This window comes from Dendropsophus ebraccatus, chromosome 14 (assembly GCF_027789765.1).
Source record: "Dendropsophus ebraccatus isolate aDenEbr1 chromosome 14, aDenEbr1.pat, whole genome shotgun sequence".
NCBI lineage: Eukaryota > Metazoa > Chordata > Amphibia > Anura > Hylidae > Dendropsophus > Dendropsophus ebraccatus.
In genome coordinates, this window is record NC_091467.1 from 64,695,268 (window position 1) to 64,767,356 (window position 72,089).

A 72,089-nucleotide genomic window follows, 5' to 3' on the forward strand; every position below is an offset into this window, starting at 1 on the left:
CTGAAGGGCGGGTCGGTCTGAGAACCTGGATCTACAGTCGGGGCAGCTGTATATTCCTATGCTGTCCTGTGTCTCCAGCACACGAGCAATGCACACCAGGCAGAAGTTGTGGCCACATCTCAGGGTTACAGGATCTGTGAAAATGTTAAGGCAGATGGAGCAGGTCAACTCGTCCCTCAGGTCAGCACAAGCCATGACGGAAAATGAAGTGAAACTGAAAGCTGCTGTGAGGAGATCTTCTCTGATTCTTCATAAGGGAAATATCTCTCCACCATGTAACCATGTCTCCTCCCCTGCCACACAACATGACCCCTCTTCCTCCTCCTCCTCCTTCTCCTCCTCCCCCTCAGCACATCACAAGGGAGGGCGGCACAGCTAGCTGAGGGGGAAGAACCGCCCAGGATAGGAGGGTTACAGTGCCTTGTATGACCCCATATAAGTGTGTGAGGAGGAGCGATGGGACTGAAAGAGTTACCAGGAGGACAGGAAGAGGAAGTAATCCATTCACTGTACTGAATGGAGGAACAATGGCAGCAGAGAAGGGGAGGGAGGACACTGTGCTGTACACTGCCAAGATGTAGGGAAGGGAGACACAGAACACAGGCGTCCTCTCCAGACAGCGACACAGAAATCGTGGATAGGAATATGTATAGTCAGGGATTCTAGCATCGGTAGCTGCAAATGTACAAGATTATTTCTATAAATGATAAGATAATGGATGACCTAAAAATCACAAACAAGCATGGCTTTACTGAGCGCCGGTTATGTCACTTATTGCTAGTGATATAGGAGGTTTGGTAGGTAAGGATAGTGATATAGGAGAAGGTTTGGTAGGTAAGGTTAGTGACATAGGAGAAGGGTTGGTAGGTAAGGATAGTGACATAGGAGAAGGTTTGGTAGGTAAGGATAGTGACATAGGAGAAGGGTTGGTAGGTAAGGATAGTGACATAGGAGAAGGTTTGGTAGGTAAGGATAGTGACATAGGAGAAGGGTTGGTAGGTAAGGATAGTGACATAGGAGAAGGTTTGGTAGGTAAGGATAGTGACATAGGAGAAGGTTTGGTAGGTAAGGATAGTGACATAGGAGAAGGATTGGTAGGTAAGGATAGTGACATAGGAGAAGGATTGGTAGGTAAGGATAGTGACATAGGAGAAGGGTTGGTAGGTAAGGTCAGTGATATAGGAGAAGGTTTGGTAGGTAAGGATAGTGATATAGGAGAAGGTTTGGTAGGTAAGGATAGTGATATAGGAGAAGGTTTGGTAGGTAAGGTCAGTGATATAGGAGAAGGTTTGGTAGGTAAGGTCAGTGATATAGGAGAAGGTTTGGTAGGTAAGGATAGTGATATAGGAGAAGGTTTGGTAGGTAAGGATAGTGACATAGGAGAAGGTTTGGTAGGTATGGATAGTGACATAGGAGAAGGTTTGGTAGATAAGGATAGTGACATAGGAGAAGGTTTGGTAGGTAAGGATAGTGACATAGGAGAAGGTTTGGTAGGTAAGTAGGTAAGGATAGTGACATAGGAGAAGGTTTGGTAGGTAAGGATAGTGATATAGTAGAAAGTTTGGTAGGTAAGGATAGTGACATAGGAGAAGGTTTGGTAGGTAAGGATAGTGATATAGGAGAAGGTTTGGTAGGTAAGTAGGTAAGGATAGTGACATAGGAGAAGGTTTGGTAGGTAGGTAGGTAAGGATATTGGTATAGGAGAAAGATTGGTAGGTAAGGATAGTGACATAGGAGAAGGTTTGGTAGGTAAGGATAGTGATATAGGAGGTTTGGTAGGTGAGGTTATAGACATGGGAGAAGGTTTGGTAAGTAAGGACAGTGACATAGGAGAAGGTTTGGTAGGTAAGTAGGTAAGGATAGTGACATAGGAGAAGGTTTGGTAGGTAAGGATAGTGACATAGGAGAAGGTTTGGTAGGTAAGGATAGTGACAGGAGAAGGTTTTGTAGGTAAGGATATTGATATAGGAGAAAGATTGGTAGGTAAGGATAGTGACATAGCAGAAGGATTGGTAGGTAAGGATAGTGATATAGGAGAAGGATTGATAGGTAAGGATAGTGACATAGGAGAAGGTTTGGTAGGTAAGGATAGTGATATAGGAGAAGGTTTGGTAGGTAAGGATAGTGACATAGGAGAAGGGTTGGTAGGTAAGGTCAGTGATATAGGAGAAGGTTTGGTAGGTAAGGATAGTGACATAGGAGAAGGTTTGGTAGGTAAGGTCAGTGATATAGGAGAAGGGTTGGTAGGTAAGGTCAGTGATATAGGAGAAGGTTTGGTAGGTAAGGATAGTGATATAGGAGAAGGTTTGGTAGGTAAGGTCAGTGATATAGGAGAAGGTTTGGTAGGTAAGGTCAGTGATATAGGAGAAGGTTTGGTAGGTAAGCGTAGTGACACCCTTTGATAAATCTCCCCCTATGTGTTCAAAAGTATGTCCACTAGATGGCGCTGTGTGTGTATATATAAATAAATATATATACAAGTGGTGACTTGGATTATGAGCATAATTCGTTCCGGGGCCATGCTTGTAATCCAAATCCACTCTTAAACCAAAGCAAATTTTCCCATAAGAAATCATAAAAATGCAGACAATTAGTTCCACACCCCCAAAAATAATGATTTATTATTCTGAATAACATGTAAAACAGATGAAACAAACATTCAGAAACAGCAGAATCTGTGATATTATAAGTTACTGTACAGTAATGGAGAAGATGGAAAACACAAGGGCGGACAGAGACTGCAGGGAGTATGGAGGAATGAGCAGGGCAGATGTGGGCACATACACACTCTCTGTCCGGGGAGGGAGGGGTTACAGCTATGGAGAGATTACTCCCACAGTCCTGTCCCCTGATGTAAGCCCCAGCCTGAAGTGGATTTGCTATGATTTGGAAGGTGAGGGAGACTTCCTGGGTCAGAGTACAGTACCACACCCCTCCCCCACTCACCCTCCCACCCAGTACAGGGAGCTCTTACACCAAAGCAATGCTCTTACACCAAGTCACAATTTTGAAAAACTGTGCGCTCTTAAACCAAAACGCTCTTAAACCATGTTACTCTTAAACCAAGGTACCACTGTGATTATATATATATATTGTAGACATGTCACTGGTAAAGTGTGCGAGGGGGTGTACATCTCACCTAGGTTACAGCTTAGTGTGAGATGGTAAATCTGGGAGAGATCGGTTGCTCAGCAGTGATATGCTGCTGAGTCGTTGTTTAAGTTTTCCGGGCCGGATTTACTGGAATGGCGGATAGGTTGGTAGTGGGATCTGCCATTCCCTCCCCCTCGATCCAGTGTGGGTTTTGGGATCAGGTGAGCTCTGATCCCAATCAGCCTGAGAAGGCAAAAAGCTCACACAGTGTACAGGTCCTTGCTCTTAGCCAGGAGGAAACAGTCTGCATGCTGTGTTTGCTGGGAGCAAGGGATACCACTGCTGCTGGGGATTGTCCATACCCTGCGATACTGTTATCGAAGTGCCAGAGAGGTAACCTGTTGTGTTAGTTAGCGCCCAGACGGGCAAGACCTTTTGTTTTGTTTTGGTCTTTAACCACAGTGTTGCTATATTTCTGTTATGGACTGTTTATGCTACAAATAAACACCAAAGCGGTTTTTAAGTCCAAGTTTGCTGCCTGAACTGTGTCCTAACACACCATCCCCCGGGAAGATCCCTACAATTGGTGCTGCGGAGCGGGCAAAACGGTTGCTAGGGGCAACGGTGTGCATCAACTTGGCTACAGCTGCTTATGTCCTGGGTGAAGGCTGCGGCTTCACTCCAAAAACAGACAAGCAACATGGAGGAGATGATGAAGCAGCTAATGCAAGTGAGTCTGCAACAGCAACAACAGGCTCTGACCGACGCTAACCTGCGCCATGAGCAGGCTAATAGGCTGCAACAACAGGCTCTAACAGATGCTAACCTGCGCCATGAACAGACAATGGCTGCACATCAGCAAGCGATGGCTCAACAACAGAGACTTATTGAGCACCTGATAGCAAAGCAAGAGGCGTCTGCAGGTGCTAATCCCCAGCTGGTGGCAGCAGCCGCGCCAGAGACTTTGTCTGTGAGAAGAGCTGTGCAGCGTGCGCTGCAAAAGATGACGGCTGATGACGATGTTGAGGCCTACTTAACTGTCTTTGAGCGTGTGGCTGAGCGAGAAAGGTTGCCATCCACTGAGTGGGCAGAGGTCATTGCTCCCTATTTAACAGGCGAACCTCAAAAAGCCTACTATGACCTCAGTGAGCAAGAGGTCAAGGACTATCCTCGGCTAAGAGCAGAGATACTCGCCCGACTAGGAGTTACTGCTGCTGTCCGTGCCCGGAGGGTCCGCAACTGGAGCTACAGTCTGGGCAAATCAGCGAGGTCCCAGATGTATGACCTGATTCATCTGGCAAGAAAATGGTTGGAGCCAGACACCTCTACTCCTGCCCAGATCCTAGAGAGGGTCGTGATGGATCGCTACCTCCGCGCACTTCCTGCTGATCTGCAACGCTTGGTGGGACAAGGCGACCCTAAGAGTGCCGACGAACTTGTCAACCTTGTGGAGAGGTTCCAGGCGACTGAGGACTACCTCCGTGATGTTCCTGCAGCACCTTCACCTCCCCGGAGTGCCAGACCTGTGCCTTCAGCTGGTAAGAGACTTCCATCTATTGGGGGAGTGTGGAGGGGTGCTGATAGAGGGAAGAGCGCTCAGGAGGCGTCTCAGGGGCAAAAGACTGGTGATGGTCCCCGGTGGCTAAGTGGCCCTAAAAAGGACTCCTTGCCAAGGAGACCAGGCCCTATCCAGTGCTGGAGATGCCATGAGACGGGACATGTGTCTGCCCATTGCCCTCTTACCACTGAGCCCATGGAGTGTGACGCTAGCCGGCGTCAGTCGCTATTTGCGGAACCGTCTTTTGTTACGGTCAATGACTTCCCTGTTAAGGCGTTGCTGGACTCAGGAAGCCTTGTCACCTTGGTGCATGCCAGCCTGGTGACTGGGGACTTTGTGCCAGCAAGACATATGAGTGTGGTATGCATACATGGTGATACAAAGGTTTACCCTATAGTACTGGCTAATGTCGGGACTGAACTAGGCGCTGTACAGTATGAAGTGGGTGTGGTTAAAAACCTTATGCATAATGTGATATTGGGGCGTGATTTTCCATTGTTCTGGGCTCTATGGGGAAAACAACAATCCCCTGAAAGGAGTGAGGAGACCCCTAAGTCTATTGCATTACCCACGGTAAATGATAAAAATGTACAGGATGAAAATGATGCTTTTCCTTTGCAGGTCCTGGCTGGTGAGGAACAGGCTCCTCCCACTGCGCAGAATGTTCCAGACTTAGAGGTGTCTAGGGATAATTTTGGTACTGCACAATTACAGGACCCCACTCTCAAAAATGCTAGAGAGCAGGTCACTGTTATGAATGGAGTACCTCAGGAACCAGAAGCTGAGAAAAAGTTTCCACATTTTTCTATGACTAATGATCTCTTCTATAGAGTCACTAAGATTAATGATGAGGTTGTGGAACAGCTTCTGGTGCCTAAGTCGTACCGGCGTCAGGTACTCGACATGGCCCATAATCATGTCCTTGGGGGCCACTTGGGGACGGATAAAACGCAGGAGAGAGTCCTCCAGAGGTTTTATTGGCCTGCGATTTATGCTGACATAAAAACATACTGTGAGTCGTGCCCCACATGTCAGCTTAGCGCTCCAGTGTCGCATTTTCGCAGTCCTTTGGTCCCACTCCCCATCATAGAGGTACCTTTTGACCGGATCGCAATGGACTTGGTGGGTCCCATTGTAAAGTCGGCTAGGGGTCACCAGTACATTCTAGTTGTGTTAGACTACGCAACCCGCTATCCTGAGGCTGTACCCCTAAGAAACACTGCCTCTAAAACAATTGCACGGGAATTGTTTTATATGTTTTCCAGGGTGGGGATCCCCAAGGAAATCTTGACTGACCAAGGTACCCCATTTGTGTCAAAGGTGATGAAAGAGCTATGCAAACTGTTTAAAATCTCACACCTACGTACCTCTGTATATCACCCACAGACAGACGGGTTAGTGGAGAGGTTTAATAAAACCCTGAAACATATGTTAAAAAAAGTGGTGGAAAAAGATGGTCGGGATTGGGATCACTTACTACCTTACCTAATGTTTGCTATTAGGGAAGTGCCCCAATCATCCACAGGGTTCTCTCCCTTCGAATTAGTCTATGGTCGTCACCCTAGGGGTTTGTTGGATATAGCGAAAGAGACATGGGAAAGTGAGTCCACCCCATACAAGAGTGTTATAGAGCATGTAGCACAAATGCAGGACCGTATAGCCACTGTAATGCCCCTAGTAAGGGAACACCTCCAGAGGGCGCAAGAGGGCCAAAGCAGAATTTACAATCGTTCTGCAAGAATCAGGACATTTAGCCCAGGTGACCGGGTACTCATACTTGTTCCCACGGTAGAAAGCAAATTCCTAGCAAAGTGGCAGGGTCCCTATGAAATTGTAGAGAAGATCAGTGAGATCAACTACAAGGTACACCAACCAGGTAGAAGGAAGCCTTTCCAAGTTTATCACATAAACTTGATCAAGCCCTGGAAAGACAGGGAATCCTTGGTGGCGACAAAGCCTGTTGGTCATCTGTCACCACCAATCCCTCCGGTCAGGATTGGTGACACCCTGTCAGTATCCCAGAAGCAGGAAGCTAAGGAATTCCTGCAGAGAAATAAAGACAAGTTTTCTGACCTACCAGGGCGTACGCATCTCATTAGTCATCATATTGAAACTGAGTCTAGAAGCAGAGTAAACCTGAAGCCCTATAGGATACCAGAAGCACGGAGGGAGGCGGTATCATCCGATGTAAAACGTATGCTTGACCTAGGAGTCATTGAGGTGTCCCAGAGCGAGTGGTCCAGCCCGATTGTGTTAATCCCAAAGCCCAATGGAACTTGGAGGTTCTGTAATGATTTTAGAAAGTTAAATGAGATCTCCAAGTTCGATGCCTACCCCATGCCCAGGGTAGATGAGTTGATAGAAAGGATGGGTAATGCCAGGTACATAACTACCCTGGATCTCACTAAGGGCTACTGGCAGATCCCACTCACTCCTGAGGCTAGAGAGAAGACTGCATTCTCCACCCCTGATGGACTCTTCCAATACGTAGTGATGCCATTCGGGTTACATGGAGCCCCTGCCACTTTTCAGAGGTTGATGGACTTGATCCTGCGACCACATCGGGATTACTCCGCTGCCTACCTCGATGATGTGGTCATTTTTAGCCCTGATTGGGAAAGTCACCTCTGTAAGGTCCAGGCGGTGTTAGATGCCATAAGTGATGCGGGGTTAACCATCAATGCAGAGAAGTGCGCACTAGCCTTAGAGGAGGCCAAATACTTGGGCTACATTATTGGGAGGGGGTTAGTGAAACCACAACTAAATAAAATTGAGGCAATACAGAATTGGCCTCAACCCCTCACAAAGAAACAGGTCAGAGCTTTCCTGGGTATTACGGGCTATTACCGTAGGTTGGTGCCAAACTTTGCCACAGTTGCAGCCCCGCTAACTGACCTGACAAAGGGAGGTAAGTCCGCAATGGTGACATGGACTCCAGAGGCCGAGAAGGCTTTTCAAAGCCTTAAGTCTGCCTTGTGTCAACAACCTGTGCTAGTTACCCCTAACTTTAGGCAAGAATTTCTGGTCCAGACAGATGCCTCCAACACAGGGTTAGGTGCTGTCCTCTCACAGGTTGTGAATGGCGAGGAGCACCCGGTGATGTACTTAAGCAGAAAGCTATCCCCGGCCGAGAAAAACTACGCCATTGTGGAGCGAGAATGTCTGGCAGTGAAGTGGGCCCTAGAGTCCCTGGGGTACTACTTACTAGGCAGGAGATTCAAGTTAGTGACAGACCATGCCCCCCTAACATGGATAAAGCTTAACAAGGAGAAAAACGCGAGGGTGACTAGATGGTTTCTGTCCCTCCAAAACTTTAATTTTACGGTGGAACACAGGCCAGGAAAGTTACAGGCAAATGTTGACGCCCTATCAAGGGTACACTGTCTGTGGGGACAAAGTGCTCAGCCCTCCGGTCTGAAAAAGAGGGGGGGGATATGTAGACATGTCACTGGTAAAGTGTGCGAGGGGGTGTACATCTCACCTAGGTTACAGCTTAGTGTGAGATGGTAAATCTGGGAGAGATCGGTTGCTCAGCAGTGATATGCTGCTGAGTCGTTGTTTAAGTTTTCCGGGCCGGATTTACTGGAATGGCGGATAGGTTGGTAGTGGGATCTGCCATTCCCTCCCCCTCGATCCAGTGTGGGTTTTGGGATCAGGTGAGCTCTGATCCCAATCAGCCTGAGAAGGCAAAAAGCTCTCACAGTGTACAGGTCCTTGCTCTTAGCCAGGAGGAAACAGCCTGCATGCTGTGTTTGCTGGGAGCAAGGGATACCACTGCTGCTGGGGATTGTCCATACCCTGCGATACTGTTATCGAAGTGCCAGAGAGGTAACCTGTTGTGTTAGTTAGCGCCCAGACGGGCAAGACCTTTTGTTTTGTTTTGGTCTTTAAGCACAGTGTTGCTATATTTCTGTTATGGACGGTTTATGCTACAAATAAACTCCAAGCTGTTTTATAAGTCCAAGTGTGCTGCTGAACTGTGTCCAACACACCATCCCCCGGGAAGATCCTTACAATATATATATATATACTAGAAAATGTACCCAGTGCTGCCCGGATATAAAGTGCCAGTGTGTTAATTATATTTGTTCCAAGGGTGCTCAGGAGCCCAATGTATACCCTTGTTTTTTTGGGGGAAATTGACAGCAGCCCTATATACACTATATACCCCGACAGTTCTGCACTGTCTATGTAAATTGTAGCTTATGCACATTAGAAATAAACTAAAAATATTTAACATCCTAAATACCTAATAGCCAAACTGAGATGTCATGAGATCAGACTGTATACAGCCTGGTTATATACAACATTGGCAGTGTTATATACAGCCTGGTTATATACAACATTGGCAGTGTTATATACAGCCTGGTTATATACAACATTGGCAGTGTTATATACAGCCTGGTTATATACAACATTGGCAGTGTTATATACAGCCTGATTATATACAACATTGGCAGTGTTATATACAGCCTGGTTATATACAACATTGGCAGTGTTATATACAGCCTGATTATATACAACATTGGCAGTGTTATATACAGCCTGGTTATATACAACATTGGCAGTGTTATATACAGCCTGGTTATATACAACATTGGCAGTGTTATATACAGCCTGGTTATATACAACATTGGCAGTGTTATATACAGCCTGGTTATATACAACATTGGCAGTGTTATATACAGCCTGATTATATACAACATTGGCAGTGTTATATACAGCCTGGTTATATACAACATTGGCAGTGTTATATACAGCCTGGTTATATACAACATTGGCAGTGTTATATACAGCCTGGTTATATACAACATTGGCAGTGTTATATACAGCCTGGTTATATACAACATTGGCAGTGTTATATACAGCCTGGTTATATACAACATTGGCAGTGTTATATACAGCCTGATTATGTACAACATTGGCAGTTATACAGAAATCCGCTGCAGATCCAGTGTCAGTGCATCCCTATGAGAATACATACTCGCGGCAGGATTGACATTGATTGACAGTATGTAAGTTAACCCCCCCGGCGGCTGGAACATACATCACCTCCTCCCTGCTCCGGTTTGCTTCGGGGGTTCCCTGCGTCTGCTCATCCTGCTCAGCCAATCAGTGCGCTGCCCCGCCGCAGCCACTGATTGGCTGAGCAGGACGTCCTGCTGGGAACCCCTGTACACCCACCACAGTTCTAGAGGAGTCTGCACCATTGGAGCTCTGTCTGCACTACTGGAGCTGAGTAATGGGCTCGGTAAACGGGTGCTGATCTAGGAACAAGTCGGACTGTGGAGACAGGGATGGGGAACCTTCAGCCTTCAAGTTGTTGCACAACTACAACTCCTATAATGCCTGTAGTTTTGTAACAGCTGGAGGGCCGAAGGTTCCCCATCCTTGTTCTAGTACAGGAATGCTTTAGCTTTGGCTGTGCAGGCATGATGGGACTGGAGGGCCTGAGTTTGACACATCTGGTCTAGTAAAACCCTGATCCATCTAACATTGAGCCACATAACCTAACGCAAAGTGGAGTATTTTTAAGGGTAAATTCACACGGATGGATCCGCAGAGGATTTTATGCTGCGAAATCCTGCCGCGGATCCTATGCCGATTACTTCCAATGAGGATACATACTTGCAGCGGGATTTAAAACCCGCTGGGAGTATGTACGTGGAAGCGCCATTAACCCCCCGCCAGTCGGAGCATACTTAACCTCCTCCCCGCTCTGGCTTGCTTCGGGGGTTTTCGGCTTGACATCCCGCTCAGCCAATCAGTGCGCTGCCCCGCCACAGCCACTGATTGGCTGAATGGGACATGAAAACCTAGCGGAGTGGAGGTAAAGTATGCTCCAGCCGGCGGGGGGTTAACTGCGCTTCCACGTACATACTCCCAGCAGGATGTAAATCCCGCTGCAAATATGTAACGGCATTGAAAGTAATCGGCATAGGATCCGCGGCAGGATTTCGCAACATAAAATCCTCTGCGGATCCATCCGTGTGAATTTATCCTAAAAGCAGTCACAACAAGCATTTGTCCCACCAAACACTATCCCACCAGTTCACCATTACATGTGGGTGATAGAGCTATATTGGTGCTATACAGGGATGGCAGCCACCTCTTTCACCTGGTAAAGAATCAGGGGCAGTTCCCAGAATCCATTGGATCTAGGGGATTCAGTCTCTTATGGTGTTACAGGTCTATGTCCATGTCTATGATGGGTTCTACGCAAAGAACAATGGATTATGAGACTCCATGGTGATTTATATTGGAGATTGTTGTGACGTTGTTAGACATTATTTTGGTTGCTTCCTCCTGAATTTAGGGCCATGTCGACAGCTGTCACCTCACTGATGGAGACCAGACCCCTCTTGCATCCATCCTTGCATATGTGCTCCCTATCCTGTGATGGAAGCGTCAGTCATATGTTGAACCACATAGGGTGGCAAAGGATCTGCCATTCTTCAGACAGCACCACCACCTTGGGGAATGTCTTGTATCACTGGTGATGAAGTTCGGCCGGTCCACTGGAGATAAGTCTCAACACCTTTACCTGCAGGATTTCCTGTCGTAAGTTGAACATATGCCACCTTGCCATCTCTATTCCATCGCTGGTTACCACCATAACGCCAAAAGCCTTCATCATGAATCAGACTATCATCCCCCTGGGCTGACTGGGAATGCTGGGAATTATAGCTTTGCAACAGCTTGATGACCACTGCCTTACATCATGGATAGCAAGTCTGGCAGCCAAGCCAATGTGCAGAAGATAAAGTATAAAGGCCGTATTATATGGTCCAACCCTCACTGCAAGCAAGTGCTGATCTGCTAGATGGTCACTCACTGACCGAGCCAATTAAACCGCTTGATAAGTATGTGAGTATGATGTACAGTACTTGTTTTATAGGTGTAAAATAATAAAGATGATTTACTTACCTGTCCAGGCTCCCCCAGTGGGATTCCCCGATCACCGCAGCCGCCTCCTATACCTGTCTCTGCAGGGACGGGCGGCTTAGCCAAACAGTGGCTGAGAAGGGACAGGGCCGTGACCAGTGATTGGCTGAGCAGTCACTGCAGAGATGGGTTCAGAGGAGGCAGTGGTGGCTGCAGTGAGCAGGGAATTACAGAAACAGGCCAGAAGTACACTTGAGGAGCCTGGACAGGTAAGTAAAACATCATTATTATTCTTTATACCCAATCAGCTGCCTGCTGTGCATCACCTATTACACTTAACAAAATGTTGAAAGACAAGGATCAGCCGATGATCAGCTCCTCAGGTGAATGTTGTCTATATTACACAGGATTCTGCCCACTTCATTCGATTTATATGACCGTTCCTAGCGTTAAGACTGTGATCACACATTTCATGTTTTGATTATTGACAGTCATGGTAGTTCAATAAGTTCACCAGTCTAAACAATAGGCACACTGAACACCGTCATATGGACGCCCGATTATTTCATTTGTTTTTTTATACCGTCTATCTTGTTTTCCTGGATGAACAGTGGTGCGGCTGCTATGAACATAACAAGGATCGATAGAGGCAATGGGCAGAACTAGACATAGTGGCTGGTGTAACTCCACAGGGGCATGACTGCCCACCGGAAACTCTGTGCAGGGGCGGATTAACTTTACCATGGGTCCCCACTGAAACTATAGCGCCACTAGCGAGGTGTTCATAGTACAGTATAGACAATGTAATAATACCCTGATTCGTGCAAAGTCAAAGTAAAAAAGCAGCGATTGTTTGCAAATCATAGAAACATAGAAGATTATCGGCAGAAAAAGACCACTGGGTCCATCTAGTCTGCCCTTTTAGTATTTTATGGCAGAACTGCCGCCAGGAGACAATACACCACTGAAAGTACAAGTCTGTTTGGGTGTCCATGGACCCCCGGGAGCTCTGGGCCCTGGGCTACCGCCCGAAACGGACCTTTTATAATCCGCTACTGACTCTGTGCCAGCACTGCCAGGGTAATGTAAAAGAAAAAATGTGATTTCCCTTAAGGGTACAAACCCACACACTGTATACGCAGCAGATCTGCAGCAGATTTGATGGTGCAGATTTGATGCTGTGTTCAGTTATTTAGATCTAATCTGCTGCGTATCGCAGCAGTAAATACGCTGTGTATATGGTGTGTGAGTTTGTACCCTTATGGTACATTCACTTTAAGCATAGCCTGACTTCTTGATAAATCATGAAACACTGTAAAGTCATGAATGCCTGGAAAGAAAGTTCTTAGAAGCTATGTTCTGCAACCATCAAGTATATTATCCTACCAAGTGTTGTAACCATCAAGTTTTTTATGCTCCTTACTGTGAACATTGGTGAGGACCAAAAAGTTCTTTATTAATCCATCAGTAAGGTGAGCTCCCCCCAACATAAAGAATCAACAAAACTCCAACCTTGATTAGTTTTATTCTTACACAAGATCTTGTGAGGATGTCCTATCAAAGGAGAAACATGTCAGATCATAAAACGTCCCTCATCCTGTCCCAATACTGCGTATTAGGTGTCCTAGAGCTGGTAATGTGATTCAGACAGTTTAGATACACAGAACATAATATGAAAGACTATATTAATTTTTCTCTTTATGGGTATCTTCAGCACATACTCTACAGATGTTATGTCTGAGTGTTCATACCCGTACCGTTCGGGAGATAGAGCCGGCAGAAGACACACTAAGCACGCTCCTCTCCTGGCTCTGTGTCACGTGATCAGTCGGAGCTCTATGGAGCCAGTCGGGAGAGGCCCACGCTTAGTGCGGTCTCCTGATCGGTACGGGTCTGAACACTCAGACCTGGACTGATCAAAACTTGCGAAGTGAAAGTGACACTTAATGTGTGATATCCATTAAAAATAATTATTTCAAGCAAGATCCTTAAAACTCCAAACCTACTTGATATCACATTGTCGGCCTACATAAGAGTGATCAAAACAGCAATTCCCATAAATATAAAGACAACAAGAAAACAAAGCCCTAACATGTTTCTCCCTAAAATCTTGAGGATCAAACATCAATATAAACAAAAGCATCACCAGATCCATTAGTATAGTAATAAATCACAAAGCCACATAAAAATGGGGGAATGATACCACCTACTCAAATGACTAAGGGGCCTTTTCTACGGGAGCGATAATCGGCCCAATTTGGCCGATTATCGCTTGGTGGAATAGAGAAAACGATCAGCCGATGATCGTGTCATCGGCTGATCGTTTATTTAGGCCCAGACCTAAAATCATCAGTCCTCCACCGCGCATCGCTACGGTGGAATAGCGGTGCGAGGCGGCGACTGATGATTTGAGAAGCACCATACATGACCTGGCAGGACTTCTCTTCCGCCGCGGCCAGTGATTAGCTGAGCGATCTGACAGTCAGTCAGGCCGCTCCGGAGCCGCTGGTGCTGTGCCGCGGGACCCGGGGAGAAAGACGGAGTGGAGGAGAAGTCCTGCCAGGTAATGTATGCTGTATGATCGCTCAACGATCATCGGACCGTGGAATAGGCCCAGTAAACGAGCGCCGATCTAGCAGATCGGCGCTCGTTTACATTGTTGCTCGGGCCCTAACTTGGAGATTTAATCCTGATTCACATGAGCATCCCACGTGTGCTAATGTATACCAGGCACGTATGGTCAAATTCTAATGAGAACAGAAATTAGTTAAATGATATTGTGCAGTAATATCCCCATAGATAACAGGCAACATGGAGGGGCCCAGTGAAGGTGGTGGTGAAGGTGTGTAAGTGTTTGATGGGGTCACACAACTCATAGAAGGACAGCCGTCCAGCCTCGTGGTCCAGACACATCCTATATCTACTTGCAACAGGGACGTGAGGCAGATAGACTCTACTGCTATCATGTATCACTGAGCATAGAGTCTCACACATGCACAAGCACCAGGACTTGTCGTTGAACCCAAGACATGAGCCTTCTCCTTTCCGGTCTATACTGGGGTAACACATCCCTACACTCCAGTTCTTTGAGTACTTACCATTTATTTCCCATTCCCAGTAATGGCTGCCTGAGGAAAATGTCTTGGTGCTCAGGACCTGGGGATATGTCTGAAATTTCTCTGGTGTGGCTGGTCTACTGTTGCATTTACCATCATTCCATGTAATACTTCTATCTGACACAATCAGTGGATCAAAATTAGTATAACGATCAAGTACTATGTCGGAAACCTTCTCCTCTTCTACGTCGACCTTTAAACCAGATACAATGTCCGCTAACCCTGTCTGCAATGTCACCAACACTGCCCGCTCATCCAGTCCACTGATACTTTGGACCTTGGCATCGTAGGCTTGTCTCTCCTCACCATCCGTCTTCTCGGTATCACAGAAGTCTTCTCGTCTCGACTTCTGTTCTTTTAAGACCATTAATGGATCGCTCATGTTACATAGAATCTCAATGGCCGACATCTTCACGGACAGCTCCAACTTCTTTACTTCCAGTTGTTGGATCAGATCTGAGATGGGGTTTGTCACCTTCTCCTCTTGCCGAGAAATCTCGCCCAGGACCCTCCCCTCTAACTCATCTACCTGTCTCCTGATGTCTATGAAGAGAGTGGTGACGGTCTCGGTCAGTCGAGTCGCTCTTTCTTGTTCTGCTCTCCTCCGTTCCTGTAGACTTTGGCCTTTCTCCTCAGCTTCCGCTCTTTTCACCAGCAGCTCAGTCAGAATAGTTTTCAGCATCTCCTTCTTCTTGTTGGAGGCCTCGGTCAGCTGCTCCACCTTATGTCCTGCATGCTCTCCGGCCAGGCAGCAGGTGACACAGATACATGAGGCATCCTGGGTGCAGTAGTATTCCAGAATCTTCTTGTGGACAGAACACTTTCTGCGGTGCAGGGAAGCGCTGGGCTCAGATAGGACGTGCTCTGGTGACTTGCTGTGGACTCTCAGATGATCCTCACAAAGAGAAGCTTCACAATGGAGACAGGACCTAACAGCAGCTACAGGAGAGTGCACACAATACGTGCAGAAAACCCCCTCCGCCGTCTCCTCAGGCTGGGATGTGAGGCATCTCGCTATAACATTACGGAGCGTTATATTCCTGTGTAGTGCAGGACGTTCCTGGAACTCCTCTCTACATTCAGGACAGCTGTAAGCTCCGACCCCCTCCTGTGCACCCAGCACACGATCAATACAGTCCCGGCAGAAGTTGTGTCCACACCTCAGGGTGATGCCCGTCCGCCATCTTGTGCCAAACGTCATCTTCGGCCGGCCGGAGAAGCTCTCCGATCAGCGTCATCAGCCGCGATTGGCTGAGCACAGTTATGCTCTGCCAATCGCGGCTGAGCATCTGATGACGCGGCAGAGGGCGGCCGGCACTCGGTACGATCGGAGAGCTTCGGCCGGCCGGCCGAAGATGACATCACTTTCAGAAGATCGGAGACGGTGTGGACACAGATCAGGTATGTATAATGCACCACACTTCCGGGTACACGTGCGGGGGTGGGGGGACACAGGCAAGGGGCGATTCACAGACATAACATACATTACAAAGTTGTATAACTTTGTAATGTGTGTTATTCTGTGAATAATTTCTTAGTGCCGCACTACCCCATTAAGGAGCCTATTTAACAGCTATACTTACTGTATCCAGGTCCAGTCTCCTGAAGGCAGCTATACTTACTGTATCCAGGTCCAGTCTCCTGAAGGCTTCTATATAACAGCTATATTTACTGTATCCAGGTCCAGTCTCCTGAAGGCAGCTATATAACAGCTATACTTACTGTATCCAGGCCCAGTCTCCTGAAGGCAGCTATATAACAGCTATACTTACTGTATCCAGGTCCAGTCTCCTGAAGGCAGCTATATAACAGCTATACTTACTGTTTCCAGGTCCAGTCTCCTGAAGGCAGCTATACTTACAAGAAATCCAGGTCCAGTCTCCTGAAGCTTTTTAGTTTTGTGCTGGTTGAAAAAAAGAGACTAAACACATGAAGTTCCGGTGTAACAGGCCAGAGTATACCCCAGCCCAGACTATACCCGGGGTTAAAATGGCCTAGGCTAGATTATACCCCGGGTATATTTTGGCCTAGGCTATTTTATACCCCGGGGTATATTTTGGCCTAGGCCAATTCATACCCCCTCAGGCCATTTTCTACCCCCATGAAATTAGTAGCATTGAGTCATAACAAGAAATACTTAATTTTTTTACATTTTATTGGGGATTCGGCTTTGTCTGTGAGAAGCTGCTGATGTAAATCTTAAAAATCTAAACACATAGGAGGAGATTTATCAAACATGGGGGAAGATTTATCAAACATAGTGTAAAGTGAAACTGGCTCTGTTGCCCCTAGCAACCAATCAGATTCCACCTTTCATTCCTCACAGACTCTTTGGAAAATGAAAAGTGGAATCTGATTGGTTGCTAGGGGCTACTGAGCCAGTTTTACTTTACACCATGTTTGATAAATCTCCCTCATGGTGTTAAGTGAAACTGGCTCAGTTGCCCCTAACAACCAATTCACCTTTTTCATTTTCCAAAGAGTCTGTGAGGAATGAAAGGTGGAATCTGATTGGTTGCCTCCCCCATAGGCCCTGTTCACACTGAGCAAGAACGTTGAAATTCCACGGCGGAGCGCTCCACCGCGGAATCCCGCCGTGCTCAGTGTCTCACTGTGAGTGAAGGAGTGAAGGCGTCCGCTTCCTCCTGTCATTGTCCTGACATGTCATTTCTTTGAGCAGAGAGCGGCGGCAGCGGAAGAGCGCACGCCCCCTCCTTCACTCAAAGCAGCACACTGAGCGGAGGAGCGCTCTGCCGCGGAATTCTGACATTCTTGCTCAGTGTGAACGGGGCCATAGGGGACATTTATCATTATGGGTTTTTTTTGGCTAATAAGGAGATTTTGTGCACTTCATAAATACCTGTCCAAGACTTATTATGGGTTTTGCGCTGTTTTACATCAGTTTTCAATGCCTGCATCTTTTTTCAATGTATGCAAGGGGGAGGGGGTTGTTCTATTAACTAATTTTCAAGTGCAAATTTACATTTTTTTGCGCAAAATCCTACCCTAGCATAGCTTTGTAGCCAAGCTGTTTTAGACTGGGTTCACACTGTGTTATTGCAGTCCATTTTTTTTCCCATTAGTTTTTTTGCAAAATGGATGAGAAAAAAGGAAGCGTTTGTGTGCCTCTATTTTGATCAGTTTTTCCGTTAATCAGTTTTTCCATTCCATAATAAAAAAAACTAATAAAAATGCATCCTTTTTTTTAGCGTACACAAATACTGTGGTTGAGCGCATTTTTGTGTACACTAAAAAAAGATGCGTTTTGATACGTTTTTCAATCCATTTTTTTTTTTTTTGCAAAAAGGATGAAAAAAACCGGACTGCAAAAAACGCATAAATTGTGCAATACATTTTGCAAGATGTAGTAAGGCACTTGCGTCTAATGATGATTTTTTGCGCAACAACCGTAAAATTTTGCACAGCCCATAAAAACCTCCACCTGCTTAAAGGGAGCCTGTCACTTGGGACGCGAGCACAGAGCCCGCCTGACCCCCCGGTGCAGCTCCCGGATACTTACCCATTGCGATGAGTCCTGTTCCTGGAGCCGGTCCCGGGACGAAGATATCAGCGCCCGAAGCCGTGCGCGCGCGCTGTATGCAAATGAGCAGAGATGAGTCCGATGCCCATAGAGAATGACGGCTCCGTCATTCTCTATGAGCGTCGGACTCATCTCAGCAGCGCGCGCGCACGGCTTCGGGCGCTGAAATCTTCGTCCCGGGATCGGCTCCAGGAACAGGACTCATCACAATGGGTAAGTATCCGGGAGCTGCACCGGGGGGTCAGGCGGGCTCTGTGCCCGTGTCCCCGGTGACAGGTTCTCTTTAAATAGTGCAGATGATGCAGTGATGGGACAGTGCCACCTACTGTCAGCTCAATGTAAGCACTGTTCTGTATATCCCAACAAGAGGAAGCAGCTGTGTGTCAGAGTATGATGAAAAAAAATTAAAAAAAATCTGCACACTTTTCAACAAATTAGAGATAAAGTTAAAAAAAACAGTGAAGTGATAACATTACTATGACCTGGAGAGATATATTCTGGCCTAGGCCATTTTATACCCGGGTATAATCTGGATGGGGGTTAAACTGGCCTGCTACACCGGCCTGTACAGAGAGTCCACGGCTCAATGAGTCTGTCAATCACATGACTGTCTTCTCTGTGAGTGCAGATGATCTGGGAAACACGGCACCCTCCTGTTTCTGAACTCTTTGAAGAAAAAAAATAACAGTCAAAACACCGAAAGTGCCATGTTTTCCACAGGGAAAAAAAATTATGAATGTAAATTGTAATTGAAAGCTTTAACGACAGTGACACTTTAAGTTTAAGTTGAATCTGTGTGTGAACAACTTCAAATAACGTCCGCCAATAAATGTCCTGAAGCTTTTGTTATTACCACATTTGAATCCCTATGTACGGGTACAGGCCCGCTTCTGCACTCCCTTTCTACTCTTCATGCCACGTTGGGCTCCCCTCAGGACATACCTCACCCTTCATATCTACCTGCGTGGGAGAGGGACCTTGAGGTCTTCTTGTCAGATATACAAGCCTCTCATATCATCTCCATGACTCACAATGCCTCAATATCCAGTCACTATCAAGAAGCAAGTTTTAAATTACCGGTACCAGGTACCATCCCGACTCCGCGAGTTCTTCCCTGAAGTTTCTTTAACTCAACTTGCTTGAGGGGCTGTGGCGCTGAGGGTACGCCCCTCCATACTTTTTGGAGTTGCCCAAAGTTCTCCAACTTCTGGAGAGAAGTCTAGAAAATCACTCCATCATCCATTCACCATTCTCTCCTGTATAATCCAGCCCTCTATTTGCTACATTTATCTGACATGCCTTTGGAGTAGTTTCACACCTGGTCGATGCAGTGAAAACTTGTATCCCTGTGCCGTGGAGACGTCCAGAACCACCCTCCATAACCCTCTGGCTACGCAAGGCTGACAGCATATACCACATGGAGGATCTAACCACACAACTTCAATACAAATTATATGTATATATATATATTATATATATATATATATATATATATATATATATATATATATATATATATATATATTTCCCTGTATCTACTAGTACAACCAAGTTATCTGCAGCTGTAGTAAGACTACCAGTCCCATCATGCTTTTACTTCCGTTTTCTTTCAAATCAACTGCTGCCATGACGTGCCAGAGATTTGTAATTTACTTCTATTAAAAAATCTCAAGTCTTCCAGTACTTATCAGCTGCTGATGTCCTGCAGGAAGTGTTGTATTCTTTCCAGTCTGGAGAGCAGGACAGGTTTTGTATGGGAATTTGCTACTGCTCTGGACAGTTCCTGACATGGACAAAGGTGGCAGCAGAGAGCACTGTGTCAGACTGGAAAGAAAATACCACTTCCTGCTAGACACACAGCAGCTGATAAGTACTGGAAGACTTAAGATTTTTTAATAGAAGTAAATTACAAATCTCTGGCACTTTATGGCACCAGTTGATTTGAAAGAAAAAATATTTTTGGTGAACTACCCCTTTAATTGTTTACACAAGGTTGTGCACCAACAGCTTCTTTCCAGACTATGACCCCTTGCTCCTGCTATTTCACTTAATTTCATTTGATTGTACATTGTTACCAGGATGCAAAATGTGGTGTGAATGAAGCCTTACACAACATCTCGTGGAACGGAGTGGTGTGCACAGAGTATAATGGTGCCCGGAGGCTCAGGGTACAGGATGGGTGGTGTCTGCTGCCTGACTATTAGACGCTCAACCAGTTTTTGTCAGCTTGACTGCAGAGAATGACACCAGCTGTAATGGCTGTGATCCTGAAAACTTTTCTTTACTAAACTAGAATAATAGTGGGACAGACAGAATTGCCAGCAAAATATTGCAGCCACACTATTATTTTACACCAATTCTTAAAGGGGTTTCTTCTAGAAACAGCACCACTCTTGTCCTCAGTTTGTGTGTGGTATTGCAGCTCAGTTCTATTGAAGTGAATGAAGCTGAACAAGCATCTGCTCATTTGTTAGCTGATTGCTGGTTCTTTAACATGCAACTTTTTTTTGCGCTATAACAGGTCCATTTTAAAGGGCCTTAAAGGGGTATTCCCCTAGACTCTAATGGTCCTTTTACACGGAACGATAATTTGCCCGATTGCACGATTAACGATTTTGAATGAACAATGTTTTTTTTTATAACGATCAGCTATTAGACGGAACGATACATCGTACGGAAAAATCGTTATGCGATCGTTTTGCGATCGTTTAAGCCTATCTCACACATAGGTGAAATTGTTGAAAGACTGTTTACACTGAACGATCTGCGAATTTTTTGCGAACGATCAACGATAATTTGAGAACATGTTGAAAGATCAGAATGAACGATTTCTCGCTCGTCGTTTGCTCGTTCGCTGCGTTTACACATACAATTATTGTTCAAATTCGATCGTTATCGTGAAAAAATGAACGATAAATCGTTCCGTGTAAAAGGACCATTAGTTATATAGTTATACTTGTAGAACTCGTCAAGTTAAATATTTTTGCACATTTAACAAACTTGCCTCCTTCTCCTAATATTCCACTCTTTGTTTCCCAATGCTGACAGCTTGTTGTCTAGGTTACCAACCACCAATCTGTTCTATAAGCAGTGGTCTGGCTGGTACATACATATATATATATATATATATATATATATATATATATATATATATATATAGATAAAGTGTGTGTGTATATATATATATATATATATATATATATATACACACACACACACAATGGGGGACATTTATCACCCTGGAAGCTGGTAAAGATTTGGTACGCCGAGCGCAGGGTTGGCCACATGCGCCTCTTAGTGGATGCAGCCGGGAAAAGGGGGTGGGGCCTAATTTAAGACCGGCTTACGAGTACGCCAGTCTTAATAACTGTCCCCCAATATCTCTACAAGTCAAAACCATCATGGAGATCTATCAAACTGGTGTAAAGTAGAATTGGCCCAGTTGCCCCTAGCAACCAATCAGATTCATTTTACAAGCAATCTGTGAAGAATAAACATTGGGGGAGATTTATCAATGTGAAACTGGCTCAGTTACCCCTAGCAACCAATCAGATTCCACCTTTCATTTTCCAAAGAGTCTGTGAGGAATGAAAGGTGGAATCTGATTGGTTGCTAGGGGCAACTGAGCCAGTTTCACTTTACACCATGTTTGATAAATTTCCCCAATTGTGATTTGACTGGTTGCTAGGGGCAACTGACCCAATCCTACTTTTCACCACCTTGATAAATCTCCCCCAATATCTATATATACCCCTGACCATTGTTTTTAGCGTGATGATCGGTAACCTAGACAACAAGCGTTCAACAATGGGAGGGAAACAGTAGAATATCAGGGGAAGGAGACACGTTTGCTAAATTAATGTATATGCAAAAATATGTAACTTGACAAGTATATTAGTAGAGATGAGAATGCCCCTTTAAGGCTGTGTTCACACATGGTGTCAACTGGTAAACTCCCATGAGTCGTATAATAAGGGCCCATAAAGCCACTGGGCAGAACTAGATATAGGGGGAGATTTATCAAACATGGTGTAAAGTGAAACTGGCTCAGTTGCCCCTAGCAACCAATCAGATTCCACCTTTCATTCTTCACAGACTCTTTGGAAAATGAAAGGTGGATTCTGATTGGTTGCTAGGGGCAACTGAGCCAGTTTCACTTTACACCATGTTTGATACATCTCCCCCATAGTGTCTGGTGCAACCCCACAGGAAGTGGGTATGTGGGCAGGCCGTAGCAAGGAGTAGCCTCCCAGAGACCTACAAAGACACAGCAGGAACTGGCAAAAGCCCATAACCTGACTGAGGAACCTTTGAAGACTGCAAAGACCTGAATACGTGAAAAGGAAACGCCCAGGAGATGTCTGTGAAAGTTTATGTTCTGCAACCATCAAGTGTATTGTCCTACCAAGAGTTGTAACCATCAAGTGTATTGTCCTATTCCATCAGCATTTTCGCCCCCCCCCCCCCTCCCCGAACATATAGAATCAACAGTGCTCCAAAAATGCTTTGCAACACCTTAGTAAGTTTTATTCTTACAAATGCAGATACATCTGAACACTATTTATACACTGTGTGAACATACCGCTACACTGCAGGACCCTAAAAAATACACACACAGTGGTAGTACTGTTACATATAACAAAATTACAGAAATCTATAGAAGATAGAGATAAGTGTGATGTGGACACAGCAAAAATACAATTCACAGAATCATAGGCCTCAATGAAAACTGAACTTATACTCAATGGGGGGGATTTACGAAGGGTACGCCAGAGGCGTTTGCCAGGGAGAAGGTGCAGATTCGCCCCTTCTCCCTGGAGTACGCCCCCGAAGGGCGGGCTGACGGAGCATGGGTGGGGTGGCCTCCTCCCGCGCCTCATTTATCATGATTTGCACAAATCTACTCCTGCTGGAAGCAGGTGTAGATTTGGTACGCCAGGCGCAGATTCAGGCGCCGGTCGCATTCACTAAGAGGCGTATGACTCTTGGTGAATCCTGCTGCGAAAAAGAGGGCGGGGCTTAATATAAGACCAACGTACTTGTACGCCGGTCTTCGTAAATCCCCCCCAATATGGCCTAAAAATAATAATCATTTCAAGCAAAATCCCCAAATTAATACCCCAGACCTACTTAATATCAAACAGGGTAAATAACATTGTCGGCCTACACAAGAGTGATTACAACAGCAATTCCTAGGAATATGAAGACTACAAGAAAACAAAAAGTCCCAACATGTTTCTCCCTAAAAGTTTGGGGGGTTCATCAGGGGACTTATGAGACATATGGGAGGAAACATCAATATAAACAAAAACATAACCAGATCCAGTGGTATAGTAATAAATACCAAGCAGCCATGTAAGAGGGGGAATGACTAATGTATGTGCTAATGTATACCCGGCACGTATGATCAAATACGCTCCCTTCAACTGATAACTCTTTGAAGGGGTATTCTGCCGAAATTCTGTAGTGTGCACATACCCTCATAGAGAGACCATGCTTAACTGTTGCCTTCCGGCGATGTCTCTGGGTCAGGTTCACACCTGAATGACGGCCCGCTCAGCCAATCACTATTTGCGGGAGGACAGCACAGTGATTGGCTGATCGGGCTGTCACTCAGCTCACAACCCAGAGATAGAAATTAGTTAAATGATATTGTGCAGTTATTTCCCCATAGATAACAGGCAACATGGAGGGGCCCAGTAAAGGTGGTGGTGAAGGTGTGTAAGTGTTTGATGGGGTCACACAGCTCATAAAAGGACAGCCGCCCAGCCTCGTAATCCAGACACATCCTGTATCTACTTGCAACAGGGACGTGAGGCAGATAGACTCTACTGCTATCATGTATCACTGAGCTTTTACTCCCATAAATCCACAAGCACCAGGACTTATTATTGAACCCAAGACATGACCGTTCTCCCATCCTCTCCATACGGGGGTAACACATCCCTACACTCCAGCTCTGTCCGTAAGATACTTCCCATTCCCAGTAATGGCTGCCTGAAGCAAATGTCTTGGTGCTCAGAACCTGGGGATATGTCTGAAATCTCTCGGGTGTGGCTGGTCTATTGTAGTTGTAGCCATTATTCCATGTAATAATTCTATCTGACATATTGAGTTGATCCTGAACAGTATGAAGATCAAATACTATGTCGGAAACCTTCTGTTCTACACCGACCTTTACACTAGATACAATGTCCGCTAACCCTGTCTGCAATGTCACCAACACCGCCCGCTCATCCGGTCCACCTATACTTTGGACCTTGGCATCGTAGGCTTGTCTTGCCTCAGCATCCGTCTTCTCGGTATCACAGAAGTCTTCTCGTCCCGACTTCTCTTCTTTTAAGACCATCAATGGATCCCTCATGTTGCACAGCCTCTCAATGGCCGACATCTTCACGGACAGCTCCGCCTTCATTATTTCCAGTTGTTGGATCAGTTCGGAGATGGAGTTTGTTGCTTGCTCCTCCTGCTGAGAAATCTCGCCCAGGACCTTCTTCTCTAAGTCATCTACCTGTCTCCTGATGTCTATGAAGAGAGTGGTGACGGTCTCGGTCAGTCGAGTCGCTCTTTCTTGTTCTGCTCTCCTCCGTTCCTGTAGACTTTGGCCTTTCTCCTCAGCTTCCGCTCTTTTCACCAGCAGCTCAGTAAGAATAGTTTTCAGCATCTCCTTCTTCTTGTTCGAGGCCTCGGTCAGCTGCTCCACCTTATGTCCTGCATGCTCTCCAGCCAGGCAGCAGGTGACACAGATACATGAGGCATCCTGGGTGCAGTAGTATTCCAGAATCTTCTTGTGGACAGAACATTTTCTGCGGTGCAGGGAAGCGCTGGGCTCAGATAGGACGTGCTCCGGTGACTTGCTGTGGACTCTCAGATGATCCTCACACAGAGAAACTTCACAATGTAGACAGGACCTAACAGCAGCTACAGGAGGGTGCACACAATAAGTGCAGAAAACCCCCTCCGCCGTCTCCTCGGGCTGGGATGTGAGGCATCTCGCTATAATGTTATGTAGCGTTATATTCCTCTGTAGAGTAGGACGTTCCCGGAACTCTTCTTTACATTCGGGACAGCTGTACGCTCCGACGCCCTCTTGTGCACCGAGAAAACGATCAATACAGTCCCGGCAGAAGTTGTGTCCACACCTCAGGGTGACCGGATCTGTATAGACGTTCAGACAGATGGAGCAGCTCAGCTCTTCCCTCAGATCTGCAGTTGCCATCACGGACAGAAGGAAGTCTAGTGCGACGTCTATGAGCTTCTTCTACAAGTCAGCAGGAACAGAAAGCAAAGAAGAGGAGAGTTTATTTCCTGAAGGTTCAACCAATGAATCTGAAGTTTAGACGTGAAGCAGGGTGGAGTTATGATATCACATCTGGGTGTGGAGATGACACTGCAGATCTGCTCAGCTCTCTGCTCCATGTGGTTTAGCTTAAAGGGATGTAGTTTCTCTGGAAAGAGAGCCTGGTTGTTCAATGGGCTCCTTGTGCTACAATTGTGTCATAACAGACAGGGGCATAGCTAGGACTCTTGTGGCCCCATGAGTCCTGTGCAGGTCCCCCATACTCACCTGGCTCAGTGCAGTTCTTTGGTGTTCCTTCGTTCTCCCAGCTTCTTGACACACAAGTGAGCTGCTGTCCCCCAGTGTGAACTACTCCCTGGGGCAATCTGCTGTCAGTGGCAAGTACCAATTAGGCAGACCACGCATTGTCTAGGGGGGGGGGGGGCACCATGTATAACTGGTCACGTTATATCGATACCATGCCTACAATTTGTGCTTACACTTAAGGCCCTATTACATGGCTGTAGTATGGAAGTAAGACAGCACTCTGCTATAGTGGTGGTGCTTGTGGTAGGCACTAGTCCCAGCAAGTGATAAAGGAAATTCTCGGCACTCACCAAGTTCTTTTGTGTGCTTTTATTGTGGTATTCACATCATACAGGTACAAAAGGAGGAGGACCCTGCGGTTCGGCCTGTGGCCTTCATCAGCTGTACCTGTATGATGTGAATACCACAATAAAAGCACACAAAAGAACTTGGTGAGTGCCGGGACTTTCCTTTATCTATTAAACGGCTGATCTGGTAGAGCAAACAATCAGCGACCTGTAAGGTCAGCGCTCACTTGCTCCTCGTAAGAGTGGGTGAGCTGCGGGAGGGGCTCCCCAGATGACCTTTAGATCGTCTAACCAAATTGGGGATTAATTTATCGTTCGTTCACTACAGCTATTTTTCAGTTTATATTTCGGTTGAATAAGGTGTTTTGGGTAGGTTTTTTAATTATCAATAAAATGTATTTTTTTAAAGAGATATCCTCAGAGAATGATCTGTGGGAGGAGCTTCCTCTGACCAGAGAAGGCTTAGGGTCCTATTCCACGCGCCGATCAGGGCCCGATCAATGATGTAAATGAGCGCTGATCTAGTAGATCAGCTCTCGTTTACTGGGCCTATTCCACGGCCCGACAATCGTTTAGCGAGAGCTGCAGGGACATCGTTACCGATGTCCTCGCAGCCCTTGTTTCATACTTTACCTGTCCAGGCTGCAGGTCTTCTCCTTCTCCCGGTCCCGCGCCGCAGCAGCTTCGGAGCAGCCTGTCTGAACTCACAGACCGCTCAGCCAATCACTGGCCACGGCGGTCCCAGACAGTGATTGGCTGAGCGGCACGGGACCAGGAGAAGGAGAAGACCTGCAGCCTGGACAGGTAAAGTATGATGTTTGAGAAATCGCCGGTCGCCCGCCGCGCACGCTATTCCACGTAGCTATGCGCGGGTGTCGACCGATGATTTTAGGTTTGAACCTAAATGAACGATCAGCAGATGACACGATCATCGGCTGATCGTTCTCTTTATTCCACGGAGCGATAATCAGCCGAATCGGGCCGTTTCGGCTGATTATCGCTCCGTGGAATAGGCCCCTTAGTTAGGCCAAAAGGCTTAAGAATGCTGAACTTAAAGGGATTATCCAGCTACAAAAACATGGCCACGTTCTTCCAGAGACAGCACCACTCTTGTCTCCAGTTTGGGTGCAGGTTTTGTAACTTGATTCCATTGCAGTAAATGGAGCTTGATTGCAAACCGCACCTGAACTGAAGACAAAAGTCGTGCTGTCTATGGAAGAAAGTGGCCATGTAGCGCTGGATAGCCAATTTAACTTGTCCCATCCGAATGAAAGAAGTCACAGATGAAAAATGATCATTCACGGCCTCTTTACTGGGACCGAGGATCAGAAGTTCCTTCATATTAAGGACCAGTGTCATGTAAGTGTCTGTGAGGTGGGTTGTCAAGCGGCTCATGATGGTGGGTGAGAGCCGGATGTGTTGGGTAGTGAGTTCCAGAGTATGGGGGGAAGCTCGGGAGAAATCTTGGAGGCGGCTGTGTGAGGAGTGGACAAGGGCAGACCACAGAATGAGGTCTTATAAGGATCCGAGAATACATGAGGGACGGCACCAGGAGGTCAGGCCAGAGAGGTATACGGAGGGGGCAGGGCGTGGACGGCCTTGTACGTCATGGTTAATCATTTACAATGAATTTGTTGGGCAATGGGAGAAAGTGAGGGCAGTGGCAGAAAAGAGAGGCAGAGACAGAGCGATGGGAGAGCTGACTGGTATATACAGGTATATACATCTATTACTCTCTGGTATCAGCCATGTCAGGCTGGGGAGAGGTGACTGTAGGACAGGTATATACAATCTATTACTCTCTGGTATCAGCCATGTCAGACACGGGAGAGGTAACTGTAGGACAGGTATATACATCTATTACTCTCTGGTATCAGCCATGTCAGGCTGGGGAGAGGTGACTGTAGGACAGGTATATACATCTATTACTCTCTGGTATCAGCCATGTCAGACACGGGAGAGGTAACTGTAGGACAGGTATATACAATCTGTTACTCTCTGGTATCAGCCATGTCAGGCTGGGGAGAGGAGACTGTAGGACAGGTATATACATCTATTACTCTCTGGTATCAGCCATGTCAGGCTGGGGAGAGGTGACTGTAGGACAGGTATATACAATCTATTACTCTCTGGTATCAGCCATGTCAGGCTGGGGGGGGGGAGGTGACTGTAGGACAGGTATATACAATCTATTACTCTCTGGTATCAGCCATGTCAGGCTGGGGGGAGGTGACTGTAGGACAGGTATATACAATCTATTACTCTCTGGTATCAGCCATGTCAGGCTGGGGAGAGGTGACTGTAGGACAGGTATATACATCTATTACTCTCTGGTATCAGCCATGTCAGGCCGTGGGGGGGGGAGAGGTGACTGTAGGACAGGTATATACATCTATTACTCTCTGGTATCAGCCATGTCAGGCTGGGGGGAGGTGACTGTAGGACAGGTATATACAATCTATTACTCTCTGGTATCAGCCATGTCAGGCTGGGGAGAGGTGACTGTAGGACAGGTATATACAATCTATTACTCTCTGGTATCAGCCATGTCAGGCTGTGGGGGGGGAGAGGTGACTGTAGGACAGGCAGGGGCGGAACTACCGCCGTAGCAGCCGTAGCGGCTGCTACGGGGCCCCTAACATCAGGGGGCCCGTGGCCTTGGCCCCCCGAAGATGACCGCTTGCAACACCCGGCGGCCGAGCAGGCCTCCCGGGTGTTCAGTGTTCTGACTGACAGCGCGAGAAGCCATAGGCTTCCCGCCCTGTCAATCATTCTTGTGACCGCAAGCAAGCATTCTGCTTGCGATCACAAGAGTGTCCCACCCAATGAGCAGCTCTTTGGTGAAGTCCTGGCAGCGTCATCGCTGAGCACTCAGTGTGCGCCGCCGCGGCTGGGACTTCCGGTACTAAGAACACAAACCGGAAGTCCCAGCCGCCGCGGCGCACACTGAGCGCTCAGCGATGACGCTGCCGGGACTTCACCAGAGGGCTGCACATCGGGCGGAGGTAGAGAGAAGAGGAGACCGGCGAGCGACGGGGGAGCGTGGGGTTAGGTGAGTTATGTGTTTGTTTTTTTAATCAGAGGAGCAACACTGCGGGCTATGTGGGGAAGGGGATGCACAACACTGCAGGCTATGTGGGGAAGGGGATGCACAATACTGGGGGCTATGTGGGGAAGGGGATGCACAATACTGGGGGCTATGTGGGGAAGGGGATGCACAATACTGGGGGCTATGTGGGGGCTGGGGATGCACAATACTGGGGGCTATGTGGGGAAGGGGATGGACAATACTGGGGGCTATGTGGGGGCTGGGGATGCACAATACTGGGGGCTATGTGGGGAAGGGGATGCACAATACTGGGGGCTATGTGGGGAAGGGGATGCACAATACTGGGGGCTATGTGGGGAAGGGGATGCACAATACTGGGGGCTAAGGATAGACAACACTGGGGGCTAAGGATGGACAACACTGGGGGCTACATGGGGGATGCACAATACTGGGGGCTATATGGGGGATGCACAATACTGGGGGCTATATGGGGGGATGCACAATACTGGGGGCTAAGGATAGACAACACTGGGGGCTATATGGGGGGATGCACAATACTGGGGGCTAAGGATAGACAACACTGGGGGCTACATGGGGGATGCACAATACTGGGGGCTATATGGGGGATGCACAATACTGGGGGCTATATGGGGGGATGCACAATACTGGGGGCTAAGGATAGACAACACTGGGGGCTATATGGGGGGATGCACAATACTGGGGGCTAAGGATGGACAACACTGGGGGCTACATGGGGGATGCACAATACTGGGGGCTATATGGGGGATGCACAATACTGGGGGCTATATGGGGGGATGCACAATACTGGGGGCTATATAGGGGATGCACAATACTGGGGGCTATATGGGGGGGATGCACAATACTGGGGGCTATATGGGGGATGGGAATGCACAACACTGGGGGCTACCTATATGGGGGATGGACAACACTGGGGGCTACCTATATGCGGGACGGGGATGGACAACACTGGGGGCTACCTATATGCGGGACGGGGATGGACAACACTGGGGGCTACTTTTATGGGGAATGTGGGCCATCTAAAAGGGGAACTACACAGAGGGGCCATTTATGAAGGGGACTAGGGGGCATCTATAAGGGGAACTACACTGGGGGGGTTGACACAGAGGGGTCATCTAAGAGGACTACACAGAGGGGACCATATACTGTAGGGCAGGGATAGGGAACCTTGGCTCTCCAGCTATTGCAAAACTACAGCTTTATTTTTGACTGTCCATACATGATGGGAGTTGTAGTTTTGCAGAAGCTGGAGAGCAGAGATTCCCTACCTCTGATATAGGTGATGCACAGAGGGTGTCATCTACTATAAATGGATTACACAGAGGGGGATCTCTACTATAGTAGATGCACATGGGGCCATCTATATGGAGGACTGAACAAGGGGCAATCTATAAGCTGTCTACACAGAGCCTAATTTGTCTGTCTGGCAGATTCTGTGGATTCGTGGCTCGGAGTTCTTATAATGGCCCAGGACAGATGGAGAAGAAAATGAAAAGGAAACAACTCTAATGAGAGAAGGCGTCCCCTGTGAGTCACTTAATATAACTGCAGTGTAATTTATATGGTGTATAGAACCTGTGTAGAGCTGGGTGTGTTGATGGCATAGTGGTTGGTCGAGGAGGGGGGGGCCCCAATCAAAAGTTTGCTGTGGGGCCCAGCCATTTCTAGTTACGCCCCTGAGGACAGGTATATACAATCTGTTACTCTCTGGTATCAGCCATGTCAGGCTGGGGGGAGGTGACTGTAGGACAGGTATATACATCTATTACTCTCTGGTATCAGCCATGTCAGGCTGGGAGAGGTGACTGTAGGACAGGTATATACAATCTATTACTCTCTGGTATCAGCCGTATCAGGCTGGGGAGAGGTGACTGTAGGACAGGTATATACAATCTATTACTTTCTGGTATCAGCCATGTCAGGCTGGGGGGGGAGGTGACTGTAGGATAGGTATATACATCTTTTACTCTCTGGTATCAGCCATGTCAGGCTGGGGAGAGGTGACTGTAGGACAGGTATATGCTAAAATTATTATGTTAATTTGTTTTCCCTGAGACCCATTGGCATCACATCATATGGGGTAAATTCGCCCCTGCGAGCCCCTGGGACGAAGGAATATTTAATGAAAAAATAACAATTACATTTTAATCCCCTCCTCCATGAGGTATAAATAGGCTCCACCTCCCCCTAGACCTCAGTCTAATTATAAAGAAACATAAAACACAGGGAGGGAGTCTTGTGATGCCAATGGGTCTCAGGGAAAACAAATTAACAATAATTTTAGCTTCCCTTACGTCCCATTGGCATCACAACATATGGGGAATTAGCAAGCATTATCCCCAATGGGCGGGCTATTTATTACATCCGCATTAAGAACAGATCTTGCAAAGGTTGTTCTTGACAAGAAAGAAGTATCCAGCCTGAAATATCTCACAAAGGTAGTCAAAGACGACCAGGTAGCTGCCTGGCATATGTCCTCAAGTGGCACAGCGGCACGCTCTGCCCAAGTGGAGGCCACAGCTCTAGTAGAGTGAGCCCTGGTAAATTCTGGTGGATCCAGATCAGCAGAGGAGTAAGGCAATGGAGTCACAGATCCATCTGGATATTGAAGGTTTTGAAGCCTTTCTCCCCTTGTTCTTTCCTGCGAAAGGGATAAAAAAATTCTCGTCTTTACGAAAATCACCTACTCTACGTAGATAGATCTTGATAGCTCTGGATACGTCCAATAAAGAAAGATCCAAGTCTTCTTCAGATGATCCAGTAGGAGAAAATACAGTCAATACTATAGGCTGGTTGATGTTGGCAAATGAAGCCACCATAGGCAGGAATCCTGGAAGGAACCCAAGGATAACCTTGTCTTGGGAAAAAATCACGTATGGAGGTGCGGAGCCAAGGGCTTGAAGTTCTCCAACTCTCTTAGCAGAGGTAATGGCTAGTAAAAGAGAAACTTTCAATGTTAACTTGAAGTCTACTTCTTCCCAAGGCTTAAAGGGAGGAAGACGAAGTAAAAAAAGACTGAGGTCTAGGGGGAGGTGGAGCCTATTTATACCTCATGGAGGAGGGGATTAAAATGTAATTGTTATTTTTTCATTAAATATTCCTTCGTCCCAGGGGCTCGCAGGGGCGAATTTACCCCATATGTTGTGATGCCAATGGGACGTAAGGGAAACATCTATTACTCTCTGGTATCAGCCATGTCAGACTGGGGGGGGGGGGGGGAGGTGACTGTAGGACAAGTATATACAATCTATTACTCTCTGGTATCAGCCATGTAAGGGTGGGGGGAAAGTGACTGTAGGACAGGTATACAATATACTACTTTCTGCAGATCAGTTGAGTACAGCATGATCATGGAAACTATAAGAAGGAAAAACCTGTAATAATAATGTGACCTGTAATAATCTGACAGTGTGACATGTTTCAAGCTTCAGCCAATGCTTCTGTGAACATCACAGCCTCCATCTTTACAGAGCCGCCCTGCACTGTGAGGGATCACGTTGCCGCCAATATTCATTGTCCTGCACTACTCCTTCCTAACTGTAGAGGGTGCTATTAGGCCAGTAAACAAAAAACAAAATAATCTCTGCCTGAAGCGGCTGAAAACAGGAAACAATAGACGGCATGTAACCGCATCCGACCCCACATTGTGCCTCCTGTTTAGCATTACTTATGTTTAGTTAAATAGAGGAGGAAAAAGTATTTAAAAACTTTACTGACAACAGACAAAGAAATATTATATAATACTTAAAGGGGTTGTTCACCAATTTTTTTTCTTTTTAAGTCAATTGGTACTCAATCAACTTAAATAATCTCCTGTCTTCCAGTACTTATCAGGAATTTGGACTATAGGAATTTGTTACTGCTCTGGACAGTTCCTGACATGGACAGAGGTGGAAACAGAGAGCACTGTGTCAGACTAGATAGAATACACCACTTCCTGCAGGACATACAGCAGCTGATAAGTACTGGAAGACTTGAGATTGTTAAATAGAAGTAATTTACAAATCTATATAACTTTCTGAAACCAGCTGATTTGAAAAAATAAATTTCCCCACTGGTGTTCCTTCTATATAAAGAGCGTCCCCTGGTGCCTATAAGGTGTAATATTCTGAGTTGCCAGTAACCCAATGGGCAATAAATTGTCTAAAAATAAGTTCCTTAAGGGCAATAAATGCGTCTGTAAATAGCTCCTCACCCTGTGTCCCACACCTGTCACCACTGCCATCTCCTCCCATGTTGGACTGGGTCAATGGGGCACATTTACTAGTCCTGGGCAGTACTTACACTTTACACCAAAATTCTATACTAACATGAGTATGTCTGCCCTGATGATGATGATGATAGTAACCATATCTGTAATGTTAGTGCTTAAAGGGGCACTCCAGCCTGTAAAGACTGATGGCCGGTCCTCAGGATACTGAGATGGTTACACAAATGAAGGGTACCAGTTAAGAAGACAATTCATAGACTTAGATACACTGCTTACCAGAGAGTATCACAGCTAATTTAGATGCACAGCTTGAATTAATGTAGCACATATGATCGAGTTAGATACACAGCTCAGTATACAGTACCATTCGTGATAGGTTTAGATACACAGCTCAGTATGCAGTACCATACGTGATACACTCAGCAGGTAGTATCCTACACCATAGGCTTAAATACAGCTCAAAAACGCAGTAGCATACATGATATGGTTTAGATACGATAGCAGTATCACACATGATGGGTATAGATACACTAGTAATGTAGATGTGGTGTCCCACCACGGGTGTTATTAGTTCATACACCCCTCTCAATAGCCTGTACTACAAGTTAGCGTGGTAATAAAGTGATACTTAAGTTTTACCACTAGATGTCTCTGTTATCTGTATATGCACTTGTATATTGCACAGCTGTAGTGAACAAGGGGTTATTGTTTATGATCTGCGCACCAATAAGTGCTCTCTTCTACTCCTCACCTATCTCTATTTTCATTTTTCTTCTTCTCTTTACACTTTCTTCTCCACCACTCACGGGACATTACACCTCCTGTAGGAAGTTGTCATATGGGGAGAGGAAGTGCACGCCCACACTTAGGGAGTCTTACCCAAGTCTTTGTGGAGAGAGGACGCAAGACAAGACAGTCCCTGCGGTAGTTCAGCTGTGCCCTGGCTTTGCCAGTTCCCCTCTTCAGTCAATGTGGAGTGAGTGTAGTCTAGTCAGGAGTGTGGTAGTGGACGGACACACATGGGAGATGGAGAGACTTTTCTTTTAGACGCTATCTTTGATCCACCTATGCAGTGTTAAACTACTTGAGAAAGGACAAGTCAGAGAACACCCCAACCCACGCCGTGAACACTTCTAAAAGTGCAGAACATTATCATGAAACAAGAGGAACTGATCCGGATAGAGCAAAGTTGCTACAAGCTTATGTACTCTATCTCGCAGCTCGGGTGTAACCAGGTAATTTGGCCACCCTGCTCACTCAGGTAACAAGGTCTTGGGCTTGTGTCTTCCTAGGAGGACAGGTCATCTGACACTGTAGGGAAACAGGTGGTATCACAACAACAAAGGTCGAAACACGGGCACAAGTATACTTCTGTTTTCAAGTATTCTTCAGTATTCTACTTCTTCTTCTCCTAAAGTTCCAGCAGAGCACACTTTTACCCTGGGTTGGGACTCTCAGCACAAACTTCTCTACTTCTCATCACGCAACCAAGTCAGCTCAGCTCTTCTACTCCAAAGGCTCTTAGCGCAGATTCTGTTCTGTCGCGTCTACAGTCTATGATCAGCTATTGTACATTGTATTCTTACAGTAAAGAAGATTTTATTTATGACAACAGGACTCAGTGATTATAGTCCCGGCACCTACACAGTCACTGCTCTATCCTTGGGTCATCTCCCCTTTCTGTAGGTGGCGGTACCGATAGTCTGGGTGGGTCACAGCTCCACTCCCGACCACCGTAATAAGTACCCAAGGGACCCCCTCACAGCCCGGCAGGTCACCGACCACAGGGGAAAGGACATAGCAAGCCACCTTACACTAAAAGCAGGTGTGCCTCAATACCTGTGTGCCCCACTGGCACTGGCGTCATTACAATTTACCACCTGGCTGAGCTATATCCCGACCAACCACTACAGTAGTGGCGTCACACTGTAGCATCTGGCAAGTGACCGGTCGTCCATAAGGCTATACTACCACCACATAGACGGCATTACACATTATGTGCTTAGATACGGGCATCACACATGACAGCTTTAGATGCACAGCAGAAATGAATGTATCATGTATGATAGACTCAGATACATAGCATCACACACTATAGATTTAGACACACTAGCGTATTAGACTGTATCATACACAGTAGGCTTAGATACACACGACCTCCTGCTGCTGTCACCAACCAAGAGAGGTCCTCAAGAAAATCTGGAGAAATTCAGCACCATGTGGACACTGCTCATGGATTTAAAGAACTTCAACATCATGGGGTTCCAGGAAACCAGTCGGGTGTCCTTGCTTCCTGCTAAACAACTGCCCACCTATAAAGACCACCAGAGACATCTACCGGGACATAGAGATCAGCCAATAAGGGAGTGTAGTCTCCCAGCACAGGTGTGCCACTTCTCTATGTAGTTCTCTATGCACCTGGGGAAAGTAACTCACTCAGGTTCTCACAGTGGGATGAAGGGAAAGTGTATTATGTGTTTTTCCCCACTAGGTGTCACTGTTGTATTTACTGTATATCTTGTCTTAAGCACAGCTGAAGAAAGCATTGGGTTAACTGTATTTGTCACATGGTTGGTCTCATCCTATCAAAGGTGCAGGTATTTCCCCTCCTTTCTTTCTCCTATCTTAGCTCTTCTTTTTCTCACACATACAGTCCCATCAATCACCAGTAGGTTTAGTTTTCCCCTATTAAAAGGAGGGTAGTTCTTGCTGGGAGGAGTTCTGGAGTTCTCTAGTTGAGTCAGGAGTTAGAGAGACAGAGTTTCTTTTGGGCAAGTTAGCCACTTGTGCTAGACTCCCTCAGGAGGTAGGACGTCCTCTGAGGATCACCTTGTCCACGCCAGGGATGCCATCAACATGACACAGGGCAGCTATGTACTGACCCCAGTAGGACAAAGCTGCAGTTAAAGCCTACGTATACTACTGTATTCTGAGAAACCCTGGGAAGTCTGCTCAAGCCAGCACAGAGACCTGGTACTACCCTAGCAGGACGGGTACCCCAACACTAAAGGGCATAAGGCAGTCAGATCAACAAAAGGACCCATACATGAGTACGAGTATCTTCTTCTTGTATCCTCCACTAAGCTATCCTGGCAGAGTACACAGCTACATTAGACAGGGCCCTCAAGACACTCCACTACTCCACTCTATGGTTGCTTACACAGTCTTCTTCTACTACTTCTTGCCTGCACCTGCAGTTAACAAAGTATTCTTATAGTATTGCCCTGAAGATTTTAAAGTGACTGTACCACCAGGCCCAGGCTGAAGCACTTGAGGCGGGCCGACCCACCCTTAGTGGGAGGAAACCTCAGCCCCTCCATGGGGTCACTACATTAGAATCAATGGAACTCTATCATAGAGGGGCTAGGGTTTCCTCCCACTAAGGGTGGGTCGGCCCGTCTCCAGTGCTTCAGCCTGGGCCTGGTGGTACAGTCACTTTAAGTGAATGGCCCCCTTCCCCGTGTTCCCCCCACCCCGGAAGTGTGATGCTGTATACTCACCAAATCACTGTCGCGGCTGAGCAGCTGATGACGCGCTGGCGAGTATACGGCATCACACTTCCGGGGGTGGGGGAACACGGGGAAGGGGACCATTAACTTAAATAACACACATTACAAAGTTGTATAACTTTGTAATGTGCGTTATTTAGTGAATAAATGGGACGCTATTATGTTTAAGCTACTGGACTCTGGTCTATTCTTCCTGCACCCGCAGCTACACACCAGGTTACACTTGGGTTATCCTAACCTCGGCTGTGCCCAAGTGACGATAGATAGATAGATAATCAAAGAATTCCGCAGCACAACCATGTGGTGAAAAAAATCCAAAATAGTGTTTATTCCATGTCAGTAGAAAATTCCATGCAACGTTTCTGTCTCTTCTCGAGACCTTTCTCAAGCATCTCGAGAGAAGAGACAGAAACGTTGCATGGAATTTTCTACTGACATGGAATAAACACTATTTTGGATTTTTTTCACCACATGGTTGTGCTGCGGAATTCTTTGATTATTTACGGGGAGACGTGGATTCGGTCTCCAGCTGCTGGCACCCTTACACCAGTCTGAACAGAGTGCACTTCAAACTGGACGTTAGATAGATAGATAGATAGATAGATAGATAGATAGATAGATAGATAGATAGATAGATAGGAGATAGATAGATAGGTAGATAGGAGATAGATAGATAGATAGATAGATAGATAGATAGATAGATAGGAGATAGATAGATAGATAGATAGATAGATAGATAGATAGATAGATAGATAGATAGGAGATAGATAATAGATAGATAGATAGATAGGAGATAGATAGATAGATAGATAGATAGATAGATAGATAGATAGATAGATAGATAGATAGATAGATAGGAGATAGATAATAGTAGATAGATAGATAGGAGATAGAGTGATAGATAGATAGGAGATAGATAGATAGATAGATAGATAGATAGATAGATAGATAGATAGGAGATAGATAGATAGATAGGAGATAGATAGATAGATAGATAGGAGATAGATAGGAGAAAGATAGATAGATAGATAGATAGATAGGAGATAGGAGATAGATAATAGTAGATAGATAGATAGGAGATAGAGTGATAGATAGATAGGAGATAGATAGATAGATAGATAGATAGATAGATAGATAGATAGGAGATAGATAGATAGATAGATAGGAGATAGATAGAGGATAGATAGATAGATAGATAGATAGATAGATAGAAGACAGATAGATAGGTAGATAGATAATAGTAGATAGATAGATAGATAGATAGATAGATAGATAGATAGGTAGATAGATAATAGTAGATAGATAGATAGATAGATAGATAGATAGATAGATAGATCCATGATAGATAGATAGATAGATAGGAGATAGATAGATAGATAGGAGATAGATATGTAGATAGATAGGAGATAGATAGGAGATAGATAGGAGATAGATAGATAGGAGATAGATAGATAGATAGGAGATAGATAGATAAGAGATAGATAGATAGGAGATAGATAGATAGATAGATAGATAGATAGATAGATAGATAGATAGATAGGAGATAGATAGGAGATAGATAGGAGATAGATAGATAGGAGATAGATAGATAGGAGATAGATAGGAGATAGGAGATAGATAGGAGATAGGAGATAGATAGGAGATAGATAGATAGATAGATAGATAGATAGATAGATAGATAGATAGGATATAGATAGATAGGTAGATAGTTAGATAGGAGATAGAAAGGTAGATAGATAATAGTAGATAGATATATAGATAGATAGATGCAATATTTCTAAATAAAAGCAGAAACGTTGCACCTTATTTGGCATGTAATGGCATGGACCGCAGGGTTTTCTTTGCTTCACTTGATCTGAGTGTTGCGGTGTATACTTCCACAAGATAGATAGAATATATTTATACACTAGACAGCAGTGTTTCCACTCATGTCAGTGTTCAGTCAGTTTCTCCCTTCTCAGCTCTCAGGTAGGATGATCCCGGCGTCACTCCTGGTGGCAGGTGAGCAAACACTGGCTTGTAAAGCATCACATAGCGAGTCGGAGTTGGTGATGACAGCAAGATCCCGGGTATAGACACACAACAATCCCCCCTCCATCTGCTGCCCCTCACCTCTCACCCCCTTACCCTATCACCTCTCACCCCCCTTACCCTACCACCCTCTTATCCCCTTACCTCCTCACCTCTTACCCCTTACCCTATCACCTTCCACTCCCTTACCCTATCAACTCTCACCCCCTGACCTCTCACCCGCCTTACCCTATCACCTCTCACCCCCCTTACCCTACCACCCTCTTATCCCCTTACCTCCTCACCTCTTACCCCTTACCCTATCACCTTCCACTCCCTTACCCTATCAACTCTCACCCCCTGACCTCTCACCCGCCTTACCCTATCACCTCTCACCCCCTTACCCTACCACCCTCTTATCCCCTTACCCCCTTACCCTATCACCTTCCACTCCCTTACCCTATCAACTCTCACCCCCTGACCTCTCACCCCCCCTTACCCTATCACCTCTCACCCCCTTACCCCCTCACCTCTTACCCCCTTACCCTATCACCTTCCACTCCCTTACCCTATCAACTCTCACCCCCTTACCTCTCACCCTCTTACCCTATCACCCCCTTATTCTTATTCTTACCCTATCACCTCTCACCCCCTTACCCTATCACCTCTCACCCCCTTACCCTATCACCTCTTACCCTCTCACCTCTTACCCTCTTACCTCCTCACCCTCTCTCCTCCTCACCCTCTTACCTCTCACCTCCTCACCCTCTCACCCTCTTACCCCATCTCCTTCTCACCCCATCTCCTCCTCACCCTCTCACCCTCTTACCTCTCTCCTCCTCACCCTCTCACCCTCTTACCTCTCACCTCCTCACCCCATCTCCTCCTCACCCTCTCACCCTCTTACCTCTCACCTCCTCACCCTCTCACCTCCTCACCCTCTCACCCTCTTACCTCCTCACCCTCTTACCCCATCTCCTCCTCACCCTCTTACCCTCTCTCCTCCTTACCCTCTTACCCTATCACCTCTCACCCTCTCACCCCTTCTCCTTCTGACCCTCTCATCCATATTTGTTCACCTGGTGCAGCAAAGACAACAGTTGTGAGTGGAGCAGCGTCCCTCAGGGATCCCAAACCTCCCCTCCCTCTGCAGCCCGGAGCTGATGAGTTCTGGAGACACCCCCAAACTTCAGCCTGCGTCCCACCCATCTGCTGCCAGTCCACACCCTGCCCTGCCAATGTCACTGTAAGGAATGGTATTCCCTATTGGAAAAGCTTGGAACTTAATATGCAAAGTCCATAAAACTTTTTTGCCTTTTTTTTTTTTTCTACGCCGGCCCCTCTAGCCAAGCAGAAAGCCGGGCCAGGAAGGGGTTAAGCCATTAGCGAAGCATTATGCTGGGAATCTCATCAGCAGAAGAGGATGGAGAGAGCAGCTGTGATAATGTAACTGGGATCTACGACCAGGACTCGGCGCGATGTGGACTCCGCTGGGCGAAGATCGGTAAACTCCTGCTCTTCACCTACGACAGAAGTTGTCCCTTAGACGATGTAAGTACCAGTCTCCTGCATGGCTAAGGTGGGGCGCAGCTCCGGGGGCAGCTTAACGCTTCACTGCTGGCAATGTCCTTGGGACACAGACTCCAGAAGCTTTTTGGAATTTTTGCATTTTTTCCCCCATGATAACAATCCTGATGGTTACGTCTACAATGGGTTCAGTTATTGTTACGCTGAGAGAGTTAATTTTTTTTTTTTTTTAAGTTTTTGAGGTTTTTCGTTAGTGTTTATTTGGTGGAAGCAGGAAAAATGAGCAAGCGGGGGGATCTGACTGTGACCATGTGTAGACCCCATGTTTGTATGGCTAGTCTTGTGGGGTGTCCCCGGTATGTAGTGGTCAGTACCCACTGTATGGGGGTGAAGGCTCGCCGTCTGCTCCGATCCCTCAGAATCTCTGGGTTCCTCCTGGCTATGATAGAAGCCGTCATCTCTGTGTGTATGGTGGGGTGATGCAGCACACAACAGAATATGGTTTTAATGTTATGGCTGTTCGGTGACTTTTGATGATTTAGCACCATATTATTATTTGCTTTGCTTATTTATATAGCACCGACATGTTCTGCAGCGTTGTACAGAGATTGTCATCCGGTCCCTGTTACAGCTCACAGTGTCTGTACGTTATGGAGAGAGAACATGTTACCTTTATACAGAGGTAGCCCCTGGTGAGGGTCAGCCCCAGGAACCAGGGCTGCAGGACATCAATGCTAACCACTGAGCCACTATAAAATGCTAATCACTAAGGGACTGTACAATGTTATCCACTGAGCCACCATACAATACTAACCACTGATCCACCATACAATACTAACCACTGGGCCACCATCCAACAGTAACCACTGGGCCACCATACAATACTAACCACTGAGCCACCATACAATACTAACCACTGGGCCACCATACAATACTAACCACTGAGCCACCATACAATACTAACCACTGGGCCACCATCCAACAGTAACCACTGGGCCACCATACAATACTACCCACTGAGCCACCATACAATACTAACCACTGGGCCACCATACAACAATAACCACTGGGCCACTATACAATACTAACCGATGAGCCACCATACAATACTAACCACTGGGCCACCATACAACAATAACCACTGGGCCACCATACAATACTAACCACTGAGCCACCATACAATACTAACCACTGGGCCACCATCCAACAGTAACCACTGGGCCACCATACAATACTACCCACTGAGCCACCATACAATACTAACCACTGGGCCACCATACAACAATAACCACTGGGCCACTATACAATACTAACCGATGAGCCACCATACAATACTACCCACTGGGCCACCATACAATACTACCCACTGAGCCACTATACAATACTAACCGCTGAGCCACCATACAATACTAACCACTGAGCCACTGTACAATACTAACACTTGAGCCACTGTACAATACTACCCACTGAGCCACCATACAATACTAACCACTGGGCCACTATACAATGCTAACCACTGAGCTACCATACAATACTGATCGCTGATCCACCATACAATACTAACCACTGAGCCACTGTACACTCCTATGTACTGAGACACTGTACAATCCTATGTACTGAGGCACTGTACAATCCTATCTACTGAGCCACTGTATAGTCTAAACCACTGAGTGACTGTACATTAATGACTACTGAGCCTCCGTGCCACACTAACCACTGAGTCACCAAACAATGCTAACCATGGACACACTGTACTTTGTTAACCACTGAGCCACTGTACATTGCTAACTACTGAGCCACCATGCCATAACCACTGAGCCACTGTACAAAACCAACCTCAGAATGATTTTGCCATGTAAACCACTGTTCCACTGTTTTATGCTAACCATTGAGCCACTGTGCCATGCTAACCACTGGATCCCTGAACAGTGCTAATCACTGAGCCACCCTACACTGCTAACCAGATTATGCTTCAAAGCAGGGATGGGGAACCTTCGGCCCGCCAGCTGTTGCAAAACTACAACTCCCATCATGCCTGGACAGCCAAAGCTTTATCTGGAGGGCCGAAGGTTTCCCATCCCTGCTTTAAACCATTTAGCCACTGTGCAATGTTAATCACTGAGCCACCCTTAGCTATGATACAATGCTACCCACCAAGCCACCATACTAAACTAGTGTTCCCCTGTAGGAAAGTAATGTTACAGTAAACTTTAATGCTGCAGTATAGTGTATGGTGCAGGGAGTCGTAGTCTCGGGCAGAGTTCAGACTAGTGGAATACAGATGCATCTTTCCATCCGTACTACAGCCGACCACAAGTCTGATGAGCAGAACTGACAGCTGACAACTCACGAGACCAGCAGTTAAGACGCTAATGTGAATGCCGCCATATTGTGATGATGATGATGATCAGTACTAAACATCTCATGCAGAGCAGGCGCCCAAGAGAGCACAGGGGAAGCCTCTGAGTGCCGGATAATATCACATCATCAATAATAGGATTACAGTGAGTGACTGTTACTTACTGACAGATGGGAAATTGTTCAAGTCAGTAAGTAAATGTTCCATTAGTATCAGCTTGTACAGCACACATGATCCCTGTGCCGCACTGTACCTGTGCCTCACTGTACCTGTGCCACACTATACCTGTGCCTCACTATACCTGTGCCACACTGTACCTGTGCCACACTATACCTGTGCCGTACTATACCTGTGCCTCACTATACCTGTGCCACACTGTACCTGTGCCACACTATACCTGTGCCGCCCTTTACCTGTGCCTCACTATACCTGTGCCGCACTGTACCTGTGCCACACTGTACCTGTGCCACACTATACCTCTGCCACACTTTACCTGAGCCGCACTATACCTGTGCCGCACTATACCTGTGCCGCCCTGTACCTGTGCCTCACTATACCTGTACCACACTATACCTGTGCCTCACTGTACCTGTGCTTCACTATACCTGTGCCGCACTGTACCTGTGCCACACTATACCTGTGCCGCCCTGTACCTGTGCCGCCCTATACCTGTGCCGCACTATACCTGTGCCACCCTATACCTGTGCTTCACTATACCTGTGCCGCACTGTACCTGTGCCGCACTGTACCTGTGCCACACTGTACCTGTGCCGCCCTGTACCTGTGCCTCACTATACCTGTACCACACTATACCTGTGCCACACTGTACCTGTGCCTCACTGTACCTGTGCTTCACTATACCTGTGCTTCACTATACCTGTGCCTCACTATACCTGTACCACACTTTACCTGTGCCGCCCTGTACCTGTGCCGCCCTGTACCTGTGCCCCCCTATACCTGTGCCCCCCTATACCTGTGCCACACTGTACCTATGCCTCACTTTACCAGTGTCCCACTATACATGTGCCCCATTATACCTTTGCCCCATTATACCTATGCCACAGGTACAGAGTATATGCCACAGTACACCACACCAGAGCACATCCCACAGTGCACCACACCAGAGCACATCCCACAGTACACCACACCAGAGCACATCCCACAGTGCACCACACCAGAGCACATCCCACAGTACACCACACCAGAGCACATCCCACAGTACACCACACCAGAGTAAATGCCACAGTACACCACACCAGTGCGCATACTACAGTGCACTGAACTAGAGTTCATTCCACAGTGCCCCGCAGCAGAGCATATCCCACAGTGCATGGTACCAGAACACACCCCACAGTGCATGGAACCAAAGCACACCCCACAGTGCACCACACCAAAGCATATCTCCACAGTGCACTGCACCAGAGCATGTCCCACAGTGCACTGCATCAGAGTATATTCTACAGTGCACCGCACCAGAGCATGTCCCACAGTGCACCGCACCAGAGCATGTCCCACAGTGCACCGCACCAGAGCATGTCCCACAGTGCACCGCACCAGAGCATGTCCCACAGTGCACCGCACCAGAGCATGTCCCACAGTGCACCGCACCAGAGCATGTCCCACAGTGCACCGCACCAGAGCATGTCCCACAGTGCACCGCACCAGAGCATGTCCCACAGTGCACCGCACCAGAGCATGTCCCACAGTGCACCGCACCAGAGAATGTCAAACAGTGCACCGCAACAGAGCATGTCCCACAGTGCACCGCACCAAAGCATGTCCCACAGTGCACCGCACCAAAGCATGTCCCACAGTGCACCGCACCAGAGCATGTCCCACAGTGCACCGCAACAGAGCATGTCCCACAGTGCACCGCACCAAAGCATGTCCCACAGTGCACCGCACCAGAGCATGTTCCACAGTGCACCGCACCAGAGCATGTTCCACAGTGCACCGCACCAGAGCATGTCCCACAGTGCACCGCACCATAGCATGTCCCACAGTGCACCGCACCAGATCATGTCCCACAGTGCACCGCACCAGAGAATGTCAAACAGTGCACCGCAACAGAGCATGTCCCACAGTGCACCGCACCAGAGCATGTCCCACAGTGCACCACACCAGAGTATGTTCCACAGTGCACCGCACCAGAGCATGTCCCACAGTGCACCAAACCAGAGCGCACCCCACAGTGCACTGCATCAGAGCATATCCCACAGTGCACTACACCAGAGCATATCCCCCAGTGCACCACACCAGAGAATATCCCCCAGTGCACCATACCAGAGCATATCCCACAGTGCAGAGCACCAGAGCATATCCTACAGTGCACTACACCAGAGAATATCCCACAGTGCACCACACCCGAGCATATCCCACAGTGCACTGCACCAGAGAATATCCCACAATACACTATACGAGAGCATATCCCACAGTGAACTGAACCAGAGCATATCCCACAGTGCACTGCACCAGAGAATACCCCACAGTACACCACACCAGAGAGTACCCCACAATGTTCAATACGAGAGCATATCCCACACTGCACAATATGAGAGCATATCCCACACTGCACAATATGAGAGCATATCCCACACTGCACAATATGAGAGCATATCCCACACTGCACAATATGAGAGCATATCCCACACTGCACAATATGAGAGCATATCCCACACTGCACAATATGAGAGCATATCCCACACTGCACAATATGAGAGCATATCCCACACTGCACAATATGAGAGCATATCCCACACTGCACAATATGAGAGCATATCCCACACTGCACAATATGAGAGCATATCCCACACTGCACAATATGAGAGCATATCCCACACTGCACAATATGAGAGCATATCCCACACTGCACAATATGAGAGCATATCCCACACTGCACAATATGAGAGCATATCCCACACTGCACAATATGAGAGCATATCCCACAATGTTCAATACGAGAGCATATCGTACACTGCACAATATGAGAGCATTTCCCACACTGCACAATATGAGAGCATATCCCACACTGCACAATATGAGAGCATATCCTACACTGCTCAATATGAGAGCATATCCCACACTGCACAATATGAGAGCATGTGCTGTACCAGCATGGAGATGTAAGTTCCAGCAGCCTGAGAACTAACATGGAGGCAGCTGTAAATGCAGCTCTGGTTGTGACTGGAGTCGCTATGCAGACTGATACCAAGTCACATAATCACAATAAATGTAATTTCCAAGCCTGACATCCACAGATTAACCCCAGTTATGGAGAGGCTGGGGACTGTATATAGCAGCCATTTGCCCTGGCTTTGTGTATTATTAGAAGTCTTCTGGTGCTGCTCTCGGGTCACGTCGTCTCCACCCCAGATCACTGTCTCTCAGAATACATCATCTGCACTTCTCGCATCCGCTAATTGGATTCTTTCATATGAGGAAATGAGCCCGATAAGCTTAAAAGCCATTGACACAGCCTCAAGTCCTAGGTCCGTGCCAGCTGGGCACCTCCCAACAACGGCTCACGCCAGGATTCAGATGGCAGGGCCAGATAGCCGGCCTTTATAGAACCGAACAAATCAACAAATAAACGTCATTTACCAAACATCAAGGGCTCTAATGGAGAAACTCAGAAAGTCTCAAAATCTAATCAAAAGTATAGGAAGCGAGCCCCCTGGGAAAGGTAATAATATCCGAAATACACCAGGAACCGGTGACATCACCGAGATATCTTATAGTCATGAGAATGTAACCTATCAATACACCAGGAACCAGTGACATCAACGAGATACGTTATAGTCATGAAAATGTAACCAATACACCAGGAACCAGTGACATCACCAAGCCACTACATATACATATGAACCAGGAGACAATGTAGTTATGCATCGTGCACCACTGCTTACTGTAAAGAAGCGGGGATTCCCCTCATAATGACAGGTATCCCTGCTGTAAACCCAGCTCCTGCACAGTGATGTCCTCCCTCTTCAGGCAGCCAGAGCACTCAGCTGCATAGGAGACAAGCTGGCGGCCTAGAAAGGGAGGACATCACCGTGCAGTAGCTCTGGGGCTGCAGTCCTTCTCCTCCTGGACTGCTGGTAGTATAAAGTGTACTGGGGGGAAAGCACTTGGGATGCCAGTGTATTGGGGGTGACCCAGGCTCCTGCACAGTGACATCCTCCTTCCCTAGGCAGCTGGCATGTCTTCTATGCAGCTGAGTGTGGTGACCACCTGGAGAGGGAGGACATCACTGTGCAGGAGCTCAGTTTAGAGCGGGGACACCTGTCATTATGATGGGAATCCCCGCTCCTGTAAGCCTTGGTGTCCAAACACCTCAATAATTGTCAGCTGAACAATACTTTAGCAGACAGTTATCTCCCCTGATTTTTTTCGGCTACCAAACAATGCTCAAGTACTGAACAAAACAAAACTTCAGGGGGAAATTTCATTTGAATACCGAAGTGTTCATACACCGAGGTATTACTGTATTCACTATTCACTTCAATTCACCAGATAGTGATATCAGGCACCTCATATTTATGGGACTGCTGCCAATTAAAGGGGTTATTCAGCGCTACAAAAACATGGCCACTTTCTTCCAGAGACAGCCCCACTCTTGTCTCCAGCTTGGGTGCAGGTTTTGCTGCTCAGTTCCATTGAAGTGAATAGAGCTTAACTGCAAACCGAACCTGACCTGGGGACAAGAGTGGTGCTGTCTCTGAAAGAAAGTGGCCATGTTTTTGTAGTGCTGGACAACCCCTTTAATTCACCAGGAACCATTGACATCATCAATGGCGGTACAACATTATCATTGGGGGGGATTTATCAAAACAGGCGTATTGGTTGTAACTAAATCCCTGTCCCCATGTTCCAGGCCAGATTTATTGAGAGGCGCACTCATCTGTGCTCTGCCCCACCCCCTAGGAAGTCTAAGGAGCAGTGACATCACTGAGACACTTCACATTCATGACAATGCAGCCTATTGAGCTAAGAAACACTGAAGTTTCAATAAAGGGGTACTCCGAGTATAACAAACAGTTATACAGATTTGTAATTTACTTCTATTTAAAATTCTCCAATCTTCCGGTACTTATCATTTGCTGTATGTCCTGCAGGAAGTGGAGTATTCTCTCCAGTCTGACACACTGCTCTCTGCTGCCACCTCTGTCCATATCAGGAACTGTCCAGAGCAGGAGAGGTTTTCTATGGGGATTTGCTACTGCTTTGGACAGTTCCTGACATGGACAGAGATGGCAGCAGAGAGCGCTGTGTCAGAGTGGAGAGAATACACCACTTCCTGCAGGACATACAGCAGCTGATAATTACTGAATAATTGGAGATTTTAAATAGAAGTAAATTTCAAATCTGTATAACTTTCTGACACCAGTTGATTTGAAAAAAAGGGAAAAAAATATCCGGAGTACCCCTTTAATTTAGTTTATATCGAGAGAGTTAGTTTATATCTTCATGATGTCATCAGTGATTGCACAGACCAGCTGGGCGGCCATGGTCCTATATAGAGAAATCTTTAATTTTACTAAGTACATAAGACTTCTCCATCTTCATGGACTCTTTCTGCCTGGAATAAACATCAGTATTCAAAGCTCAGTAACTATCATTTTCCATAACAAACAGAACGATCGTGGTCTCGTCGGGGAGTCGTCCATTGATGTGTAACATTTTAAAGCGAACACTACTATGTAATGTATGTAGATCCAGTGCTGGTTTCATGTCCCCATTCACTGACAGCAAGCAGAAGGCGTGTCTCCGTAGACATCTCCTTTCTTGCGAGATCTGTGGCCATCGCCTCCTTTGTCCGGAAATTCCTGCACTTAGGTTGTGATGATGATAATGTCTCCCCGGCGGTGATGAGAGAAGCGGCTAATGGTTTACTGCGCAGTAAATTATTCAGGAGATTACAGTGGTTAAAACACAAATCTACACGTTTGATGTCATTTGTGCGAGTCTGCAGGGAGTCCGGAACGTTCTACAGTGGAATCATTGGATTTCACGTATCCCCTTTAATCAGCCGCTTCAGTCCCATGTAACCGAAGCTTCATCGTTACACAATAAAACCTTCCGCAGCTTATAATATACTGTGCATTTCCCTTATTTACCTGGGAACATCCCATATAGCCTGAAGACTTTGCACAGCTGGGGGTTTGTTACAGTTGTATTCAGTCGACACAGCCCTCTATGAGCTAAACCTATTATGAGTATAAATTTCTGTCCTATTATGATGGTTTCAGGGCCGGCTCTTGTACGACAGAGCCTCAGTGCGCCCCTCTTCCATCCACTATGCACCTGTGGTGACCCCCGGTGTGGAGGTACAGCCGGGCACTTGCCAGATGGTGGTTGGCCAAAATATAGCCGGGCCTGGTGGTAGTTTGTCGTGACGCCAGTGCCGGATGGGAACACAGGTATGGTGGCACACCTGCTTTTAGTTTAATGGGCCGGCTATACCTTGTTCCCTGTTGTCAGTGACCTGCCAGGTTGTTGCGGGGTCCCTTGGGTACTTATCACGGTGGTCCGGAGTGGAGTAGCGACCTATTAGGACTATTGGCACTGCCACCCACAGAAAGGGGAGATGAGCCAAGGAGTGTGTGTGCTGTGTCTGTGCCTGACAAGGAATTACAGAGTCTCTTTATCATAAATATAATCTTGTTTACTCTGAAGATACTTGAGGTAGGCAGCAAGTAATACAGTTTTGCCTTGTTACAATACTTTACACTTGATAAGTTACTTAAAGGGAACCTGTCACCCCCCGTGCCGGGGTGACAGGCTCCCGACCCCCCGCTACAGCCCCCTATACTCACCTGATCCCGCTTCTGGATACGGTCAGGTCATGGAGATCTCAGCCGCTGCAGCCCGGCGCGCGTGCTGAGAGATGAGCCAACGCTCATAGAGAATGACGGAGCGCTGGACTCTCCTGTCATTCTCTATGAGTGTTGGAGTCATCTCTCAGCGCGCGCTCCGGGCTGCAGTGGCTGAGATCTCCGTGGTCCGACCGGATCCAGAAGCGGGACCCGGCGCGATGAGGTGAGTATAAGGGGCTGTAGCAGGGGGGGTCGGGAGCCTGTCACCCCGGCACGGGGGGTGACAGGTTCCCTTTAATACTTTAGAGTTCAGATCTGCACTGAGAGTAGAAGGACCAGTACAATCGTGCTGACTGAGTTGTGTGCTGAGAGGTAGAAGAGAGGATCAGAAGAGTAGAGAGGAGGATGTCGAGAGAGTCCCAACCTAAGTAGTACTGTGCTCTGCCGGAACTTCGGAGGTAGAAATAGAAGAATACTTGAGAGTAGATAGAATACTTGTGTCTGTGTTTTGACTCTTTGGTCTTTGCACCACCTATTACCCACCAGTGTCCAGTGACCCATCCTAGAGGGTGACACAAGCCAGCATATCGCTCATCCCAGGTAACAAGGTCTGGCCTTGTTACCTGGGATGAGCGATATGCTGAGGGTTTCCTGCTTACACATGCGGTGCGAGATAGAGTTCATAGGCTTCTAGCAACTTTGCTCTATTCGGATCAGTTCCTTACTTTGTTTATGGATACTGTCGTGCACTTTGTTCCTCTTTGTTCACGGCGTGGGTTAGGATGATCTGAAACGTCTTTGAATTTGAATCAGATTCTTGGGAGTCCGCTTAATCTTTATTGTTACAATGTATCAGTGCAATTAAAATGTATCAACCCAAAGTTCAGCTGGCTTGTCTAGACTGTAACAAACCCTAGGTTCCCTAGGTTCCCACAGTGTATTCCTTTATTACATTTGGAAGAGTGGGGAGTGGGCGTGAGATACAACAAAATGTACATGTTTTTACCACGATCAGCTACGGTTTTGCAATGTTTTTCACAGTTTTGAAACATAGTCTGGACACCTGTAAAAAAGGTTAAATTCTCATACTGAGATACTTATTAAAGGGGAACTTCAGAAAAAAAATCTTTCCAATCAACTGGTGTCAGAAAGTGCCAGAGATTTGTAATTTACTTCTTTTAAAAAAATCTTCAGTCTTCCAGTACTTATCCGCTGCTGAATGTCCTGCAGAAAGTGGTGTATTCTCTCCAGTCTGACACAGTGCTCTCTGCTGCCACCTCTGTCCCTGTCAGGAACTGTCCAGAGCAGCAGCAAATCCCCATAGAAAACCTCTTTTACTCTCCTGACTCGAAAGAATACACCACTTCCTGCAGGACATACAGCGGCTGATAACAACTAAAGAAAATTTAAGATTTTATAACAGAATTAAATTACAAATCTCGGGTACTTTCTGACACCAGTTGATCTGAAAGAATTTTTTTTTTATGGAGTAACCCCTCTGTACGTTTTCTGGCAAAACCTATGGAATTTTATGACACTTACAAAAGAGGGCGAGAGCTTATCGGAGGGGGCTTAGCTTCCTGTGGCCTGATACATCTAATATAAAGCATACTATAAGACTGAATTATTACACACCTGGCTGGCCCTGTGCTGTTACCATTGTGAAACTCATCAGTCCCCACCGATCCCTACTTCCTGGTCCCTTCTCAACCCAGGAACATGCCTGCTCAGCCAATCACTGGATGAGCTGGGTCACCTCTGCAGCTGGCATTTCCTGTGTGTCAAGAAAGGACCAGAAAGGGGTCATCAGTAGGGCAACCCCTAAAACAAGCCAATGCTTTAGCTGTCCAGGCATGATGGGAATGGCCCCAGTTTGACACCCCAGTTCTAAGTCATTCCCACCTCTTGGACACAAATCTATCTTGAGATTGAGGTTTCCTGGTCTCGTCCACCTTGCTTGTGGCACCAGGAGGTGGTCAGGAAGCTCATGAAAAGCCTCTGTTTTATGCCGTTTGTATAATTCCCATTTACTTTAACCCATTGGTGCCACAAGCAGGGTGGAGAAGGCCAGGGAACCCTTGATCTCAAGATATGTAAGATATGCAAGGGTCCCAGAGGTAACTGTCTTATAGGAACACTCATTTAACCAATAATCAGCCCGATTAATGGTACCTTGTAAAGGCATGGCAACCCTACATCGCCACGTATCGGGTCTTCTAAAAAGACCCTTAAAGGGGTTATCCAGTGCTACAAAAACATGGCCACTTTCTTTCAGAGACAACATGACTCTTGTCTCCAGTTCAGCTGCGGTTTGCAATTAAGCTCCATTCACTTCAATGGAACTGAGCAGCAAAACCCCGCCCAAGCTGAAGACAAGAGTGGGGCTGTCTCTGGAAGAAAGTTGCCATGTTTTTTTAGCGCTGGATAACCCCTTTAAGATTACAGAAAATATTTGTTCCTCAAGAACTTGCAAGTCTCAGACTAGACCCATACGACTTGCATGGTCTATTAGGTCCTGATCTTCCAGACTTAGAGCTTCTCTCCTCAGTCTCAGGCCAAATGACAGAATCTCGCTTGCACATTGTACAGGACCAGAGAACATGTCGGTTTGGCACGATACAAAGGGCCTGCTAATCTCACGTCCCGTATCCGTGGCCAGGAATGCTCTGCAATCCTTACACTAAGCCCATGAGTCATTCAGTAATTCAGAGAGCAGGGATAATGGCGACCTCACGTTCCTCTAGCTATTACATTTTCATCTCTTCCGAAACGTCCTGCCTGGAAATTGTTAAGTGGGAACATAACAGGCAAATTCATCCTGGAACAAAAGCATTATGATGGCGTATTGCCGATGCGGAATCTTCACTATCTCATGAGCACTGAAGTCCTATATACAGTGACTATGTGTAGTTGTAGGCTGGTCATATATTCAGTTTCCGGGGAAGGATGTAGCTGTTGGTAACATAATGTTGTCCGCCATATTAGATTTAAGAGTCACCCCGTTACCCCGTTAATATATCTATTATTTCAGAGATATATGTCAGCGGAGTGTGGCAGCGGCTTACACCTTCTCTCTCTACTAAGAACACTTGAACATTTGGCAGAGCCGAATGTTCAAGTTTTTGGGCAGAATTGGTAGTTATGATACTTTTCAGCCAAATTAACATTTGGCCAACAGCATTTAAAGATTTATTGCCTCTACCTCTACCAATGAGATAGCCTTAATGGGTTTTTCCAATAATTTTTATTGAAGATAATAACCAGGATCGCGACCAAGCAGCAGAAAGGTAACAAAGCGGTGCTTGTCCTTGACAATAGTGGAGGGTCCACAGCACTCTAGTAAGTGCTGCTGTCCCCTTAAAGGGGTTATCCAGCACTACAAAAACATGGCCACTTTCCCCCTACTGTTGTCTCCAGATTGGGTGGGGTTTTGAAATGGAGAAATGAAGTAAATGGAGCTTAATTGCAAACCACACCTGAATTGGAGACAACAGTAGGGGGAAAAGTGGCCTTGTTTTTGTAGCGCTGGATAACCCCTTTAAGTGGGGTTCCAGGGATCAGACCCACAACAATCAGAACTTGATGGTGTATCCCAGTAGTGACCCATCTACAAAAACTGCTGGAAAATGTCTTTGACTTAGTAATGATAATGTTTTCTTAGATCATATGAGAAATTCCTAAAACTGAATCCTATATTGATTATGTATTTCAGATATTTGTCGCTGACTTGGAGAATGCAAAGATGGACAGGTCACCAGAGCACATTGTTCTCAGTGAGTACAGCAGCGTAGAAAGGTCTTCATCTGCCGAATCTAAGGACCTGGTCACCAGCAGGACTGAGAGCACACTGTACAGTAGTTCAAGAAGCGAGTCTCTTTGGACCAATGCCCAGCGAAGTGCCTGGGACACTTACCAAAAGCCCATAATCATCATGTCTATTGGGGGATCAGTGTTCCTACTGGGAATTATATTGACCACTATGTACTTCGTGTACACAACAACGGCACCAATCTCTAAAAACATGGGGCCTGTTGCTCTCTCGATTGGACTAATGGTCTTGATCATTGGTTTGGTTTGGGTCCCAATCATCAGAAAGAAGAGGAAACAAAGATCAGCCTCTCGGCTCTTCAGCCATCACCGTCAGTTTTTCATTCATTTCTGAAAAATTTTGGAGACCAGACAAGATTGGTGAGGTATACGACACGTCATTATCTACTTGGTGTCTGAAATATTGGAAAGGATTATAAGACATTGGTTGACAAAGATGTTCTTCAATGGTTTACGTCAAGCTTTTCAGAATGAGAAGTAGAACCCCAATGGTCTATACAAGGACATTCATCCTTGTGTCAACAAATTGATCAATACCTTTTGATCTGGAGGAGGTGGAACATATAAAGGTTGTGTTTTTCAAATGCTTTGGTCTACAGTGGTCACCGGTTTCCATCAAGCTCATCCAACTTAAATCCAGAACTTGGATCATGTACACGTTAACATCCAACATTATCAGAATTCCATGTGACCACCAGATATGATGCGCACATTGACATCATACGATTCATCTTCAAAGGAAGTAAAATTTATAAAATGATGTAATGTCGTGTATCGGTCTACAAAGATTTTCCAGTGGTCTATGTCATGGAAACGTGACCGTGTTCCCATTGACATTGAACATTATTAGTGACTGCGTAATATCATCCATATTGTTTCAAAAAGCTGTTGGGCTACAGAGATGTTCTTCATTGGTCCAAGTCTATGGTCTTAAGATTGATCAATAAAATGGGTAGTCTTTATACACAACCAGATCCCGTGAACCAATTCAGACAGACGGGATTTACAAGTCTATGAGACCTTGAGTTCTGAGCTGTACAGAATTGCAGCCAATTTGCCAACCTATGACTTCCACGAAAAGCAATGCTTCTCTGATTCCCGTATATATTCCTGTGTTTTTCCTGAGTGGTGGCATGACTTGTGCCTTCAGTCCATACTAACAGATTGAGAATGCCACCGCACTAGAAAACCTGCATGATAATGTCAGTGAAGGCCAATTCTAAGCTTGGCTTCCCATGGATGGATAAGATATCTCACCTCCCGTGAAAGGATCTACATACGTATAATGGACATCGCAAGTTCTTTTCTTTTCCAATCTGAGGTTTTAATATTGAATTTGTTTTTATTAGTATGAGCTTTGCAACTTGGCTTTAGTAGACAAATAAAAACTGACAATTTCCCTTTAAGGTTTATGATTTTTTAAAGTCAATTGGCTAGAATTAAGGGGTCCAAAAAATGTTATGTCAAGGAACATGGTCCTTCACGTTAGGGTGATGTTATAATTTCTTATCATCAGTTTGTTCTTCCAACCCCTTTAAAGTATATAGCCAACTTTAGTAGTTTTGAATTGGTTGGCCATGTGGCTATGATCATATGACTTCATGCCACGAAGCAGCATGCAGAACAGATGACCACAAGCGGAGGAGAATCAGGAAGTGTCTTCCCTGTCATCGAGACATGATTGCTGCCCTTTCATTCAGTCTCTATGGGGATGATATAGAGAGATCCAGGTTATCCAGCGCTACAAAAACATGGCCACTTTCTTCCAGAGACAGCCCCACTCTTGTCTCCAGCTTGGGCGGGGTTTTGCTGTTCAGTTCTATTGAAGTTAATGGAGCTTAATTGTAAACTGCACCTGAACTGGAGACAAGAGTCGTGTTGTCTCTGAAAGAACGTGGCCATGTTTTTGTAGCACAGAATAACCCCTTTAAAGGGGTTATCCAAAATAAGAAAACATGGCCACTTTCTTCCAGAGACAACACGACTCTTGTCTCCAGTTCAGGTGCAGTTTGCAATTAAGCTCCATTCACTTCAATGAAACCAAGTTGCAAAACCTGCACCCAAGCTGGAGACAAGAGTGGTGCTGTCTCTGGAAGAAAGTGGCCATGTTTTTCTAGCGTTGGATAACCCCTTATTTATACAGAGATTGAACTGCTCCAATATTCTATTCAAACAGGGGACACAGAACCCTCTTTGTCATAATTGGCGAGGGTCAGTTGTTGGAATCCCAGCAAACACACAAAAAATAGGTGACACATGTCTGTCTTTCAATAACATGACAATGGAAAAAATCCTTCAAGTTAAAGGAATTCAAAGGTTTCATTTCTTAGGAAATGCCAGAAATATTCATCTTCCTTGTTTTTTTTTTCCCCTTTATTTTTTTCACATTGCTATTTCCCCATAGTCATTTTCACTGAGTCACGTGAGCCAACCTGGTGACCTGAATGTGACATTTCATATCTATTGGTGACTAATAAAGTTTTGCATATGTGATGTAATCTAGTGTTCATCAAGGTCAGTGTATTAAAGGAACAGATCAAGGAATCTGTGTTACATCTAATGCATCACCGCCCCTTCAGGCCTTGCCCATAGTATAGCACAGTGTAACAGTATTGCTCATTGGGGGTTACACTGATTTATAAAAACAATTGGGGTACGTAAGATTGAACCCTTTTCCTCACATCATAGTTCATTCCCATGGTGGTTAAAGGGGTTATCCAGCACTACAAAAACATGGCCACTTTTCTCCCTCTCTCTAGATTGGGTGGAGTTTCAAAGTCAGTTCCATTGAAGTAAATGGAGCGTAATTGCAAACCACACCTGACCTGGAGACGAGAGGGGGAAAAGTAGCCATGTTTTTGTAGCGCTGGATAACCCCTTTAACAATCCTGCTGACACTTCGGTAGTCATGGTCATACAAGGTAGAGACAACTCAGCACTTGGGATTCTTTGCTTATGTGGCAATCGGCTGACACACTGGGTTGCGGTTCAGCCGGAGCTGAACACCATAAACAGAAGTTACATCATATAAAAGCAATAGGTAAGTGCTCCATATTAACGTCATCACGTAACAGGCAGGTAAACAAATTGCGAATAGAACATCCCACTAGGTGGTGAGTATATCACTCTAGACACATATCTGTATTGGTAATGGCATACGGACAAGGGGGGAGACTCATCAAACATGGTGTAAAGTGAAACTGGCTCAGTTGCCCCTAGCAACCAATCAGATTCCACCTTTCATTTTCCAAAGAGTCTGTGAGGAATGAAAGGTGGAATCTGATTGGTTGCTAGGGGCAACTGGGTCTGTTTCACTTTACACCATGTTTGATAAATCTCCCCCATGGTCTTGGCTTAGTTTATGGTCGTAACCCATAGAATACCTTAATAATAATGACGACATATTCATCATAAAACATATAACATAACTCTCACAACGTTGCAGGAGCTGCAGGGGGGTGAGCAGTAATGCAACGCTTCGGGGGCTTTTAAGGCCTTTAAGGTGTAATGTTTTCAATGTGTATATCCAATATGCCCAATATGATTCAATCCAATATGATTTTCTTTATGTTAGGGTAAGCTTCATGAAGATATGCCAGTGCTTCTTCTGTTCAAACATAACTTTTCATATGTTGCTGCCCGCTGGAGAGCTGTAAGACTAACAATTCCTTCCATACTTGTTATTATCTATTCAGTTTCCTTCTTCCAGTTCTGAGCTGCTGCTTTCTGCTCAAGACACAAAAATCTGTGTGTGAGCTTTTCTCTCTGTCTCCCCTCCTCCGCCTCCCTTCTGAGTCCCAATCTGCAACTTTGTAGCAACTCTCTAATGACGGGAGGGATAATCACAGTGAGTTCATCAGCAACTTGACCCTTAGAATAATCCTCCCAGCATTACAAGGAAGCTACAAAGTTGCAGATAAAGCCTGCCAGGGACTTGTTTACATCAGCCGTCTCAGAAGGGAGGGGGAGACAGAGAGCAAAGCTCCCACACATATTTTTATGTCTTCAGCAGAAAGCAGCAGCTCAGAACTGGGGGAAGGAGAATGAATAAATAATAACAAGTATGGAAGGAACTGTTAGTCTCACTATGGGCAGCAGCATATCAAAAGTTATGTTTGAGCGGAATACCCCTTTAAAGTGTGTGGTATGGAATTTGTGAAGGAAGTTTATCCGAGGTTGTACTGTCTCTGTGTCACTTGTATAGATTACTTTTTAGATTGCAGCAAAAGTGTGGACGCTCACCCTCTTCTCCTAAGCGGAGTCTCCGTTTCTGTGTGAGTGGTGAGCTCACTATCCTTCTAACTTGTTGATTTTGAGACGTGGGGACTGTGGTTTCTGTGGAATGAGCGTGACCACTCGTATAGCGCTAGACACTATTTTTATCTGTTTCTTTCTTGTACAAATCCGTAACTAATAGATTCTCAGTATTTAAAGGAACAGTCCTCTCAGGAAAGTTATCCCTTTGTTGGCTGTATGAAATAGTAAATTTATGCTCTTCATATGCACTCTGTATGGAACTGGAATAAGCAAAAAATATCAGCTATAAATCTATACCTTTTGTGTGCTTCCATTAATTCTACCAGTACTTATTAGCTGCTGTATGTCCTGCAGGAAATGGTGTATTCTCTTCAGTCTGACATGTTGCTCTCTGCTGCCACCTCTGTCCATGTCAGGAACTGTCCAAAGCAGGAGAGGGATTCTATGGAAACTTACCACTGCTCTGGACAGTTCCTGACATGGACAGAGGTGGCAGCAAAGAGCAACATGTCAGACTGGAGAGAATACACCGCTTTCTGCAGGACATACAGCAGCTGATAAGTACTGGAAGAAAAGATATTATTTTTTTTTTATAAAAGTCATTTACAGATCTATATAAATTTCTGACACCAGTTGATATGAAAAAAAAAACAACAAACACTAAATAATTACAGGAGTACACCTGCACCCCAATACAAAAATTCATACATGGCTGACTTTAAGGAACATTTTGTTTACACCAGTCCTCTCTACTGTCTACATGTGAAAGCCTGGTATAGGTTTATAGACGATAGGGGAGATTTATCAAACATGGAGGAAAGTGAGACTGGCTGTGTTGCCCCTAGCAACCAATCAGATTCCACCTTTCATTCCTCACAGACTCTTTGGAAAATGAAAGGTGGAATCTGATTGGTTGCTAGGGGCAACTGAGCCAGTTTCACTTTACACCATGTTTGATAAATCTCCACCGATATTTTTTTAGGAACACTCATTTCCGATAATCGGCCTGTGTAATAGGGCCTTGTGGAGACCAACTGCCTGTACTTCCTGGAGATTGCAGACTAACTGAGCATGCCCGACCACCTTAGTGGGTTATAACTAAGGACGGCAGGTTTTTATTACATTGCATGCACAGATGTTTTCTCATAGACTTTAGTGTAGCACATTATTTTATTAAAGTACGGCCGTGTTTTATGCCTATTTTACTGTTGTATTTTGCTTTTATTTTATTGTGTGTGAACATTGTCTTACAGTAGTAAAATTCGTGTACCTAGAGAGCAATATTTATGTACATAGTGATATTCTGGTAGTTATAGTCTTGGATATAGGTGTGGTGAGAGAACCCGTTGCAGCAGGGAGGCTCCGTCTTGCTTTTCTATAAGGGGGGGAGGGATGGACGGATACATTTATGATGTGGTTGGCTTTTATTGCCCTACTGTTTGCATTGCAGCATCCTATTATAAATCTCGTATAACTGGGATATATTACACAACCTCCTTGTTGCTGCAGATGATGATGTTCTGTTCCTTCACAATACCACAGATGGTCACAGACACAACCATTAGTAGTAAAAGGGGAGAGATCCGGACCCATAAATCAGACTTATGGGAAGCTGCACCACTTCTGTCCGCGGATTAACCCCTGACAGGAAGGAGAAACGTGTATGTGATGTCTAATGGCTGTAATATATAGGAGCATTAAGGCCTTGTTCACACATGTATGGTGAGTGCTGGGCTCTTCCTAATATCTGAACATTTTTCTCACCTCGAGCACCACCGCCACAGAAGTGCCGTCTTCTACATATTTCTACTGTGTGTACACAGTGACCCCACCAGCAGAATAGTGAGTGCAGCTCTGGAGTGTAATACAGGATGTAACTCAGGATCAGTAATGTATGTACACAGTGACCCCACCAGCAGAATAGTGAGTGCAGCTCTGGGGTAAAATACAGGATGTAACTCAGGATCAGTAATGTAATGTATGTACACAGTGACCCCACCAGCAGAATAGTGAGTGCAGCTCTGGGGTAAAATACAGGATGTAACTCAGGATCAGTACAGGATAAGTAATATATGTACACAGGGACCCCATCAGCAGAATAGTGAGTGCAGCTCTGGAGTATAATACAGGATGTAACTTAGGATCAGTAATGTAATGTATATACACAGTGACCCCACCAGCAGAATAGTGAGTGCAGCTCTGAAGTGTAATACAGGATGTAACTTAGGATCAGTAATGTAATGTATGTACACAGTAAAACAACTTTTTCATGTATATTATTTTTACCAGTAGACATGACGTCAAGAAGTGAATGGGATCCAGGTAACTGAGGTCCTCTGATTCTGTGGTAGATTCCCGCGTATGTAGACTGTGTTAGCGTATTGTGAAGAACAACCTGTAATAGAAGAAAAACAGTGATTCCCATTAGAATGTAGAAGGTAGTGGGTGGCTGCAATGATCTGCGGTGGTCACTGCTTCTCTTACTGACAGATCAATAGCCGCACATCTTCCCATCATCAACATTACAGTAGAGCAGAATCTGGTTGGTTCGGGGCCGTTCTCGGGTGATGGATTTTCTCGGCCTGCGGTTTGGACGGGGGAGCCCTCCACCTGCGCTCTGCATTACTTAGTGGATCAAATGGACTTACTGCTCTTCATCCAATCTGATTACCGAGCAATTTAGACTTTCTTCTTCCTCTCAAAAGTGGGAAATTTTCTTCTGCCAGACACATTACAGATCAGCCCTCAGTCCATTACCAGCAGACGGCCAGCGGTGGACTTCTTTAAGGAGATACTTATGTACAGAGGAGGGGGGGGGGGGGTAACCCTTATTGATTAGAGGAAAAAAAGAACAGCCACAAAGTAAAATCCAAGAATGCTGAAAAATATATAGTGCTGCGTGTATGTGTGTGTGTATCTATATTATATATATATTTATATATATAGATACACACACACAGCGCTAGCAACCTCTGCCCCAGTCACTCACATCAGGGGCGGAATAAATAACATCCCATCAGATTATTGTTATCTTGTCAATATTACCAAGTAGTTTCCTCATTCTTCTACAAGAATTTCTGACTCATCTTCAGCTACATTATAGTAACCTTGTAAGAGCAAAGTACAACACCGACCGGAGACACCAACACTGCTTATACAACTGCCTGACCCACATACACACTCAGTATTATAGTAGTTCTATATTTGTACATAGGAGCAGTATTATAGTAGTTATATTCCTGTATATAGTAGAAGTATTATAGTAGGTATATTCTTGTATATAGAAGCAGTATTATAGTAGTTATATTCTTGTATATAGGAGGCAGTATTATAGTAGTTATATTCCTGTATATAGGAGGCAGTATTATAGTAGTTATATTCTTGTATATAGGGGGCAGTATTATAGTAGTTATATTCTTGTATATAGGGGGCAGTATTATAGTAGTTATATTCTTGTATATAGGAGCAGTATTATAGTAGTTATATTCCTGTATATAGTAGAAGTATTATAGTAGGTATATTCTTGTATATAGGGGCAGTATTATAGTAGTTATATTCCTGTATATAGGGGCAGTATTATAGTAGTTATATTCCTGTATATAGAAGCAGTATTATAGTAGTTATATTCCTGTATATAGGAGCAGTATTATAGTAGTTATATTCCTGTATATAGGAGCAGTATTATAGTAGTTATATTCCTGTATATAGGAACAGTATTATAGTAGTTATATTCCTGTATATAGGAGCAGTATTAGCTGCTTGGGGGCGACCTTCTCCGCCGGCGGTGCTGGCCGGGTTCTGGTGTGGTGTTTTTGGGTCTGGTCCTGTGGCATGGGGGTCGCAGGGCCGTCCCATGGCCCCCGTTCCCTGGCTGTGCACGCCTGCGGGGTTGGTGGCCACTGACTGGCACGGTGTGGACTTAGTGTAGGGACCCATGTGTATCAGATACCGGCACGAGGTACATGGGGCAGTATGGCTTGATCAATTCATACACAAAATTCTGATGTGTTTTTTATTTAGCCTAGCGGCACTAGTATCAGCCATAGGTGTGAGGTGCAGCACTCTGTTTCTTCCCTGAACCGCATTATAGTAGTTATATTCTTGTATATAGGAGCAGTATTATAGTAGTTATATTCTTGTATATAGGAGCAGTATTATTGTAGTTATATTCTTGTATATAGGAGCAGTATTATAGTAGTTATAGTCTTGTATATAGGAGCAGTATTATAGTAGTTATATTCTTGTATATAGAAGCAGTATTATAGTAGTTATATTCCTGTATATAGGAGCAGTATTATAGTAGTTATGAAAACAGAAGCGGGCACTCACCGGCAATATGCGTCTTGAGGTCGGTTTATTGAGGGTTCACTTCAACAGGTAGACTACAATTGTTTCACGTGATGACGCGCTTCTTCCGGTCTACGTAGACATCCGTAGACCGGAAGAAGCGCATCATAGCGTGAAACAATTGTAGTCTACCTGTGAGGACGTGTTTGCTCCACACTCCCCCCTCCCTGCATGTTGAAGTGAACCCTCAATACACCGACCTCAAGATGCATATTGCCGGTGAGTGCCCGCTTCTGTTTTCTTACCTTCTTCGCATATACGTTTCTGTTATTAAGCGGAGCACTGCTAGGTTCAGTTGTCTCATTGGCTTAAGCTTCCTGCCTGCAGTCCTTGTTCCAGGTGCCAGAGATTACCTGGGTGGTGCTGTCCACCTCTCCCTCTATAGCGTCTAGTAGTTATATTCTTGTATATAGGAGCAGTATTATAGTAGTTATATTCTTGTATATAGGAAGCAGTATTATAGCACTGTAGTTTTATTCTTGTACATAGCGGGTAGCATTATAATACTTAGTATACTTATAATAGTATATACAGTAGTGAATATGGAGCAGATCTGGTGATAAAACTTAGTAACTACTGAGTAGATTATAATTTCCCTATTTTATATGCAGTGATGGCAGTGATATGATGCGTATATAGGACAGGCATTGATATGATGCGTATATAGGACAGGCATCATCATGTCTTTATCACCTGTGGACATCAGACACAGGGCATATGATAATTTGGTTATCTATATAAAAGGAACATTAATCACATTCTCCCATTACCTGAATCATGGCACCATGACTCGGCCCTCCACACTCCCACCTTTCTAGTGTATACTGGCTGAGTTTAAAATGTGATCTTTATGTTTTCTGGTGCCATACCTCCATAGACAAGGTGTGTCTAGTCTTGGTATCTGTGAATGAGCTGTAAAGCAAAGTGCTGTACAACATCTTACAACATCCAGTTATACAGGTAAAAACACACGTCAGCCAGGTTTACAAACAGTGAAATCTACAAGGTGCTGATCATAGTGAAATAACTGGCTCTGCCTTCACCTGATGACAATACAGATCTAGTAATACAGACATATACATCTCTTCTCTTCTGGATAATGTGAAGCCCCTTCCGCTATTACCTGGTCACTACTACTACTATGCACCTACAGCTGCTCCACTGTAGACACCTGTGGCTTTACAGTCAGGACCCTATTACATGGGACGATTATCGTGCAAAAAATCGTTATATCGTTCAAATTTAAACGATAACCGTTCTGTTTAATTGCAGGCAACGATCAGAAAATCGTTCGTATGTCGTTGATTGTTGATTTAGAGCTGAACCTAAAATTATCGTTAATCTCCGCTAATCTTTCACTGTAATTCCACGTTCGTTCGCTCAAGTTCCGCATTTGTTCACTTATCAGTCAGTGTAATTGCACATTGTTCATTGTTTTGCTGGGATCAGAAGGAATAAACGATCATAGTAACGATCGTAACTAACGACTATCGTCCTCTGTGAGGGCCGTATTACACAGGACGATTATCGTTCAAAAAATCGCTGCTCGTTTGATAGAATTTGGACCTATTTTTATTGTTTGATCGTTCGCAAATCGTTAAGTGTAATAAAAAGTCATAACTGAAACATACGCAGTAGTGACGCAAAAAGGATCATAAGTAACAATCATCGTTCCGTGTAATTGGGCGAACGATTTCGGGTCATTTGCCATAGTGGTCGTTTGAGATCGTTTATCTTTAACCGTTAGTCGTCAAAAAAATCGCTTGGTATAATAGTACCCTAATGCTGCGTTTACACGGAACGATTATCGTTCGAATTTTCGCAATAACGGTCACATTTGAGCGATAATCTTTCCGTGTAAACACAGCAAAGTGTCGAGCGAGAAATCGTTCATTTTGATCTTTCAACATGTTTTCAAATCGTCGTTTGCTAAAAACGATAGTCGTTAGATCGCTTCGTGTCTTTCAAAGATTTACAGTATGTGAAAAACGATCGCAATAACGATTTTTCTTACGAATTTTCTAACAATTTTTCTAACAATTTATTCGTCGAAACGCTGATCGTTATAAAAACCAAATCGTTGCTTCAAAATCGATAAACGATCGATTGGGTGAATAATCGCTTTGTGTAAACGCAGCATAATATGGTGAATGATTTCAGGTTAACGATAAACAATCTCGTTTGCGATCGTTTATCGTTAGTAAATTGCTCTGTGTAATAGGACCCTTAGGGCCCTATTCCACCGGACAATTATCGTTCGCATAATCGTTAACGATTAACGATCTCAAACGACCGCTATTGCAAAAGACCTGAAAATGTTAACTCATTTCCATGGAACGATAATCCTTATACTTATTGCGTTCATATCTACTGCGAATGACCGAACGATGTCTTATTTAATGCGAACAATTTGCGCACGATTTGCGAACGAGCAACGATAAAAAAGAGGTCCAGGTCTTATAAAGCGATCAACGATTTCTCGTTCGGTCGTTAATCGTTAATTGCATTTCAACCGAACGATTATCGTTTAGATTCGAACGATTTAACGATAATCTGAACAATAATTGTCCAGTGGAATAGGGCCCTTAGAGTGTAACTACAACTCCCAGATTTTTTAGCTGTAGGGGGGAGTTATTCTATTACAGCAGCACAAGAACAAAAGGCTGGAGACCACTGCTCTACATGTCCAATCTAGTCCTAAAATACCCTGCATGCCGGTGTAATACCAGAGCCAGGTCACATGACCTAAGGACCTCCAGGGCACATCACTGGCATAGACGTGCTTTTATGCATTTCTTTAATGTGTCTATTGCACATAATATATTACATCATAATACTTGAATGTTGCAAAAAAAAAGACCTAAGCGGCACTAAAAAAAAAAAAAAAAAAAACACGCAAAAAGAAGCAATAAAAAATGTAAAGGGGTTATTAAAGGGGTACTCTGGCGAAAATCTTTTTCTTTCAAACAAACTGGTATCAGAAAGTTCTATAGATATGTAATTTACTTCTATTTATAAAATTTCCAGTTTTTCAGTACTTATCAGCTGCTGTATGTCCTGCAATAAGTGGTGTATTCTTTCCAGTCTGACAAAGTGCTCTCTGCTGCCACCTCTGTCCAGAGCAGCAGCAAATCCCCATAGAAAACCTCTCCTGCTCTGGACAGAGGTGGCAGCAGAGAGCACTTTGTCAGACTGGGAAGAATACACCACTTCCTGCAGGACATATGGCAGCTGATAAGTACTGGAAGGCTGAAGATTTTTAATAGAATCTATATAACTTTCTGATACCAGTTAACTTAAAAGAAAGTTTAAAAAAGAAAGCCGGAGTACCCCTTTAACGATACTGGACCTCCCGCCAATCCTGATCAAGAGGTCTTATGGCCCATTCACCCTCTATGGGGCTACGGAACATTGCAGATTGGCCACCATGCACATTGCTGCTCCGTTCCTCTGGGGTACGTTAGATCTTCATTCTTGGGGTTGCATCTGCCGAACCCCAATCTTCAATTAGGGTCTATTTACACAGAAAGATAATCAGATTATCTGCCAAAGATTTGAAGCCAAAGCCAGAAATAGACTATAAACAGATATCTGGTCATAAAGGAAAGCCTGAGATTTCTCCTCCTTTCAGTTCCATTCCTGGCTTTGGCTTCAAATCTTTGGCAGATAATCTTTCTGCGTTAATGGACCCTGAGTTATCATCAATCCTGTAGACAGGGGATAACTTGTAATGTTGAGATATCCCCCTTTAAATTTTTAGCTTTTTTTTTTTGTTGTTTTTATGGAGTGTTTTGTGCAACCTTTTAACCCCTTTTGAGGCGCATTTTGCTCAAAATACACAGTGTGTGAACTTGGCCCTCCAGTCCCAAACCACAAACTTTGTCATGTGGCACTAGTGCAGGTGAACTACAAGCTAAGCTGCAGCTGCTTGAAGAACTACAAATCCCAGCAGGTCCCATCCACCATGCTGGGGGTTGTAGTTACACTCCCTCCTCTGTCTGCATTCCAGCACTAAAAATAACCCTGACATCAAACAAGGTGTCTGTCCTGACCGCCGCCTATTGTGCAACCTGGGAAGAGAGACAGCCGGGGGAGGAGGGAGGTGAGGCAGCCAGGGAGGAGGGAGATCCCAAATTATGCAAACTAGGAAGGCGGGGCCAGCGGCGGCAGGTGAGAGCTGCTCAGGTGAGCCGAGGCTGGAGGTGAATGGAGACCACTGACCGCGGCCACATCGCTTCTCTGACCGAGGCTGCTGGAGACCCCCGACCACATCTCTGACCGAGGCTGCTGGAGACCCCCGGCCACATCTCTGACCGAGGCTGCTGGAGACCCCCGACCACATCTCTGACCGAGGCTGCTGGAGACCCCCGACCACATCTCTGACGGAGGCTGCTGGAGACCCCCGACCACATCTCTGACCGAGGCTGCTGGAGACCCCCGACCACATCTCTGACCGAGGCTGCTGGAGACCCCCGAACACATCTCTGACCGAGGCTGCTGGAGACCCCCGACCACATCTCTGACCGAGGCTGCTGGAGACCCCCGACCACATCTCTGACCGAGGCTCCTGGAGACCCCCGACCACATCTCTGACCGAGGCTGCTGGAGACCCCCGACCACATCTCTGACCGAGGCTGCTGGAGACCACCGACCACATCTCTGACCGAGGCTATAGGAGACCCCAGACCCTACAGGGATGTCTCAGGGCGCCCCCAAGAGACCCCTCGGCCGCTGCTCGTTCCTCTTCCTGCTGGCGATGGGTTTCGATGTCCTGGGTCTCGTCCTCATCCTCACCGGCATCTTCGCCAGCCTGGAGCTGGAGGGCAGAAGTTTCGGGGAGTTCTTCATCTACAGCGGGGGGATCCTCCTCTTCTTCAGCCTCCTCTGGTGGCTCGCCTGGTATTCCCTAAACCTGGAGGTCTCCCTAGAAGATCTGATGAAGGACCCTCCTGTCTCCCCCAAGAAGAGCAACTTGGCGCAGCTGGCCAGGAAGTTCTCCGAGACTTTCTCCAAGAGGAGCAGGAGGAAAGCAGAATCGCTGCCCAAGGCTGTGCCCTCTGTGCCCGGAATCCCCGCACCCCTCACCACCTCTGTCTTCATCAATGTCGGCTTCAGTAGTCACCTGGACACGCAGCCCCCAGCAGGAGGCGCCCTGGAGCTGAATCCAGACAGCACTATGAATGGACATGGGGTGGTGGACAGACTGGTATAACAGGCTGGATGGACAGGTGAGAACATTGTGCCAGTGATACCCAACCTGCAGCTGAACTACAACTTCCAGCATACTGCTGTGAGTGCATGCTGGGCATTGTAGTTTCTCAAACATTTTGTAAGGGCATGCTGGGAGTTCGAGAGTCCCACTATTGCCATATATTGTGATGCCACCTGTGCCATGCTTATCCATCTTCATCCATAGTGGATATAATGGTAATGCAGGATGGGGCGGCTCAGGAGCCCACTGGGTTTTTTACTAGCCATGCAATAAGAAATGCCATCATGTACAATAGAAAGGGATGCCAAACCTTCAGGTCCCTGGGCCTGCCATGTGCCCAGCTCTCTATTAGGGCGTGTTCACACAGGTGGAAATCAGGCTGAAAATTCATGTAAATCAGCGCAGGTTTTGATGTGGATTTTCACCATGGTTTAGTGCGGGTGCAGACAGTGCTGCAGGTTTAGAACAAAGCTGTTTTGGTTTTTTTTGTACTTATTTTCCTGAAACCAATGGAGCCGGCAGGATGTCCCATACAGAAGCCGGACACTATGAAGCTGCCCAAGGGTTCAAATGTAAATGTCACATTAACATAATACTGATAGGGTGTGCATGGACTATGAGATGAGTGATGGGGCTACTGGGGAAGTGGGGGAGAGGTGGGGACTGCGACTACTGGGGAAGTAGTGTCAACTGTGTGACCACTAAGGGGGGGGGGGGGGGGGGGGAACTGTGACTACCGGGGAGGTGGGGGGGCTGAGACTACTAGGGGAGAGGTGGGTAATGTGACTACCGAGGAAGTGTGGGTTGGGGGGGGGGGGTAGCTGTGACTACTGGGGCAGGGGTGGAAAGAAAGATGCTCTGAATACCAGAGGAGAGGCCATGATTGGTGCTGGAGAGATGGTACTGTGACTATTGGAGAAGTGGGGGGAGAGGTGGGTGCTGTGACTACTGGGCAAGTTGGAGGGAGAGGTGGGTGGTGTGGCTACTGCAGAAGTAAGTGTGTGTGGGGGTGCTGTGACTACTGGGCAAGTTGGAGGGAGAGGTGGGTAGTGACTACTGGGCAAGTTGGAGGGAGAGGTGGGTAGTGACTACTGGAAATGTGAGAGGGAGATGGGGGCTGTGACTACTGCGGAAGTGGGGGGGTACTGTGACTACTGGGCAAGAGCAAGGAGACATGCTGGCAAATACTTAGTAGCCTTATTGCTCTTCTCCAGTTAAAGAAACATACATGGCCCAGATTTATGCATCATGGTTGAGTATGTTTCATTCTTAGTCTGTAAGCATGATGGAAACATCAGAACGTTGTACGGCACTGGTGCTGCCCCCTCCTCACACCTGCAGCTACCCTTTTAGGTGGACAGACACCCTCACGTTTCTGCTGCTACTACATTTGCAGTGGAATCCCAGGTGGTCGGTCAGGACTCCTCCAGCACGGAGCGGTTCACGTTACATATGGAAAGTCATTAACATACTTGGCCGTCATTTCCATTTAAACCCCTATTTGACTGCTGAACCCAATTTGCCTGTTAATGGCCTGGAAAATGAGTGTGATGAGAGGAGCGGGAGGCTGCCGGAGAGCGACATAACCAGGGCGCCTCCACATCTCCATCCCAAAGGCAGAACAATGTCAAATGGTCAAGTGCTGGATCCATTAAAGGGGAACTCCGGTGAAAAGTTGTTAGACAGATTTCAAAATCTCGAGGCTCAGTAATCATGAGAGTATCATGAGAAAACACCATCGGCAGGTCATTTGTACAGCCCTTTGCTGCCCTCACTTATTGGCCTCACGGGAGTCATGTGACATTATTTTTGCCCATGCAAGAGTCTGACCCATCCAATACAATGGCTTATCCTGAGGATAGGCCTGTGTCTGGTATTTTGGTATGCTAGTAAATTGGGGTTGGCTCCAAATCCAGATAGGAGGGATTTTCTTGTATTACTTGTGACTAGAGTTCCCCTTTAAATGGTGCCTGTCATGAAGTATGCTGGACCCGATCGGGTCCATTTGCTGCCAGAAGTTTGGGTATCCATGGAGACGAACACACTGGATCCATTAGCAATGTCCATGCAGCCCTTGCTTTAAAAGTGTAAAATAATAAACTTTGTACTTACCTGTCCATGCTCCCCAGTGTCGTCCTAGCTTCTGCTGGCACTTCTAAGCCAGTCTGTGAAGTGACAGGCCACTCAGCCTATCACTAACCAAGATGGGCCAGTGCTGGGGCCAGTGATTGGCTTAGCAGCTTGTCACTTCAGAGACCGGCTCAGACGTGCCGTGTGGAGTGGGCAGACACTAGAAGGACACCGGGGAGCGTAGACAGGTGAGTATAACGTTTATTATTTTATAGTCATCGGTCACATATTGCTATTATACCTAGCGATGCACGGTTGATTATTTTTAAGTAGGTTTAAACGACAACGATCAGCTGATGAGTGTCTCTTCGTGTTGGGTTAATGTTATGTTTTTTCTATGTTTCAGGTTGGGGAGATCCGGAACATTTCAGGAAACCATTTCCATTGCGGTCAGATCCTTAATAACGTCCAGCCCTTTCCAGATTCTACCTCTACTTTTATCGGGGGATGTGACTGAGACTGGAGTGACGTTTTATACAGACACTATTTATGGCCGTGCACTGGTTATCGGATTTTAATATTTAGTGTTATAGACCTTTTCCTGACCCCTTTGGTGTATTCTTTAAAACTCCAATGAAGCAATGTCTGTCACCTATGGGGGGGGGGGGGGGCAAATACTTTATTTTTGTTACTGTTACTTCTACAGTGTTTACAGATTACATGTCTATATAACAACGTATTTACTGCCTTTTTTTATGGATTATGTTAGAAAAGTGTTTTACGGGACCAGAGGATCAAACTCACCAGATATTCAAGGAACTGGAATTTTTTTGTTAAACAGAGCTTGAAAGTTCATCTTGTATTTTTTCAGGATTCTTTCTTTTCTTTTTTTTCACGCTCAAAATGCAATAAATATTTATGAATGAACTAGAAATTCTTGTCTGTTATCATAGAGAATATTGTTTACTGTGTGCTGTCCGGTGCATGGTGTAAGGGGGTTCTGCGTGCAGTGGAATAGCTAGGCTTGCTTCACCTGGGACCATCACCGATCAGGAGACTTAGGGGTCTCACGAGTGAGTGGAAAGGCAGGGCCCATGTTCAGCCACAACTTTTGTCACTTGCTATGGGACTGGCAGTCCCATAGCAAAGGAATGGAGCCACAACCAAGCATGCTGACTGCCTCTTCATCTGCTCAGGGGACAAGGGATCACTCATATTGCGGTCAGTTGGTGGGATACCGATGGTGGGTATCCAATCAGCAACTAATGGACTATCCAGTGGATCATTGATCGCACAGTCCCAGAAATCCCCTTTTTAAAGGTATTCCACCCAAGAGCTAAAAAATTAAATGCTTCAAAACCTATGTGGTCTTACTCACCAAGTCCCCTTGAGTATCTTGAGCCATCTCCGTCATTCTAGCTGCCGCCATTCCTGAGTTACAAGTTTTTCTAACGGCGCCAGCAAGGAAACTACATCTCCCAGCATGCATTAGACCTTAGCGCCAACTGCCAAACATCCGCCTCATCTTGTAGTATCTGCCTATCGCTAGCTCAATCTTATTTTGCTTTACACTGTAAACAAAATATCGATCTATTTACAGAGATAGACAAAACAACTGTATTTCCTTTACCTATACTGCTCAGGAGGCTGTCCCTGTTTTGATGTTTCCCCTCTCCTTGGCCAGGTGTTCACTGATTGGTGTGATGTCAGTGGTGGGCGGGGTTACAGCTTGCCTGTCTCAGATGTTCACCAGGCTGATACTGCAGTATCGGATAGGTGAACATCACTTTATTTTAATTGGAATGCGGGCACATTTGGGCATGCCCGCACTCCAATTAGGCATAGAACACAATGTAAAGCACGGCCGGGAGTTGTACATTAAACTGTGAGCAAAGCTATCTTGTGCGGCCGCTGTTTACTGAATATCGGCCACACAAAATAGAATTGTCAGGTTTTTCTGTGCCGCATAGAGCACCAGCCATAGTGTATACACTACGGCGGGTGTTCTATACACAACAATGTAATCACACACTGTCAATTAACAGTGGCCGTTGTTGCAACTTGCAATAATGGCCATTTATTGTAAAAATACAGTGTGTGAACGTGGCCTTAGGGTGTTAGTCAGGATGTGCTGCAGACAAACGTCCCAATTCAGCTAATAGAGACCTATTACAAATACTCTTGGCTTGTGGGTAGGAACTCAACAGGGTTACATTTTCTTAAGTGGAGTATCCCTTTAAGACTTCTTTCATTGGCCCCAGTTATAAAGCTATGGAGTGTATCCCCCTGAAATCTTATAAATAGATGCTGATTAGATTTGTCCTGAACAATTTTCTTGATTTTAGTCACTTAGAGCGCATTATCACTCTATAAATCAATCCATCTGCTGAGGTATTAGACTTGGCAGGGCACTTTATGATATTATGTATGTTCCTATAGAATACAATGCTGATTAAGATTTACTGTCTTCTCCTTCTTCCCGATAGCTGCAGTCTTATTTATGTAACTATTATGTTCCCCGAATAAAGAAAATTCTGCGTATATCTCCAGAGTGGCCACTCCTGTGGAGTGTTCTTAGTTTATAGTGTTTAATACCAACTAGGAGAGTGGGACAACTCATGACCAGGTCATGGGGGCCCAGGGTTCACTTATGTATGAGGGTGAAGAGCTGCTGTAAAGCAAATTGCTGAAAAAGTTATTGCTGGAGATTTAGAATATGCTTTTAGCGCTACGTCAGGCTGATTTTAGAAACTGATACATACATACAGCCG

At 45.8% G+C, this 72,089-nt stretch overlaps 4 protein-coding genes across 5 annotated transcripts in view; 2 read left to right on the top strand and 2 right to left on the bottom strand.

Annotated features, from left to right (window-relative positions):
* LOC138772387 (E3 ubiquitin-protein ligase TRIM7-like) overlaps positions 1-288 on the bottom strand; it is a 2,184-nt gene extending 1,896 nt beyond the window's left edge. Inside the window, exon 1 of the mRNA XM_069952749.1 lies at positions 1-288. This exon is cut by the window's left edge and continues 1,896 nt beyond it. Coding sequence (XP_069808850.1) covers positions 1-195 — 195 coding nt within the window. The 5' untranslated portion in view covers positions 196-288.
* Positions 289-9,763: 9,475 nt separating this feature from the next.
* On the bottom strand, positions 9,764-25,467 carry LOC138771905 (E3 ubiquitin/ISG15 ligase TRIM25-like). Its single transcript, XM_069951907.1, has 7 exons — positions 23,846-25,467; positions 23,098-23,191; positions 21,952-21,979; positions 18,763-18,859; positions 14,635-15,561; positions 11,188-11,360; positions 9,764-9,868 (listed from the first exon to the last, which is right to left on the bottom strand). Exons 1-7 carry the CDS (start codon positions 25,410-25,412, stop codon positions 9,764-9,766), a joined length of 2,991 nt encoding a protein of 996 aa, XP_069808008.1. The 5' UTR covers positions 25,413-25,467.
* Positions 25,468-27,751: 2,284 nt separating this feature from the next.
* On the top strand, positions 27,752-54,812 carry PIRT (phosphoinositide interacting regulator of transient receptor potential channels). 2 transcript variants are annotated; one of them, XM_069952685.1, is made up of 3 exons: positions 27,752-27,802; positions 40,250-40,454; positions 53,317-54,812. In XM_069952685.1, the coding sequence occupies exons 2-3, from the start codon at positions 40,299-40,301 to the stop codon at positions 53,764-53,766; spliced, it is 606 nt and encodes a 201-aa protein (XP_069808786.1). In that variant the 5' UTR covers positions 27,752-27,802; positions 40,250-40,298; the 3' UTR covers positions 53,767-54,812. The 2 variants fall into 2 exon arrangements, with proteins under 2 accessions (XP_069808786.1, XP_069808787.1); XM_069952686.1 differs by lacking the exon at positions 27,752-27,802 and having other exon boundaries at positions 40,196-40,454.
* Positions 54,813-66,243: 11,431 nt separating this feature from the next.
* LOC138772575 (transmembrane protein 238-like) lies at positions 66,244-70,428 on the top strand. The gene is made up of 2 exons (XM_069953067.1): positions 66,244-67,264; positions 69,725-70,428. Exon 1 carries the CDS (start codon positions 66,733-66,735, stop codon positions 67,246-67,248), a length of 516 nt encoding a protein of 171 aa, XP_069809168.1. The 5' UTR covers positions 66,244-66,732; the 3' UTR covers positions 67,249-67,264; positions 69,725-70,428.
* Positions 70,429-72,089: the final 1,661 nt, after the last annotated feature.

What these genes read in the sequence shown, in the direction of transcription:
- LOC138771905 (XM_069951907.1), bottom strand. Translation starts at nt 25,412, where the DNA reads ATGGCAACTGCAGATCTGAGGGAAGAGCTGAGCTGCTCCATCTGTCTG. An exon ending in CTGGGAATGGGAAATAAATG is followed by an intron (nt 11,361 to 14,634) that starts GTAAGTACTCAA and finishes GATGTAAGGCAG; the next exon opens with TGGTCATCAAGCTGTTGCAA. An exon ending in GAAATCCTGCAGGTAAAGGT is followed by an intron (nt 9,869 to 11,187) that starts GTTGAGACTTAT and finishes TAGTGCAGACAG; the next exon opens with AGCTCCAATGGTGCAGACTC.
- PIRT (XM_069952685.1), top strand. Translation starts at nt 40,299, where the DNA reads ATGCTGGGAATCTCATCAGCAGAAGAGGATGGAGAGAGCAGCTGTGAT. An exon ending in GAAGTTGTCCCTTAGACGAT is followed by an intron (nt 40,455 to 53,316) that starts GTAAGTACCAGT and finishes TATGTATTTCAG; the next exon opens with ATATTTGTCGCTGACTTGGA.
- LOC138772575 (XM_069953067.1), top strand. Translation starts at nt 66,733, where the DNA reads ATGTCTCAGGGCGCCCCCAAGAGACCCCTCGGCCGCTGCTCGTTCCTC.